At 39.6% G+C, this 64,323-nt stretch overlaps 9 protein-coding genes across 9 annotated transcripts in view; 4 read left to right on the forward strand and 5 right to left on the reverse strand.

Annotated features, from left to right (window-relative positions):
• Nucleotides 1-9,111: 9,111 nt before the first annotated feature.
• Nucleotides 9,112-20,273, forward strand: LOC115665290 (myosin-2). The gene is made up of 25 exons (XM_030587172.2): nucleotides 9,112-9,513; nucleotides 9,672-10,553; nucleotides 10,999-11,100; nucleotides 11,201-11,344; nucleotides 11,426-11,576; nucleotides 11,670-11,697; nucleotides 11,859-12,030; nucleotides 12,198-12,261; nucleotides 12,398-12,411; nucleotides 12,489-12,573; nucleotides 12,768-12,871; nucleotides 12,991-13,129; nucleotides 14,343-14,461; nucleotides 14,582-14,734; nucleotides 14,823-14,912; nucleotides 15,431-15,508; nucleotides 15,826-15,984; nucleotides 16,613-16,813; nucleotides 17,182-17,387; nucleotides 17,534-17,669; nucleotides 18,312-18,441; nucleotides 18,614-18,730; nucleotides 18,799-18,914; nucleotides 19,058-19,291; nucleotides 19,436-20,273. The coding sequence occupies exons 2-25, from the start codon at nucleotides 10,089-10,091 to the stop codon at nucleotides 19,895-19,897; spliced, it is 3,669 nt and encodes a 1,222-aa protein (XP_030443032.2). The 5' UTR covers nucleotides 9,112-9,513; nucleotides 9,672-10,088; the 3' UTR covers nucleotides 19,898-20,273.
• A 1,201-nt stretch (nucleotides 20,274-21,474) lies between these two features.
• Nucleotides 21,475-24,836, forward strand: LOC115668722 (uncharacterized). The gene is made up of 6 exons (XM_030590132.2): nucleotides 21,475-21,656; nucleotides 22,415-22,479; nucleotides 22,579-22,608; nucleotides 22,709-23,552; nucleotides 23,871-24,119; nucleotides 24,531-24,836. The coding sequence occupies exons 1-6, from the start codon at nucleotides 21,576-21,578 to the stop codon at nucleotides 24,603-24,605; spliced, it is 1,344 nt and encodes a 447-aa protein (XP_030445992.1). The 5' UTR covers nucleotides 21,475-21,575; the 3' UTR covers nucleotides 24,606-24,836.
• An 8,241-nt stretch (nucleotides 24,837-33,077) lies between these two features.
• On the forward strand, nucleotides 33,078-43,894 carry LOC115664721 (cyclic nucleotide-gated ion channel 4). The gene is made up of 7 exons (XM_030586615.2): nucleotides 33,078-33,890; nucleotides 38,488-38,703; nucleotides 39,634-39,947; nucleotides 40,319-40,427; nucleotides 41,538-41,774; nucleotides 42,860-42,946; nucleotides 43,323-43,894. The coding sequence occupies exons 1-7, from the start codon at nucleotides 33,093-33,095 to the stop codon at nucleotides 43,836-43,838; spliced, it is 2,277 nt and encodes a 758-aa protein (XP_030442475.2). The 5' UTR covers nucleotides 33,078-33,092; the 3' UTR covers nucleotides 43,839-43,894.
• LOC115664739 (dynein light chain 1, cytoplasmic) lies at nucleotides 43,101-44,848 on the reverse strand. Its single transcript, XM_030586628.2, has 2 exons — nucleotides 44,290-44,848; nucleotides 43,101-44,202 (listed from the first exon to the last, which is right to left on the reverse strand). The coding sequence occupies exons 1-2, from the start codon at nucleotides 44,425-44,427 to the stop codon at nucleotides 44,002-44,004; spliced, it is 339 nt and encodes a 112-aa protein (XP_030442488.1). The 5' UTR covers nucleotides 44,428-44,848; the 3' UTR covers nucleotides 43,101-44,001.
• Nucleotides 44,849-46,643: 1,795 nt separating this feature from the next.
• Nucleotides 46,644-49,482, forward strand: LOC115664731 (uncharacterized). Its single transcript, XM_030586621.2, has 2 exons — nucleotides 46,644-47,213; nucleotides 48,870-49,482. The coding sequence occupies exons 1-2, from the start codon at nucleotides 46,773-46,775 to the stop codon at nucleotides 49,224-49,226; spliced, it is 798 nt and encodes a 265-aa protein (XP_030442481.1). The 5' UTR covers nucleotides 46,644-46,772; the 3' UTR covers nucleotides 49,227-49,482.
• Nucleotides 49,483-49,854: 372 nt separating this feature from the next.
• Nucleotides 49,855-50,366, reverse strand: LOC115664751 (uncharacterized). The gene has a single exon (XM_030586639.2). The coding sequence runs from the start codon at nucleotides 50,192-50,194 to the stop codon at nucleotides 49,928-49,930; it is 267 nt and encodes an 88-aa protein (XP_030442499.2). The 5' UTR covers nucleotides 50,195-50,366; the 3' UTR covers nucleotides 49,855-49,927.
• Nucleotides 50,367-53,598: 3,232 nt separating this feature from the next.
• Nucleotides 53,599-54,537, reverse strand: LOC130138251 (uncharacterized). The gene has a single exon (XM_056311768.1). It carries the CDS (start codon nucleotides 54,283-54,285, stop codon nucleotides 54,019-54,021), a length of 267 nt encoding a protein of 88 aa, XP_056167743.1. The 5' UTR covers nucleotides 54,286-54,537; the 3' UTR covers nucleotides 53,599-54,018.
• A 3,942-nt stretch (nucleotides 54,538-58,479) lies between these two features.
• On the reverse strand, nucleotides 58,480-59,136 carry LOC115667416 (uncharacterized). Its single transcript, XM_056311767.1, has one exon. It carries the CDS (start codon nucleotides 59,084-59,086, stop codon nucleotides 58,556-58,558), a length of 531 nt encoding a protein of 176 aa, XP_056167742.1. The 5' UTR covers nucleotides 59,087-59,136; the 3' UTR covers nucleotides 58,480-58,555.
• Nucleotides 59,137-64,183: 5,047 nt separating this feature from the next.
• The window catches only part of LOC130138252 (uncharacterized), a 797-nt gene continuing 657 nt past the window's right edge, over nucleotides 64,184-64,323 (reverse strand). Inside the window, exon 1 of the mRNA XM_056311770.1 lies at nucleotides 64,184-64,323. This exon is cut by the window's right edge and continues 657 nt beyond it. The gene's annotated coding sequence lies outside the window, so the exon portion shown is untranslated.

Genomic DNA, 64,323 nt, shown 5'->3' on the forward strand with positions numbered 1-64,323 from the left:
TATGTGCATGTTGTTTAATGATTACTCATATACTGATGGTGTGATGATGTACATTAAGGAAACACCTTGATTACTTGTGTTTATGGTTCACTATTGTCGAGTTCTAGAGCCTAATATGGAAATTCTCCCTAAAATGAGAAACAGCTGCATGAATGCACCTTGTTTAAGTTAAAGGAGAACGTACTGCAGGTGATAAGACACACCATCACCACGCGATGGCGACACATGCTGTGTTGCATGCTGTGTCCCCGTCCCATAAAAAATATAATACATATACACAGCGCCAATCTCCAAGTTGGGATTTGGCAACTCATTGCACCCAAAAGCAACCATATTGTCGATACGAATAGACACGTGATTGAAATATCGAATGTTATCAAACACGTGACCCCTTGTCAATAGCCATAAGGATAGATATCGATATTTGCACACATCGGTGATCTCTACCGATCAGTTGTCGATATACGATGATTTGTTAACGATGGTCGAAAAAGGCATCGATTAATATGATCGATAACCTATCAAGGCATCACGAGAAAATTGAACGCATAAAGGGCATCAAAATGTGATTACAAGTTTGAAGTCACCGGAAAACAAAGTGATTGAAATCATGGAGCAACTAGCATGTGTTTTTAAAGGGCCAACCGTTTGGAGATAAGATCATGGTATCATGAGAATACGAGCACAAAACTTTCGTAGATGAAGGAACATAGCTACAGCCACGTGAGAACTGCTTAGGGAAAGGTTATACCACAACCACTATAAATACGGTAATTCTTCTACCGGAGAAACCCCCGCACAAAATAAAGAAATCTACTATTTTTATGTTATATTTACTATCTCGTATTGTACCTTCAGTTTCCAAACTAGCATCATCGATTAAATTTCGGTGTGTTTCTCAGATGTAGCTTCCACATCCGCATCGTCGATTAAATTCAAGCGTGGATCTCTATTCCGGGTCTTGTGTTGTCAATTAAATTCCGGCATACCATCTTTGTGTTCTCATGCTTTGTCATTGATTTAATTCCCAACAAGAGCCATTTGTGTGTCACAAGCCTTGTCTTCGTCTGTCCTGATTTGCATCTTAGCACCTATTGCCTCATCCTCATCTCAGGAGGCCTCGTCCTCATCCCAAGCCCCACAATCACAGGATTTACAATTGGTTCCGTAGGAGTGGCTGCATTATCCAAACTTTGTCATTTGATTAAATACCGGCACTGCTTGTGTTTGTAGGGTTCTGTTTGAAGTAAAAGTTATCTATTTTCTTATCAACCCGTGACATTTCATGCCTAAGGTCACCATGAAATTTGTCTTCTTTAATAATCGAAGAATTACTTTTAGTGAAATATATTTCATCGCGAGAGAATCGAAGAACTACTTTCGGCGAAATATGTTTCATCGCAAGAGGAATTTCGGCGAAACATCAACCTGCAAACGATCTATATCGTTTATCCCGTATCGGATGCCAGAAGGGGGGTGTGAACTTCGACCATCACTTTGTAATCTTTCCCAAGATAGAAGTTGGTGGTTTCTAGCCACGTTGTTTTGGGTGCATGCTTCGTCAGCTTCGAGACAGAGCCCCCGAAAGTGAAAGCGACACTCGATGATGTGCCATGCAAGAATCCAGAAAACCAATAATTCAGTACACGACCCTTCGGACATGCTTGGCTTGGGCTCGATCTCCTTTGTCGGATCTGTTCATGTGCATATGACTTGGGAATGAAGCATCCTCATCAGTTCCCAAAAATTTGCCTCATTGCATTTGTCAGGGCAGGCCAGACACGAGAGAGGAACTCTCGAGTCATTGGATCGAATCATGGTTGTCTCCGAAAGAACTATTTTCCCAATTTCTTCTTTTTCCAATTCACAGAGCTGGAGCTGGTGTTTGGACCCTCTTGTATCGTTCTGCCAGGACGTTCTAATGATCACTCACCAGCCAGAACCAGCTATATTCTATGTGCTCATGTTTTTTCCAAAAGGTGTGTGGATCCAAAGGATAAAAAGGGATCGATGGGTTCAATGGGTCGTGATCATTTTGATGAAGTAGAACCACCCAACTTGATCTTGCTTTTGGGAGACAAAGCTCATTGATTCCAGTCTTAATAGTGATGATTAGACTTGATAGCAACCGATCTCCAAGAAAAGAAGGAAGTTTATTGAGGTGCTGTTAAATTTTAACTCGAGATTTGAAGGATATACCATGAAAAAAAAACGACATATATAGTAGCAGAAGCCGGTGGAAAACTAGCTTCCAAATGACTTGATTTTATTGTGTGATGGAGATCTTATTGTATTTTTCTACATCGCACTACAAATGACATAATATTCGGCATTAATCTTACTTAATTGATTACTTCCACAGCTCCATGCACTCCTCTTTTAGTTTACTGGGTTCTATTAGGGTTAGTTCAAAATACCGGTTCAAAGTCCTAAAGACATAAGTCCAAAGGTTAATATCCTCGTCGATTGAGCGTTTACCTACTTCTACCAAATTTTGACCCAAAGAAAAATTTATAAGGGTAATATAAACCTGTCAAAAAGGGTCATAGACCAATTTATTAACTTATATCTGATGGACTGAGTTATTATATGTATTAATTATATTCAGTAAATACATGTAGAAAGGTAAAGCTTAAAATAATATGGGTGTTAAATGGGTCTACAACTTATTAGATTCAACCCACCTCGATGACTCTTTCTTCACTCTCTCTCTCATCTTTACTTAATCTCGCGTTCGCTCTCTTCGTGTTCTCACCTTAGTTTGGGTATGAATTTTTCTAAATTGAGTTATATATGGAAGTGTTTTAGTAGTATGGATCATGTCAGATTCGAGTTACTATATTGGTATTATATCGAAATGGGTCAAAATGGATTAAATAGTCAATTTGGGTTAGACTATTTCAATCCGACCCGACATTTGACGGGTCAAGGCTAATAATCCACATGGTTATAATAGGCCGACAATATTGAACATGATTTACACAATGTTCCGCAGCGCTAGCAATTACACTAGGCTAAAAATACGAATGTCATATGACATGACATTTTTCTTTCGCAAATCCTCTCACCAATTGAACTATATATGTTCACCATGAGAGAATGCGTGTCTATACCCAAAATTGCATTGCAAAGTCAATTACAACCAACCATTGATATTGTGGATTTTACATAAGCTCCTAGAGAAGCATTTCCTTCGTTTGTATATGTCATTGGACAGATTTCACTTGCTTTCGGGCTAGCCTAAGTACCTAAAAAACTTCTAACTTTGTGTCCAATGCCAATTTTTCCTTGAACTTTTTTTTGTCTAAAAAAAGATTCCCAATTTTCACTCTAGTCCCAAATTCTGTTCACGTATAGTTTCTTCAAAATTATCAATATCAAGATCAGTTAGATGTTCATTATTAGAATCTGCGTCTTTATCAACATTCTCACATTCGCATGGAACAACAACAGTCTCTTGATATTGATAATCTTGAAAAAATCAATAATAATTTTCGAACACGTTGACATATTTGATACTAGAGTGAAGGTTAGAGATTTTTTCAGACAAAAAATAAAGTTTGGATCATAATTGAAATTAAACCTAAAGCTAGAGTAGAGAAATCAAAAAAGGCTCGATTTTAAGACAGAAATCTCTCTTTTTCTTGAACTGATGTTTTTTTTTTTTGCAGGGTCTTGGTGACCACACAAAAGTGTCCTGTGCAGTCTGTAGATTCATCTTTTAAACCACTTTTTCACTAGCTCTGCACATTCTCCGGCTCCGAATGATGCTCAATTATTGAAAAGTATCTGTGCACATACGATAAAAAGATCAAAAAAGCTTAGCCTCTCTTTCAGTACATCACACCATGCGTGCCTCAACTGGCTGCATCCGTCAACTCTTACATATCCCTGTAAATTCTACATGTGATTAAGATTGATAGATCTCTGAATGATCATTCACTTAACATCTTTCCCAACAGAAACACAAAAACAAAAGAGTTATCTTGACCATTAGTCCCTTTTATGGCTACCAGTTGTGTAAGACGTCGGAGAGACCCTTGTTGAGGCGCTCTTTGAGTTGATCGGATAGAGCGACCAGTGAATCTACCGATCATTTCAGACATCACAATTCTCAACCTGTAATGTAGTACGTACTTTGATGTTATTATAAGTTCTCACGAATAGAGCCCCAAAGATGTCAAGTGATCCCAAGTTCTCTCACGCATGATTATGCGGTATCGAGATATTACGTTTTGAGAATTGCTCGGCTATCGAAAATCTGGTATCGTCTTCCCTTTTTACTGCCTAGATGATGGAAGTTCCGAATCTCTAGATAGACTAGGATGGGGTCATGCAAAAGAAAAGTCTCGAAGGAGATCATCATGACTCTCTAATCCCAAAGACTATGTTAGCTGTTGGGTTAATATAATGTTGGTAAAGAAATGTGCAATCACATGAAGTGATCATAAGACTTTTCTAAAAGACACGTAATAATTACTCTTTTTCAAAATCTAATTCTTGTGGACAGATGTTTTTACTTCGACTTTTCCTAGAATTCACTAATATATATACACATACACATATATATGCACCTTATACGTAGAGAAAAATGACACAAATGATTCCTGAATTTTGGCCCAATTGCACGTTGAACGAAAGTTTAGAGACTACATTGCATATTGAGCTGAAATTTATGGATTATTCGAGTTGTTTTGCCTATACGTAATTGCGAGTGGCAACATATATGATGGGCCAAAACGAGTCCTACCCATCATTATTAACGACCATTATAAGATTATTTGGAGAATAAAGAGGGGTGACCCCTTAATGGCGATGATTGAGGGGGACCCTTTTGCAACCAAAGGGAGCAAATTGGGGCCGCAATGTCGCGACCCTTTTTGAAGCTTGCGGATAGAAAAATACAAAAGACTAAAGTTTCGAAAAAAACGGGAAGGGCAAAAAGAAGAACCGAGAAAGGATTAGGTTTGATGGATTAGGAGGAGGAGGAGGGGGAGCTGGCGTCCCTGATCTTTGTTTGTTGCCTACAACTATCTTGTTGACTCTTATGCTTCTCCCTTTGCCCTTTTCTCCACCATTAGCGCGGGCCACGTTACCGTTGCGATCTTGATTGGTACGTCCTCGGTCAAAATATAGAAAAAGAAGATTTCTCCTTTTAAGGGCCGATGTTATGTGTCTGTCTCGCGTCGAGATCATACTTTTAATGCAGTTAGGAACATGCTTGCTTATATACGTGTGGATATATCGATTGGATCTTCAAGAAAGTTTCTTACACGATTGAATCTCTATTGCAGTCATGACAATCTCCGATTCTCGATTCGTATCGTAAGATTCGATTCGATTCGAGATTTGAGTAATGGGTAGTAATTGAACAAATTAATGGTGCCCTGATTTGCAAGTAAATATATCGATTCCCTTTTACTAACGAATTTACGTTTAGATACGCATCTGTTGGTACACGTGATTTAGTTCTTTATATCGGTACATGTAACTCTGTGTCTTGTCTTATAATGTACGTTATGGTTACAAAATAATGGAAAGTAAATTGGCACTTTACAATGCAATAATAAGTGAAATGACATATAAAGATTTCCGAGTCGTGTTTTACTGTAAAACCTTATATTAATAAAGCAATCGGTAGTTATATCTTCTTATACATTGAAAACATCACACGTACTCAAAAATTGAGATTTCTTTCTCATAGACCATGACAACTCAATGAAATTCGGGCAAAATACGAAATTTTTGTTTGTGTAGGATTAAGTAAAAAAGCAAAACTTACTGTCTTTTACTTTCCCATTAAAAATCGCATTATCCAAGCTTTTATGAAGAATTCATAGAGAATCTCCGTGCCATGTGAAAGTTTCAGATACTCCGGATTTGGAAATATTCGAAGTACATCCGTCATAAAATCTAGATCGAGCAAAAATAAAAGCAAAAATGAAAATCTCTCCGGACACAACACGACCGTAGGCATTACATTATTTTAAGTGGGGTCAAAGACAGGCATATCTAACTTCAAAATTTTTCAAATTTCCCTCCAATATTGGTAGGTTGGAAGGGAAAAAGAAAACGTATTGACTTGAAAGATCGCAGCACGTCACGCTCTCACTTGCAGAAAAGGAAAGAAAAATACGTAAAAAATTCTGGTTTTAGGACGACTGTCCGAAATTAAAATTTGAAAATGAAAGAAAATCGTGGGGCCGTGTCGAGTCCGTTATTTGGTCAAACGAGGGAGGATTAATATTAAATGATAGGAAACATGCGATTATTCTCTGCGGCACGTCCCATCTGATCACTCGGGCCACCAACTTGTTTTTTTGAATTCCGTTATGGAAATGCCCTTGGGTGGGACGCTATTTACGGATGTGCCATTCTCTCAAATCGCATGACGCTCGCGGGATTTCGATGGTTGGGAAATTAGACGAATGCTATCCCAATTGTTTAAAAGATCAATATCACGAAAAACTCCAAACTGGTATATTCATGTAATAAATTTACTCTAAGGCTCCGTTCGTTTGGCAGAAAATATTTTATTTTTAGAAAATATTTTTCCGGAAGTCATTTTCCGAAAAATATTTTTAGAACACAATTTTTGGTATTCGGCTAAAATCTAAAAAGTTTCGGAAAATATTTTACAGTGTTCGCGACGCCGATCCGGCGGCGGCGGCGGCGGCGCGGCGGCGGCGGCCGGCGAGGCGGCGACGGCGGAGGGCCGGCAGGCGGCGGCGGGGCCGGCGGCGGCAGCAGAGCCCACCCGGCGACGAGGCGGCAAAGGCGATGGCGGCAAGCCGGGGGAAGGAGGAGTTTGGCGGAAAATGATTTTCGCTTTTTTGAAGCGGAAATCATTTTCCGCCAATTTGGTCATGTTTTCCCTCATTGAGGGGAAAATGTTTTCCGCCCCCGAACACCAGAAAACCCGAAAAATGTTTTCCTGAAAAACATTTTCCGCCAAACGAATACAGCCTAAGTTATTTTTTTTTGTACCACGAAAAACTTTAAACCGGTACTTCTGTAACAAATTTACCATCCGTTAGTTTTTATTAAATTTTACCGTCAAATTGCTGAGTTGGAAGATATGTGGCAGTTGATGGATTTATGTTTACCAATTTGTGATTTTTTGTGGTATAAACCCAATTTAATAGAGGATAAATTTGTCATAAGTATACCCGTTTGTGACTTTTTTGTAATAAAAAATTAGTTTTGAGTAAATTTGTCACGCGAAAAACGTTTTTTGATATTAACCATTGTTTAGAGGATTAATATAACTAAATTATATATCCGAATGGCCATTGAAGATTTAGCTTTAAAAGAAAAATTGTCTCTTGTGTTTCGAGTTTCAATTTCATCCGTTATTTTGGTATAATATAATGTAAAACGCTAGTTGATTTTGGATTCTTTAAATTAGGAAAATTTAAATTATTTCGTGTATCTTTGTTGGTTTTGATGAAGAATGAAGAACTCGATTTAATTAAAGGCAAATCAAACTTCCATACCGTACATGCAAAAGCCATCATCGTTTGTGACTTTTTTGTAAGATTCAAAAGCAATTAGTTTGGAGTAAATGCAAGATTTGTAACGTGTCTTTAAAATCACATTTGAAACAACTTGGGGTTAAATAGTGATTTAAAATCTTAATTTTGTAAAGGATTAATATAACTAAATTATATATTCGAATGGCCATTGAAGATTTAGCTGTAAAAAGAAAAATCGTCTCTTGTGTTTCGAGTCTTCGAATTTCATCCCGTTATTTTCGTATAATATAATCTAAAACGCGGCTTAGTTATTTTCGATTCTTTAAATTAGGAAAAACTTAAATTATTTCGTTAGTATCTTTTGTTGGTTTTGATGAAGAATTCTGAAAGGAACAGTTCGATTTCGATTTAAAGGCAAATCAAACTATCCATACCGTTACATGCCAAAAGGCTGCCTCATCAGCGTCTTAAAGTTTAAGATAATCATCCAAATCCCAATTTCGAGGAAATTAAGGAAAGGTGTCGGCTTTGAGAGCTTGGAAGGCATCGTGAACCGTGATTAGCTCGGTAATTAATTCTTGAACTCATTTATCTTTGGATAACGACACAAACGGTCCTTACACTTTAACCCAATATGTAATGTGATCCATGAACTATTAATTTGTTTAATGTAGTTCCTGAACTTTAGGCTAATATTTAATGTGATTCATGATATTTTAATTTGTTCAATATAGTCCCCGAACTTTTGGTTCATGTTCAATATGACCTCGAACTAATATGAAATTGTTCAATGAGTCTCTAAACTTGAATTAATGGAAGGACCACATCGAACATTTTCATATGATTCAGGGACTAAATTGAACATGTACCCAAAGTTCAAGGATATTGAACAAATTAAAAGTTAATGGATCATATTGCACATTGGATTAAAATTTAGAGACCACATTTAACAAATTAAAAGTTCAGGGACTACATTGTATATTAGACCAAAGTTCATAAATTGTTTGGGTCATTTTCCCTTTATCTTTCACCATAGAACAAGTTCAATTGGTTCGGTTATTTTGCAAAAAAAAATCTATACTTTAAAAGACATTTTATGTTAAAATGATTATTTTTATCGCTCGAAAGAATTAATCGATAAGAAACGCTTTCATTATGAATAATGGCATAGGTCCGAACATTTCTATTGATAATAGAAATATTTTTTCGTTAATTCGATGGAACTACGTCCGTTGTCACGATAACAAGCTCGTGTAGCCTTTTCTCTGAATACGAAATGCATCGATTATCAAGTAATTATAGCACTGATTCGAACATAAGTCGCGAGAATATAATTTGGAAAAAAAAATAAAAGGAAATAAAAATCTTGGAGGGCAGTAATGCAACTGAGCCTAGAAAATTTTGTTTTCTCGCAATAATAATAAAAAAAATAAAAAAAAATAAAAATCTCGAGAAATTAAAAAAAAAAACGAGAGTATACTCCCACAATTTCAAAATTACCCATCAAATAAAATGTTTTTTTTGGAGCCGATGGAGGACCCAAGACTCTCTTTCCATTCCTTTCCTCATCCATCGTTTCATTTCGCGTCTCTTTTTAATTTATTTTTTTAATTCCTCTTTAAGCGCACCACCATCTTCGCTTTTCATACGTTTGGGCCACATCCACATGCCACACCACCCTCCCTCAATCTCTCTCTCTCAATCCCCTCCTTCGATCTCCTTCTCCTCCTTCTCTACTCCGACCTCCTCCACCTCCTCCTCCTCCTCTTCGTCGTCGTCGTCGTCGTCGGATCCCGCGCGACTGACAGAAGAACCCCCCGCTCCGCACGAAACGAACGCGGAGCGCCACCCGCCCCCGAAGCATTTGAGATTCCCTTCGACAGAAGGAAAGGGAAAAGAGAGGGCAGAAAATCGAAGCTTCAAGCAACCACAACGAACCCCAACCTCGCCGCCGCCTCCTCGTCGTCGTCGTCGTCGTCGGAGTAAGCTCTCCGCCTCTGCATTACGTGCTCGCGCCGAAGAGAAATATCTCTAGAAGGTGCCAAAGCGACGGTTTTTTTTTTTTTGTTTTTGTTTTTGCCCTGTTCGTTGTATTTTTTTTCGGGTTTTTTTTTTTCGTTTGAAATTGTTTTAGCTATTAAAATTCGTCGTGCTGCGCAACAACCTTAGCCTCCTCCTCCTCCATCCCCTCTGCAGACTTGACCACGTAACTCGCGCTCTTCAGTTACGTAAAGGGAAGGAAGGGGATTTTCTTGGCGGAGCTCCTCCTCGTTTTGGCGAATGCTCGGCCTCCTTAGCTCCTTTGAAATCTCAGTTTCTTAATTCTCTGAGTTTTAGGCGCTCACGGATCAAATTGAGGCGGGCTTCGGTGGGGCTTGAATTCAGGGCTTTCCTCGGCGAGCTTACGAGTGTGTCGTGTGTGTCGGGTCGTGTCGTGATTTTTCTTTTTCGCGAAACTCGAAGGACGAGTCGTGGGTTATGATTTTGTTGGAGAAATCTGCTTAATGTTGCATGAAGGGGGTGTCGTTGTTGTTGGGAAGTTAGGGAAGACGGCTTGAGGAGAACTGCCGCCGGAGGTGTTTTCCGGGGTGTGCCCGAGCTCGTGCTTTCGAGATGATGCTGTCGGCGTCACCGGCTTCAGTGGCGCGGAGCTCGCTGGAGGAGATGCTCGATTCGCTCCGCCGCCGTGACGAGCCCGAGAAGCCCAAGGATTTGCCGCCGGCATTGCCTGCCCGGCCCTCTTCGAGGGCCCGGTTGCCATCGGCTAGGCGGTCTTTGCCGGTGAACTTCACTGTCGGCACTGATGCTTCGCAGGAGTGCACATCGAGCCAGGCAAATACTGGAAAGGAAGATGCAAAGAGAAAAGAGAAAGATTTTGCGCCCAATAGGGGCAGTTTTGGCAGCAAGAAGATTAAGAAAGATCGAAACTCGGATTCGCCGTACACAGCAGTTGCAAGACAAGAGGAGAAAAATTATGAAGTCAGCCATTCTCATGGTGATATTACCTCTCAGTCAAGTGTGTCTCCGAAAGTGTGTGAGTCAGAGGGGGGCGATAACATCGATTATTTCATCAAAAAGGTAATTTTTATGGTCTAATTTATATTTCCTGCTTTTGAGTTGGTTTGGTGTCACACTGGGTATGACTGGGTTGAGTTTTAAGTTTTCCGTGTCAATGCATGCCTTGGTGCCTAAAATCGTTTGCTCTGTAGCAGAACAGGATAAATAAGAGCGTTTAAATGGTAACTTGTCAGCAGATGTAAGTTTTGTCAGTGATAGTTGTGGAATGGAAGGACCAGGTAAAGTAGAGGTTATGCTGTAATGTACATGTGTTCCATGACTAATTAACTCGCTTGTCATAGAAAAACTCTATTGTCTATCTACACCACAGTGATCTATTCTCATCATAGGCTCTAGTATCAGAAACGGATGCTATATGTATAGATCTGCTGTTTATGCCTATTATGGGCATGTGCATTTTTTGTGTTTTTGTAATAAATTTTGATCTGGTTGCATGATGTCTCAGAAACTTCGAGTGTGGTGCCAACTGGTCAATGGGCAGTGGGATTTGGGAACGATACTTTCAACTTTCGGGGAAGAGGCTGTTATTTCACTCCCAAATGGAAATGTGAGTTCTCAAGCTCTGTCATGCCTTAAGTTTATAAGACAAATATTTGGGCACCTGAGTCAATTTTTGTAAATGCACTGACCTGCTGTAATCTCCATAGGTTGTTAAAGTGCCTACAGGAGAACTTCTGCCAGCAAACCCCGATATCCTTGAGGGGGTTGATGATCTGATCCAGCTTAGTTATTTGAATGAGCCATCGGTTCTTCACAATCTCCAGAACAGATTTTCTCGTGATATAGTCTATGTGAGTACATATTTTCGAGCATTGATGCAGATCGAGGATTCTTCTTCAGCTTCTATTCATTCATGTTTTTTCATTGTATAGAGTAAAGCAGGGCCTGTCTTGATTGCAATCAATCCTTTTAAAGAGGTACAACTCTATGGGAACAGTTTAATGACCGCTTACAAACGGAAGACTGACGAGAGTCCTCATGTGTATGCTGTGGCAGACACTGCATATAATGAAATGATGAGAGGTTATGTCAGTTTTATTGTCGTGTTTTGTTCTTATTAATCTCAATCTTTTGTGGGGTAAAAGTTATTATTTACAGCAGATTTCTATTTTGCAGATGAAGTAAATCAATCTATCATCATAAGGTGGGTTTGATATCTTCTTGTTTTTCTTTTTTTTTTAAATTTGTTTACTGTTTTTTGTGGGGTGCCCCTTAAAGTGTTTGCTCTTGTTTTGCACTCTTAATACTTTGATGAAATCGACTTGAGATGACTAGTTGACTGTAGTAAAAAATTTTACCTTGCAGTGGGGAAAGTGGAGCTGGGAAGACAGAAACGGCAAAGATTGCAATGCAATATTTGGCTTCTCTTGGAGGTGGTTGTGGTGTCGGGATAGAAGATGAGGTCCTTCATACCAATGTTATACTTGAAGCATTTGGAAATGCAAAAACATCTAGGAATGGGAACTCTAGCAGATTTGTATGCCTCTCTTCTCTTCGCTTCATTATACAAATTCATATATTCTGGGCAATCGGTCTTTTACCATCATCATGACATGATATTTCCCTAGAGCTTTATATTTTCTTATGCACTTCAAGATTGTGATTTTTGAGAAAGTTGTCAATTTGATTAGTGGGTTCTTTCAGGGGAAGTTTATTGAGATTCAATTTAGCAAACCAGGGAAGATTTGCGGTGCTAAAATCCTGACCTGTAAGCATTTTAAATTGATTGAAGCCAGTCGATGAATTTCTAGTTAGCTGATTAAACTGTTGGAACTGACTTATTGTCCTGGTGTAATGTCATGTACATGTCCATTGGCAATTCTTGATCATTCATTACGGAACAGTTTTGCTAGAAAAGGTACTTTTCTGCAAATCTTCAACTTTTAATTTCATGGTTATATGCCGCTTCTGAAGTAAAAGCTTCATATCGTGCAGTCCAGGGTGGTTCAGGTGGCAAATGGAGAAAGGTCTTACCATATATTTTATGAACTTTGTGCCGGCGCTTCTCCATCTCTTAAAGGTGCAATCTACTCCTCCTAGGTTAAGATGAATTTGCCTTCATTGCTGTGATGGATTTAATCCACCAAAGTTAAACCAATTTTATTAACTTTGGACATCTGTTATGTTGCTACATTGCCTAGAACATCGGTGCAGTTATTTATTATTTCATTTTTTAACTTACATACTTTGTGTTGGTTTGTTTATTATATGCAGAGAAGTTGAATTTAAAAGTGGCCTCTGAGTACAATTATCTGAAGCAGAGCGGTTGCTTGACAATTGATGGCGTTGACGATGCTAAAAAGTTTCAGATGCTTCTGGTGATGCTTCTTTTGCTAGTCACTTGTTATGGGGTGACTCCCCCCTCTTTCAAGTTTACTTATGCCTCATTGAGGTCCCATTGATGGTTGCATCTTTCTTCTTTTTCCGGTGTGTCCAGGAAGCTCTAGAGATGGTTCGGATACCTAGACAAGATCAGGAGCATGCTTTTGCAATACTTGCTGCAGTACTATGGCTAGGAAACATATTGTTTCGGGTTACTAGCCATGAAAATCATGTGGAGGTTGTAGTTGACGAAGGTAACTTTTATGTGCTTACTTTTGGAAGGCCGAAATATGATGAGTTTATACTAAAGATATCAGAGATAGATATGCTGGTCGTTCATTGTTCCACACGTACTATTAATTCATCGTTTCTTCTCACGAAGGTGTGAATGAAAGGAAATAAAGCCATTTCTTTTTTCACTATTTTTTATTATTCCAATTGCTGTGGGCATGCTTTAGGGCCTTACATCTAGTTATTTGCTTTACTTCTATTTCTGTAGATTACATTAGGGGCATAGTGAAAGGAAGTTAATGGAGACAGATATCATTTGCGGATAGGGTGCTCAGCTAAGCAGTTGAACTATGCAGAAAAACTAAGTTTGAAAAGTTTTGGAGATGAATGGTTGAGAGTAGTAAGGTGTCTAGGAGGATTGCTGTGCCTGTGGAGAGGACCACAAGTATATTGAAGAGATTTTACCTCCTTGGATTAAGTGTGGTATTTTCTTAGAACTTACAGAATACCCTACTTGGGTAAGACATAGATTATGAAGAAGGGTGACTTCTTAAGACCATTATGATCTCCACACGGATGCCTGCCTCAATTCCCTATTTAACAGACCTTGCATTTTGGGCGGCTGGAGAGAGAGAGGAGGGGTTTGTCTTTGGAGGTTTAGTGATCTTCAGTAGGTTCTGAAGTTCTTTACTGTTTTGTTGCGACTCCTTCAACTTTCGTCCTCTTTCCATTTCCAGCGTCATTAAATTCCATCAGCCAATTATGTTACCTGTTGTCACAAGAAGTAAAGACATAGCAACAATCGGTAACAAGAGAACTGATGTACATGTTTCCCAAGGTGAGATAATATGCAGAATGAGAATAATAGTAGGGGACTAATGAAGTTGTCTTCCACATTTGCCTACAACTGCTAAAATCAGCCATAGAGAAACTAGGATTGTCATTTTTTTTACAATGAAAAGATGCAGAATGTCATGCCCACTAGTTAAATACCCTAAAGATATGTGGACAGTGAACCAGTCTGGAATACCTGCCTTTCACCTTTGTTTCTTTGCTTCTGTTAGATTTATCACTGAAAGTGAACTTCAACCTTTTCCCTCTATGTTGCATTTACCTCCGTTGCTTAATTAATTAAGATTGCTTGCTTTACAGTTGTTATGTATCTTTTAGAAGCTGAATATATTAACATTAAATGTGGAAACAGTGTCACTGATTCTATGTCTTTCTTCTTAATAGCTGTCACCACTACTGCTGGCTTGCTGGGTTGTAGTGCCGAAGATATCGCATCAGCGTTATCTGTTCGTAAAATTAAAGCTGGCAAAGATAGTATCTCTAAAAAGTTGACTTTGCAGCAGGTCTGTTGCTGAGCTTGTTTTTAGGTTCAACTTTATTTCTGCAGTTTCATCTTATTTAGCTTCTTGAACAAATATTTTTGCTATTGCTTTGGGAATTATGACCTTAACTTTGAATTTCAGGCAACTGACACAAGAGATGCATTGGCAAAGTTCCTGTATTCAAGCTTGTTTGACTGGCTTGTAGAACAAATAAACAAGTCACTTGAAGCAGGCGAACCATGTGCAGGAAGGTCCATAAATATCCTCGATATTTATGGGTTCGAGTCATTTCGAGTATGTATTATATTCTATGCTGATGTCAGCTAATGTTCGGAGTGCACCATGATTTTGCGTCTAATTCCAGACAATCTATGTTTTGCAGAAGAACAGCTTTGAGCAATTCTGCATAAATTATGCAAATGAGAGGTTGCAACAACATTTCAATCGGCATCTGTTAAAACTGCAGCAGGAAGTGAGCATCTCACATGGACTGTGTCTTTTGTTTTGTCTAGTATTTATATGGTGGGGATCGTGCATTGCCAAACTTTTCTAAGTGGTTGCTTTAGATGCATTGAGCATGTGATCTTCTCCAGGAGTCCATATACCATTATTGTCATTGTAGCTTCAACAAGGAATAGAAGAATATTCATGTTTGATTCATTTTTGTCGTTATTGCTTTGTTTTGAAGTAACAGAATTGAGATGGATGAACCATGATAGAGATGAAAAATTTGCATTATGTGGCTTCTCCTCTTAGATTATGCAAATTAAGACTCTGGACTTTTTGCTGAAATCCATAAGTTTGTTTTGTCTTGGCCGCCCTTATTTATTTTCTTCTGTTGCCTGAACCTAAGTCCCCAGGTTTATGTGCTTATTTCGCAACTGGAAAAGTGCTTATTCTAGATCGTGGCGAAACCTTTCTATTTGCTACTTTTTTTTTTTTTGGTTTTGATCAATTCTGGAAACTTATTGCTATATTCTGTGTGTCCAGGAATATGAGCTGGATGGTATTGACTGGACTAAAGTAGATTTTGAAGACAATGATGATTGCTTGACCTTAATTGAAAAGGTACCCCGAGTTTAACCTTTTCTTTGTTTTTAATTTGTTTCTTCGAGATTTGTGTAATTGATAATAATGTTGGAGCAGCAGATTATTGGCTTGATATTTGGATCAAAGGAGACACATTCTCTTTATCGCTTCTACAAGATTGATTCTTCATGTTCATCGATATTGTCACTTTTCGATAAATAGCAATATTTTGTTCATCTTATTTTTCACAGATCAACTTTAATGCCATGACTGATCACTTTGGGTGTCTATGTACTGAGATAAAGTTTTTGATAGAGTTGAAGCAGTCAATCCTTATTGCATGCCAACTTTTGCAGAAACCTTTGGGGGTGCTCTCTTTGTTGGATGAGGAATCAAACTTTCCCAAAGCCACTGATTTGACATTTGCCAATAAGCTTAAGCAGCATTTGACTTCTAATCCTTGCTTTAAAGGAGAAAGAGGTGGGGCTTTTGGCATTCGTCACTATGCTGGAGAGGTTTGTCTTTTATTCTCCCTTTCTCTCCTGTAGCAAATGTCTTGCTCTCAGTCTTGCTAATTGGGATATGAATTAGAAGCCACCTTAAAATTTCTGGATGATTTCTGCTTTTCCCCGTTTTGGATTCAAGCTAGTATAAGCAAACGCTACCTAAACAGTTCAAACTTAACAAGCACCTAGAATTGCCTTTTTCTTTGGTTTTTTGTGCTAAAATCTTGAGCTTGGAAAGTTTGTTTCTGCTTAGTTGTCAGTCAGGCCAGGGCCCAGGACCAGTCTAAGTTCATAACGCATGAGCTGCTTTTCTTAAACCTGTTTTTTTTTTTTTGTGATTTTCTGCATCAGCACCTGTTATTGCATTTTTTATGGTTCCATAGGTTTTAAAGATGTTTAAGTGAGATAGTTACTGGTCTTAAATACAGTTTCTTTTTTTTTTTTTCTCTTTTTTGCCGTTTTTTGGCATCCATTACTTTTGTTTCTTACTGCTGATTTGACCATAATAAGCAACTAGAATTAATCCTCCAGACAAGTAATCTTCCCTTATGGGCTTGTTAGTTGCACTCTATACATGTGTCTAAGCAGGATCCTTGAATTACCACATCACTTTCATTGACGGAGGATGTTTTGTCAGGTTCAATATGATACAAGTGGCTTTTTGGAGAAGAACAGGGATCCTCTTCCTTCTGATTCTGTCGAACTCCTCTCATCTTGCAGTTGTCAATTGCCTCACTTATTTGCCTCGAGAGTACTTGAGCATTCGACAAAATCAGTAAGTCCATTAAATCACGGTGCAATGGAGTCTCAGAAGCAAAGTGTTGGTACAAAATTCAAGGTAAGCAAACTGTTGTGCAGACACATGTATCCTGATATAGTGATATAAATATCATAGGAAGCTATAATCTAGTGATATATGTGTGTGCGTGTGCGTAAAATAGGAGTTGGCTATTTCTATTACTTTGAAGTGAAGGGAAGTCTTTCTTGTTCTCTGTATTTCTATTTAGTTTGCTAAATTATCTGGGTCTATGCTATCTGAGGCAAGGTTGTAATTTTCATGTCATGGCCTTGTCTTCTCTCTTAGATTTACATAGATGTGAATTTCAGGTGTGTTAGTATAATCAACACTAATAACTGCCTAATCTTGAGGCTTTTAACGTGCTCTTCGATGGATTGATTCTAATCAGAGTTTTTTTCCCCTTATAGGGTCAGGTTTTCAAACTAATGCATCAGTTGGAAAGGACAAAGCCTCACTTTATCCGTTGCATCAAGCCAAATAGTAAGCAGCTTCCTGGTCTTTGTGAAAAGGATCTTGTCTTGCAACAGCTCAGGTGTTGTGGAGTCCTTGAAGTTGTCAGGATTTCCAGATCTGGATATCCCACTCGAATGACTCATCAAGAGTTTGCAGAAAGGTAACCTTTCTCATTTCTTTCTTTCTTTTTCTTTATGAAAAGGACCTTGTCTTGCAACAGCTCAGCTGTTGATTTCTCACTCTTTGTTTCCTTTTTATTCATAGTACCTTGTGTAATTTTCCTGGTCTCTGTGGCTTTTGTTTTAGGTACGGGTTTCTGCTTTTGGACGCTAGTGTATCGAGGGATCCCTTGAGTGTATCTGTTGCTGTCTTGCAACAATTTAATGTCCGTCCGGAAATGTACCAAGTTGGTTACACAAAACTGTATCTGCGAACAGGGCAGGTTAGTTCTGAAGTAAGCCTGGAATGTTTTTTATTATGCTAGTCCACCGCATCTAATCTCGAGAGATGATGCTTCTATAAGATTTCCATTAAATGGTATAAGAGAGAAATGAATTTGAAAAGAGATCTTCTATCTCTATCATCGTTGGTTGCTGCTGCTTATTGACTGCACAAAGAAGCAATGGCAGTTTAGCATTGTAGTTATGTGGACATTTTGGGTGGGATTTGTGTTTTTAGTCCGGTGCAGGTCTACTTTAGAAAATAAAAGCCTAAAGAAATGGGCTAAAGGGGAGTGATCCTTTTCTTAAGTCCGGATTTCGTCTTTCCCTGAAAATGGAGACTGTCAACTTAACTGATTGTTGTTTTTTTTCCACCTGTTATGTGTATGTTAAATAGTCACCAAAAAATAATTTAGGAATGGCACGATTCCACGCAGTATGTCATTATCATCTTTGAGGTACTTCAAAGTTGTTTGTTTTATTCTATTGTAAAAATAAAAGCTGCTCAAAGGGGAATGTTTCTTTTTCTTTTCCCATTTTTGAGTCTAACTTGTTGAGTTCCAGTTTAGCAATGACAGTGTTCTTTTTTTCATGTCGATATTCTCTTCTTGACTTTTCTGACGTTAAGTTCTTGTGACTCACAGATCGCTGCATTGGAGGGCAGGAGGAAACAAATTCTGCAAGGCATAGTTGGGGTTCAAAAATGTTTCCGTCGTTACCTAGCTCGTCATCAGTTCTATGAACTCAAGAATGGAGTGACTACTTTGCAATCATGTATGCTTGCTTGTTTCTGTGATTTTCAAATTTCAGGTCGATATTCTGTTGGTTGCATTGGGTTCGTCTACAGCATTACAGGCGACAGCTTGCATTTAACTTGCTTGAGTCGATTCTCTCTCTCTCTCTCTCTCTCTCTCTCTCTCTCTCTCATGGAGCATGTTTTGTGCAGTTGTTCGCGGTGAAGTTACTCGAAGAGAATATGGCACCTTGCGGGATAGCTGTTTAGATGGTGCTTCCATGTTAGGGACCGATGAGGAACAGAGGGCAATTATAGGTTTACAGTCTGGTAAGTCTATGCTTTTGACGATTAAACACTAGGCCAGATTCGTCCTCTGACACTAAATTGTCTTACAGTAATCCGTGGGTGGTTGGTTCGGAGAAAGTTCAATGATTTGCTCAAGATGAAAAGGTCAAGTCTGGAGAATACAAAGTCGTCATATAAGTCGGGCAGGAGATTTTCTGGAGTGAAGGTACTGTGAGAATTATCTTTCATGGAAAGAAAACCACGTTAGCTGACTTAGAGAGTGCATATGAATTTGGAGATTCCTTGCAGGTGAAAGTTCTGAATTTTAATTGCATCTACAATGAACTTAAAGGTACTTCTTCTTGGCAGGACAAGCCACAAAAACGGGAGGAGAAGCCTCAAAAGCAGATTGAGGTCATGCCAGCGGTGTTGGCAGAGCTTCAGAGACGGGCTCTAAAGGCAGAAGCAACACTGAAGCAGAAGGAAGAGGAAAATGTTGCACTGAGGGAGGAACTACAGCAATTTGAGACTAAATGGTCTGACTATGAGGCAAGGATGAAATCAATGGAGGAAACATGGCAAAAACAGATGGCATCATTGCAAGTGAGTATGCAAGTTTTCGGGTGATTTTACTTAAATGTATGTACAGGGTCAATCATCTGAGAGTAAACTCCTGCTTGGAGTGAATATCTCAATCTTGATTTGAATGCTCACATTTCTTAAAGAGGGTTGCATGATATGGTGCAGATGAGTCTAGCAGCTGCCAGGAAGAGTCTTATGACGGATGATAATGGAGGTCAACCCAGAAGACCCGATGTTGCCTTATCGCCTCGGGATTATGATTCCGAGGATACCACGTCCATGGGCTCTCGAACTCCTGGTGGAACCGTGCCTGTGAAATTTTCGAATGCCACTACAGATGGCAGAGCAGGGAGGGACACTAATGGAACCTTGAATGCCGTCAGTGATCTTATGAAGGAGTTTGAGATCCGGAAACAGACATTTGACGATGATGCCAGATCACTCGTTGAGGTCAGGTCGGAGTTGACTTCCAATACAAGTCCTGATCAAGAACTTAGAAAACTGAAAGTTCGGTTTGAGTCTTGGAAGAAAGAATACAAGGTGAGGTTACGAGAGACTAAAGCGAGGCTGCGGAAACTTGGGCACTTTGATGCTGACAAAGGTCGTCGAAAATGGTGGGGAAGATGAGACGGGGATGCTAGGATCCATGTAATTTTGCTCGAAGTGATTCTCTGGTGGTCGGCGTAAGGCCAAGCTGAAATTCGAGAATTTGGAGAGGGGCTGAGTGGCTCTCCCAATTTCAGCGGCGGGGGACACCTAGTTTAGATTTAGTAGTGTCAGCTTGGTGAAGCGAGAGAGATGTGTTTATATCAAATCTGCCAATTTTGTCGCTTGGTAGTGAAGTTGAATGTGTATAGCTAGATACAAGTTTATAGAGACCTAAGAGACTTTTTAAAGCTTTTTCCTTTTACCCCCTTTGTAGGTGTATATTCTCCAATCTGTTATCCGTACTTGTGTATTCCCTCACATGAATTAGCAAATGTTCATACAGCTTTCCATTAAATTCTTGTCCTGTTTTCTTTTGACCTCATCCTACATTAAGAGTTTCTTCAATCTGAGTTGAAAGTAGTGTAATGATCCGACCTAGCTGTTGTCCTCTGCCATAAGGTCTTTTCATTTCTTGAATTTTCATGGGAGAGAAGGTTTGACATTACTGAGAAAATGAAGCTCCATCTGAATCTTATGAAAACAAGTTTTCTATTAGCCCCATTCATGCTTCTTTTAGTACCTTCTTGTCATATTTTGCTGGGGGAATTACATTTTGCCCCCCCAAGTTTTTAGGATCGTGGCAAGTTGCCCTCTGACATGTAATTTTTGCAATTCGACCCTGACTTTTTGAAATTTTTTGGCCATGTGCCCCTTAGCATTTACTCCGGCTAAATTGTCTCGCGTATTGTGAGAAAATAATTAGTCGATAGTATAAAATGGAAGGAAGAAGGCCGTTCACTATCTATATATTTATATTTAAATATCATATATCGATGTACATTGGACTTTGACTCCGATCAAATACTTGTGGAAATCCGAGTCGCATGCTTCCACACGTAATATACTTCCGAATTATTATTCCACTTTTTTATATGTACATACTTTTATGACAAATTTGTTTTTTGTAATTAGTCATGTGGTTGGAGCTCCAAGCAAATATTCGGTCAGAGTCAATGCCGAGGTAGACATCGCAACTGATTTTTGGTAATTACGGGCCTCATTGAGAAAATCACAACAACTAAAAACTTGGGGCCAAATGCAATATGCTCTATTTTGCCGGGGTTGATTTATAGTGAAGTTTGGTCCGAACAAATGTTCTCTAAATAAAAATCCAATAGTCTCCTTGCTATAAACTTAGCATGTCTCGATAATTTTTCTTATTGTTTGCTTCTTGCTCAATCTAAATCTTGCGGTGGACACATTTTTACATTTTCTTGGATTATCATAACGGCAACATGGCGTATTCGTAGATATCCTTTTCACAATTTTTTTAGAATTTGTATCATGTCTTGGATTTCGACGAGAAAATAAAAAAAGTTGCTTTTTCAGAAAACTTGAACAAACGGAGCCAATCTCAGGAGGAAAAAAAGGGTTTAAAAAAGGGGAAGCAAAAGTTGCAATCCGTACCGTGAAAAAGTCACGAAAACGAAACGGGAAAATCACATATAACAAAGGTTAACGTTCCGCAGCCTTCATCCGACGTCGTCGCCGCTGCAACGCCTAGTAGCAGCAGTAGTAAAAAGAGCTCAATCTTAAAAGAGGGAAGGGGAAGAAGGCCAATGGAGAATCCAAACCCCCTCGTTCCGTGAACGGCCGAATGCTTCCTTCTCGCGCTTCTCGAAAGGTCCGATGCGAAGCGATGATCCGCGGCGACGTCGGCGATCGCTGGTCCTTCCTGGTAATGCGCCCCTCGCTACATCCTCTCTCTCTCTCTTCAGGTCTCGTCGGTTCATGCACGTTAGATCAGCGTTCCTGTGGTTCTTCGTCGCTCGTTTTGTGTTGCGGCGGTGATGGCCGGTCGTTGTTTGGTTATGGTGTTCGCGGTAGAGCGCGATTCGGATTGTGCCGGGCTCGGGCTGCAGTTGGTTCCGCAGTTACGGCAGCGCGAATGGCCCGCATTTTGTGGTGGTTAGTGATCGTTGTGCGCGAGTGTCGTGATGTGCGCATTGTTTTGGGGCGGTGCCGAGATATCTGCGTGACTTGTGTTGGCTCGTTTTGGTGATGCGAGTTTGTGGTTGGTTTGAGGACGACAGGTTTCGGATGCTTTGTTATTATGGCTGCCTCGTTTGAATGATGACTTTGTGGAATTGGTATTGCGGTCGAATGATGATGAACGATTCCGAAGGTTTTTACTCCCAGCTGTGCATGGCATTTTTGCCATCATCTGTATGGCTTGGAACAGAAGAGATGTCTGGTAGCCGAAAGAAAGAAGTAAACGGGAATATGTCGTGCTATGTCGTGAGATAAACCATCGGAGCTTGAGTAATCCGAGTCGAATTAGGAATTTCTGTGTATGTCTCTCCTGATTTTGTCCACCCGGCTGGCAATGTGGTGATAAAGGGGGTGGGATACTCGTTAGCCTGCATGCATTCTGCTATTTGAGATGATTGGTCTCATTGGTTTGTGACTTGCGGGCCTCTTTTTACGTTTCTGCAGGAAGAAATTGAGGCACCCATGTGGGTGGATCTCACGATAGAAGTTAGCAATAATGACCAAGAAAGGTGATTAGTGCAACATCAGTCCTGATGTTAAAGATTAGAGAGGTTCTGTTATATACAAGATCCAGGATCTCGCTACTAAAACTTCTTTTGCTATTGCAGGGCTGATGAATGGTTCAGTGAAAGTCACCCGTAAGATCATCTGTTTGCCTATTGTTTCATTCTGTCAAAGTTCCACGATAGGAAATATATTTTGTTGTTCAAATTTGGTTTACTCAAATAATCTGTTCAGGTTCCACCAATATTCCTCTCGCCAATTAAAATCTACTTTCTCTCATATTTCTGAGGAAAATGGGAGCTCAGACTTTTACCTTCACGGACCCTTTTCACCGAAGCTTCCGTCCTCAGTGTCCAAATCTAGAGGTAAAGACTACAGGGGCAAGAAATGGGAGCAACATAAGTCTGATCCTTCAGTTCATCAGAGTCATCCGGTAAAAGTTCCAAGTGCAACATCTTCATGTTCCAAACAGTGTTCCCATCTGCAAAGCAAACCAAATTTGAGGTTGGTTAACTTGAGAGGACCCTCTGGCTTGAAGAAGAATTCAATAACAGAAATGAATTCTGCCAGAAATGGCAGCAGGCTTTCTTCGAAACCCACACTCCTTGGCTCTACATCAAACAGCACAAGTCAAACAAAGCAGAAAAGTGGCATTTCATTTGAGAGCCTTCAGCAACAAGAAAAAAAGGTTCTTCATGTTTCTGGGCAAGCTTTTGGTAATTCAAATGGGCTTTCTTCAATTATTAGAATGGGCCTCAGGAAGAGTTGTGTTACAAGACAAGCATCAAGGGTGGAGATTAATGGTGATACGGTTCATAGAAGTGGTCATAAATCTTCTGGAAAGTCCAGTGTGGGTTCATCTTCACACCCCTTGTCTGGTGCTAATCACTTGACATCGAGTCCAATTGAGGACAGGGAGATTACTCCAAATAGCAGACACCCAGCGAGTACATCTCAAGCACTTGTGAATAAAAAGGAGAGAGTGGTCTCTGGTGTCTCAAATACTATATCTAATACATATAGGAGGGGTAAAAGCCACCTTGCAAAACCAGGCTGCCCAGAAGTTGCAAAACCTAAGGCGAGTAACTTTACAAAAATCGCTATGTAATATTCTCTGATGTTCTTTTTCCACGAGGAGCACGATTCTTTTGCAGATAAATTTGAAATGGTCTGGTGAGCTGGACATTGGTGCCTATTTCAAATCTCTGCAGATACTTGGCCTTTTCAGTTTACTGTTTTTCCTCAATCTTCTCTCCAGCATCAAGATTACCCGTCTCAAATGGTGGCTAGACTTAGCTTATGTGTAGTTCGGATATTGACCTATCTTTCAGTGTTCATATTTCGTATTGTATACTTGTTGCTTTTGGTGCAATTAAATGACTTGGAGGTATTATAGGTACAGCGTCCAAATTGTTGTTCAAAGGCTTCACTGCCTCTTCGAGTTAATGCACCAAACTCTTTCGCCAATGAAAAGCCTAAGGAAATGCTAGAGGTTTCAAGGCTCAATAAATCTGTGTCCAAAGAAAAAGAAAATTTGAGGAGGTTGCCTGAGGGTCAGACTAATGGCAACGCAGGCAGGTTTCAGAAAGGGATAACACGGAACGTGTCACAAAAGGATGATTGCAGAGTATTAGTTGGTTTGAAGGTATGTCATGTCGACAATTTCGTTCCTTTCATGTTAGTTTTTTAAAATTATCTCCTGATGATTAAGTCTGCATCCTTGTAAATAAATTCTTCTGTTAGTGTCCATCTTTCAATTTGATCATATTACCATATAATAAGGAGTTGCATTGCGCATCATCCCGTGTCTTTTCTGTCTGTTGCTTTGCTTTTACAGCTTTGAAATGGTGGCCCGAATATAATCTTGTTATTTGCAAATGTATCTTTTCCAGTGCCACACTTTCATTGAGACAGTAAACATGCAAAGCTTGAAGAGATTACAATGCATATGATATGTTCCATAATACTTGCAGTTGCTCATCTTTCAGATATGCTTTCCCTGATTTTTTTCTCTATCCTTTATGTCATTTGGCATGTGGTTTCTCAAATTCTGCAGCTTGGAAATGTCAGTGGAATTGAAGGAAAAGCTATCGAGAACGTTTCTCAGAAGGATCTACTTTCAATGAGATGATGGTACCTGAATGCATTTTTGGTAATTTGGCCCCTTCTCTGTTTTTTGACTGGGCATTAACTTTTGGTTATTTTGTCCCCTTCGTGGGTCAACCAGTTAAAACTCTTCTACCACCATTGTCCTGTGTCACCAGCCTCTCTGGCTAATCCTGAATATATTGTTTTTCCTCAGAAAAGTTGGTTCTTTTGCACCACCATATCATGGTGAACTAATGATTTAGTTTTTGAAACACCCCCATAATTTAGGAGGCTGAGTGATTATACATGTTATAGATCTTAAGTGAAGCTTGTCTTTGTAGGAACAATTCAGCCCCCAGCTTCTAAGACACGTGACATGAACATTGACATGCAAATTCACACGCATACATATAGAAAAAGTGTGTATGAAGTTTGATTTACTTGTCACTATGTAACAAGTGATGCACTTGGTTCCTCATTCTGATTGTGTCTGGATTTGTAAAAGCCCAGTACCTGATGGACTTAAGCAGTAGATCGGGCCCAATGTTCACATGAAAATGAGCTACAAGTTTCTTCTTCCACTTTGCTTTTTTCTGAAATAGTCTTTCATTGCTTTTCCAAGTTCAAGTGACTCAGTGAGTCCAGTTTATGGGGTCCCGAAATGCGACCAACTATAATAATTCATTTCTTTGTGGGGGCATGTCCTTCATTGCTTTTCCAAGTTCAAGTGACTCAGTGAGTCCAGTTTATGGTGTCCCGAAATGCGACCAACTATAATAATTCATTTCTTTGTGGGGGCATGTCCAGATTCCTTGTGCAAGTGGTTATGAAGTGGTATTATTAATTCTTGGGTTGAAGCTCACAGCATGTTTAACATGCATCACTTAGTACCTTAGGATACTGATGGTGATAGCAGGAAATTGCTTTAAGTAAGACTATCTAGCTAGAATCCTAGATCCGCCATTTTCCCTCCTGTTTGGACTATATTCGTTAGCTTTAGCAAATTGCCCTGACATCTTTTCTTTAATCACCTAGGGGTTTAGGATTAGAGAAAGAGCTTTCTAGTGGAACGTGAAGTTTCTCCATGTGTGTTTCTTTCGTCCCATTTTTGGTTTTCTCCTGGCAACTTCCACATGACTGTGTAATTGGAAACCAGTCCTGCAATCATTACCACATGTAGTGCCAAAACAACTTTGGACTACATGCCACTTTTTGCCAAAACAACTTTGGACTACATGCCACTTTTTGGCAAATCTATTTCTTCAAAGATTTGAAGAAAGATTTCCTTTTGCTTTTTGGTTGAGCAGAAAATGAATCCAAAAGAAAGGTTTTGTGATCTTGAAGAAATAAGATTCCTAGTAGGACACGTTGTCTTGCTACTTACGGAAAAATTGACAGCTCTCTTAGCGAGAGACTTGAAGATAATGCTTGACGATACCAAAGGTTTGAGGGAATAATTCGGCTTTTCCAGGAAATTACCAATGTAGATGCAGCCAAAGTTGCAGTGGCTATGTACAAGAATGAAAACTCCAAGCTAGCTTTCTTCCGTGGTGCTGCATGCTATAATCCTTTTCTGACGATTGTACATGGTATCTTTGATGTTCATTTTGCCGTAGTCGCACTCACTGGGGAAACAGCGCATCAGAATAATCACCGTTGGATTACTGGCTTTGCACAAATCACTTGACCATAGTCAGACAGCAGTGACATCATTTGTCCCATGTATCATTTGTTTCGAGTGTCAATGCTCACAGATATCAACTCTAGAATAGCATCTTGTGATAAAATCATTGATCTTTGTCCAACACGCAGCAGATGAATGAGTTACGAGCCCCTAGAGGATCAAAGATGACAAATCAAGATTGATCTAGCCGGTTATTGTTGATCCTTCTCTCCACTGGATGTGGGCAATCAGACCAGTCACCACTTTGAGAAATGAAGAATACTGAATTCATATTGACGAGACCTATGTATGACGCACGGAATCAGGTTTCACCGTTTAGGAAATTATGTCAAGTTCATCGCAATTTGGTGATGCTGACAACTCTCGTTAGGACTGCCAGCTTAGTAGATGTGACATGCGATATAGTTTTCATTCAGAAAAGAACCTCGATAATGTTGAAGCAGCGAAACGCCATCATCTTCCCTTGGTGGCTCTTAACCCTCGACAGCTGACATTTCGCATTGTTAATTTGTGGATGTGAAGGAAGTAGATTCAGAGGACACGATGATGCAGAAGGAAGATGGTTCACTCATTGTTTTGTTGGTTCATGTGTGACATTGCATTTGCTTGTGACTCTAGTCGAGAATGATAATACGTATCCCAGCATTTCCATAACGGCGAACTACACAGAAAAATGATGTATTGGGACCTATGGGAAAAATGATTGTGGCCTGAAACGCCATTTCTTCAGCTTTCGCAGCAGTCGTCCATCGACTCAAGCTTGAGCTAAAAAATTATGGAAACCGCGTCTATAGATCGAGTGCACAACTCTTCGACATCAACTAGCTATGGAAATGGATCTTCAGAAATCGTGTAGACCTCATACATTTCTCCCACACCATCCTGGTCCTACACCAGAAATTCAATTATACAAGGTCAATTACGATCCCCCTTCTCCGGTTGAACCTGTCTTCACCCTGGATAAGTTTTTTTCATCATGGACCCATTGCTTTTACGCATTCTTGTACCATGAATCTTCTTCACGTGGGGGGGCTTTCTGCCTTTCTGGCACTTGGTCTGGGGGACACAGTCACGAGCCCTTACGAATAAGGCCGAAGGAGTCCGGAGGGTCCATAAGGAGTTGTCAAGGCCCCCTTCTCGACGGTGGACCACAGTCATAAGAAAAAGAGAAAAAAAACGTACAAAGAAAGTCTCTCAGGGAGGAGGAGAGATATTTGCGTCTCTACGCTGTCTCGAACGTCTGAACAGAACAATTCAGCCACGAAAAGACAAGCCTTCTGAAATTAAAAAGCGTTGGATCTTTGTACCTTCGTAGGCCAAACCGGGAATGTTTTCACTCACGGTTTGGATTAGCCTCTTTATTTCTTAATGATGAGATTAACATCTGTTGCTTTTCGGTGTTTTTTCCCCTTCGTGCTTCGTTGGGACAAGCCCCCACTTTATTCATGTCGGGTTTCAAAACTGCAAAGAATCGATCACATGAAGCTACCCCGTCAATTCCTTTTTCCCTCTCCCTACAGACTAGAACGTTCAGCATCGTTTCACCATCCCCCCACCAATAATTTCAGATTCTTACATTCTCTTTGAAGGTTTATGTTGCGGGTGAGTGAAAGTTTCGTAGCGAGTATTTTCATCATCAAGCAGATGACTTGCCAGATGGATCTAATGTAACACCCATCTCTCCTTTTACTTCATGAGCCACGATCGTTAAAACGAAATCCGGGCAACGTTTTGGTGTCGACGTAGCTTAATCAAATTAGGATTTTGTTCTGAAAGCAACTGCCACAAAATGCCAATGTGGGTGTAAGCACTCCACGTCTTTATGTATGCTCTCTTCCTTTGGTTGCATGTTCTTTCTCTGATCACATCCCCCCCAATGAACAGTATGCAGTCATGCATGGAGCATTAATTGCACAACCGATATAAACGACAAGTGAAGATTAATGCGATCGGCCCAAGATCGAGATCGATGTTGTGTGTGTGTGTGTGTGTGTGTGTGTGGATATGCTTGCGTATGGGGCAAGATGTTGTTTCAAGTGGCAAAAGAGACTCCAGAGGTCACAGTCGAGAGGGGTTCGAAGAGAGAAGATTGATGAGAATTGAGAAGAGGGTTGGTGCCATTTGATATAATTGATTCATCATTGATGAACAAACCAACAAAAAGGAAGGAAGCTGCATGGAACCTGTGTTTTTCGAACTTATTTGCGAATCGTGCCCTCTTCCCACGTTCCTTTCCCTTACCTTCTCTCTCTAGTTCATGAGTGTGGGAACAGGACTTTTGACCGTGAGAACTTAAAGATTTTAATTTATTCAATCAATTGAATACTCATGATTTTAAAGAAAAAAGTGACAATCAAGTTCCAAAACTCGCCATCGGTGATATTTAGATGTCGGGAATGACACGTGACAAATGATTATATATTTCGCGTGAGAGCCACATCGGGTTTTCAACACGTAAATTTCACTAACAACGAGATCGAGATCTGCTTGAGGCTTTTTTTAAAAGCTTAAGCCCTCAATTGACCCAAATAAAACCTTTTAAAATCTCAATTGACTGACGGCCAAAATCTTAAATCTCGTTTCCACACATACCCCCACACATTAAAAAACAATGCCATTACCAGGCAAGGAGGACGGGTTTTCCATGTTGTGCTTCACTAAGGCAGTGGTTACATCAACACGTGATAACTAATTGGATCGTGGTTTCCTCCATCCTCAATTCCAATCACGTTGCTGATTGATGGGCTGCAGATATTGACATAAATTTAACTAAAACTGAATGTTGGTGTTATTCATTTTTTAACTCATCGATAGAAAAACTGGATAGAAGATGGAACGGAGGGAAGCATGGCATATGAGAACTTTTTGTACCCACGGGTTTTAGATAAGTGGTCTGGGACTAGGGGTGACTGGTTCAAAGTTCCATCCATATTTTACTTAGAACTTGGAATCTACCCGTTGGAACAGATTTCCTAATTGTTGGAACCTGCAGTCTACCCTATATACCTAGGAACCTGAAACTTACCCTGTCACGGGTTCCAAGATCTGCTCAGGTTCAACTTGTACTCTTAATTGAATGATTGCAGTGAATCATCACCTCTAATGACAATCATTTGTTATAATTCACTGATTACAACTCATATTTAGATACACGAAAAAAGCTAGTGGTTTTAGATTACACATTTATCATTGGACATTATGAAATGCTGCAAGATTGCGCGAAAACATAGAATAAGAAAAAACACAAAAACTTGTTCCAAGTTCCCTGATTTTTGGAATTTGGAACTTACCCTCTTGAAAACCAATCCAATTCTCAGCTTCCCAGTCTACCCTGGAACCATGCTCAAACCTATTTAGGACTATTAAGTTCTTTTTGGTTCTCGCTCCATATAAACACACCTATATATTTCCTCCAGAGAGAAACTAGTTTTTAATTTTATTCATTAAGTGATTCGGAAATTTTGGATTGGGTGCTTAGTTTACAAATCACCTTTTGTTTTTCCTTCAAATTTTTTACAAAAGGGAATGTTTAAAACTATAATAAAAATTAAGAACGCAAATGACTTTATGTGTCAGTATTCTTATGTCATGTGTCGAAAGGTTTTTTTTTTTTTTTTCTGTATAGTATTAAATAATGTCAAATTTAAGATGCTAAAGAGAAAAAAAAGAGTGAAAAAGTAGGAAATTAAAGTAACTCCTAACAAACAAAAGCTAGCGCTATTCTTTCCTATACATGCATCTTTTGCAGAAAAAGCATAAAGGCTAAACAGACTTAATTCGACGCTTGTACATCGTAATATATAACAAAATATTAAGTAGAATCATTCTATAAGTGATGTAATTAACGGGACCACATAGAATACAACAGATGCATAGGAACATGCGATTTTTGCGGAATTAGTATCGGTATGAGCTTCCCCTGCTTCTTGATATGTTGTTAAACCAGCACGATAAAAACGAGTTTAGTAGATAACTATTTAAAATCATCATAAACAGTTAGACATAGACCTACCTTTCGTATGTGCTAAGCAAAACACCGGTGCAGCTTCATAATGATTGAGCATGTTATAGATTAATTATGAAGCCTGAGCATGACCCTTCTCGTTGAAAGTTGTCTCTCTCTGATCATCAACGTTTTGAATAATCTCTTATCGCCATGAGAGATGTTAGAGATATTTTAATCTAAAATATCTCTAACAAGAGCATTCAGTCAACATGAGTGTCGCCTTGCAACGCAAAATATCAGGAACAGGTGATTAGTGTGTGGTTATTAGCTTTGGTTTCACCCAAATGAATTCAGTGGATACCACATTGAGCCAAAAATTTTCAAAAAAGGGAGCTGATGTCCCGTGCATGGAGCCAAACATCATGACGATGAGAAGCGGGTCCCGTGATTGGAAATCTGTAATTTCTTCACCAAATGCTGTTGCTACTACTCCATGCATGTGGTGCTGTACTTTGCTAAGATTCGACGCCCAAGCTGGGCTTTGGTACTTATTCCCTCCTCCAATCATGGTCCATGTCCGCCAACTTTCTGTCTGTGGCTTATCTCTTTGGATCTGTTTTTTAAGTTTTTGAGTTTCACGTGATAGAGCAATGAAAGATGACGTTTATAGATGAGCCATGCCGCAGAATTGGTCTTTCTTCTGCTTTTTTAGAGTAGTAACAGGTTAGGACAATGAAGATGATGAAACGGGGAAAGTAACCGCGTACATTACCCTTTTTTTGGCAAAAAATGTGGGAGATGGAATCAATCACAATGTGAGATATATTTGAAATTTATATGATTTGTTGCATATTCTAGAATTAACTGTGTAATTCTTAATAGCTTATCGGTCTACTTTAGCAGAATAAGTTTAGGTTGCGTTTGACCGCCCATATGAAAGTCTAGACAAGTTCAGTCTATCTAATACTTGTTAGCATTTTTGATAAAGTTGAGATGTATATAAAGTTAAATTGCATATAGATCTGATAGAAAAAAAAAACTTGGGGAGTACAACTCCACATTGATTTTCTTTTATCTCTTATATAAAGATTGTTAAAGTTTAAAAGATATGGAGAGCATTGATCTTTATATCATCAGAGAGCAATTGACTAACTCGTGACTCCCATGGTTCGACCGATTTCATAGATAGAGTTTTTTTTTTCTTTTTTTGGGTCAACACACAGATAGAGTTTTATCTATATGTAATGATGACATATTCTGAAACTCAATGGCCACATAGCTAATCAATTGCATTCATGATTATCTTGCTACAGGAAAATGCATGATATGTACCTTCCAAAGGCCTGATGAGAGGATGCAGGATCCAAGTTTTGTAGGTGATGGACAAGACGGGAGTGCCCAAATCTGCACCTTTCCAACTCTTCAAAGTAATCAATTTCTTCATTCAAGTGTCCTTCGGAACGTAAAGTTTGCTCATCATCATTTCATCACCACAAACCCTAGGCGGTTTTGTTAAACTGTGTGTCAGCAATTGCACACTTTTCCAGGATACAGAAAGAAGGGAGAACCTATGCACATGAGGATTGCAAAGGTGAACGTCCTTTTTATTCTCTCCGAGGGACTCGATATTATCAATAGATAATCATCACATAGCACACTATATATATTCATTAATCAATCGTAACTTGTGTTATTCGATAATGCGTTGAAGCTCATGTCGGATCCTATAATAAAGACATATACTTGTTATGTCGTTAGCGTGATTTACTTATACGATCATCGACGATTCTCCAAACAAGGACAAGTGAAGTATAGTTATAGAAGGTTTTGTGTATCAAGTACAATATGCAAGTTTTACTAGCCTTTGGGCAGTGACAAGCCTTTTCTTTTTTAACTCAAAGCTAACGAAATTTTCACTTCATTCAGCACACCATCTATTGGGTTTACATCATCTATTGGGTTTTCTAGTAGACATCGTCTCAAAGAAGCTGCTGTTATCAATGCCATATGTCCTATGTAGCTGGAACAAGTGGTGGAGACACTCCCAGTTGCAGAGGATATTGCTCACTTACCTTTTTCTTTTTGCTTTTTAGTGCTGGCATAAGTGAATTCGTTGCCCATCTGGAGAGATTACGACCATGTATTCTTATGATTACATCACAGGAGAGTCAAAAACATTACAGGATCAATCAAACTACCATATGAAACGGAACTTTTGTTGACAGAAGGAAGTGAACCAGTTACAATCAGAAGCCTGTAAACTTCCTCTCCCTATTCCCGTCCAAACGGTGGAAAAAGAAGGAGATCACGTTGATCCTCCTTTTCTTCTCTCTCTCTCTCCAAAAGCAAAGTGAATTTAACCTCTGTCGTGCCATGCAAAACCCCATTCACGGGACTTCGAAGCTTTCAAATGCAAAACCAGACAGTTGCGTGTAGACAAATGGCAACCTGGTAATTCCACAAAGGTCGCGTCGTTTTTACTAGCAAATGTTTTGTGAATATTTTAATTAGGTGGATCACATGCAACATCAATATTAATCCGTTATAGCACTTATTATATCTCAATCTTATAAATAATTTAATACTCTCAGCATTTATCTTCTTTGCATTCCCAAAAGGACAACCTTTTCTAATATAAACATCAATCCCATTCAAAAGGTTTAAGGCTCTTTTGTTACGCCATGCGATGATTATATATAATTAGCTAAAAAAATTTACTCTTAATTTCTAATGTTATTTTTCGATCTTTTCAATTATTTATAGAATAAGAGATCATATTCCGTGTGTGTACAAAAAAATGTTACACAAACAGCCTTAAGTTTTATTGATGCTTTCTTGATCATGTTACAGGTTCCCCTCGCTTTTTCCTTATAATCTCTCTACATATATGTTCTCCTTGAATGAATTCAGCCCCCTGCTTCCATTCCAATTTCTATTTGATTCACCAACCTAACAAGACACACTCACTCATTCTCTCTCTCCCTCCCTCCCTCCCTCCCTCCGTCCCTCCCTCCCTCCCTCCCTCTCTCTCTCTCTCTCTCTCTCTCTCTCTCTCTCTCTCTCTCTCTCTCTCTCTCGCCATGTCAACCGAGCAAGAAACGCCACATGCATCACATATCCACAACTTCACGAACGACGACACAGTCGAAGATGAAGATGATGATGATAAAGAGGCCGAACTCGAAGGCGTAGAAGAGGAGGAGGAGGAGGGTGATGAGCAAGGAGAGAGATCATCAGGGCGTGACCGCAGCATCCTGTACAGCGCGTGCGGGGGCCGCGGCCGGAGGAGGGCGAGCGGGTGGTCGCTAGGGCAAGTCTTGGACCCAAGGTCCAAGTGGGTCCAAGAATGGAGCAGGGTCTTCCTCCTGGTGTGCGCGACTGGCCTCTTTGTCGACCCCCTCTTCTTCTATGCGCTCTCCATAAGCGACAGGTGCATGTGCCTCTTCGTCGATGGGTGGTTTGCCGTCACCGTCACGGTGCTCCGGTGCATGACGGACGCGCTCCACATGTGGAACATGTGGCTCCAGCTCAAGATGGCCAACCGGCGCTTCTCCTCCCACGCCGCCGCTGTTAGTTCGGCGGGCGGAGGAGGCGGAGGCAAGCTCCACGACACGAGCACGCTAGCGGTGGCTCTCCGGTACTTGAAGGCCCGGAAGGGTTTGTTCTTCGACCTCTTCGTCATCCTCCCTCTTCCTCAGGTAAATTACACTCTTGACATAGAAGCTTTTCAGAATATCTTCCGTTGTCTGTGTGAAGTTTGGTTTTCTACGTACAATTTCTTTTACTACAGTCCCTCCCAAATTCAATTACACACAAATGCGAAAATCAAACTTTCAGTGGACATCATCAGCAACCTTTCTTTGAGTAATTTGATGATGAATCACGCTCCCTTAGACGCTCATCGTGGTAGGAGAGAGGGTAAGTACGTATAGATTATTGCAAAGTGTACGGTGCGCAAGATCGTCGGTGTCGTCATCACTACCTTACAAACGACTAAGAAAAGGAGTTACGGAATCGAAATGATTCGTTCTTAGCTTAGGGAGGTTGGTTTTGTACACTAGCAAGGTTGGTTCAGTTCAAGGAAGGTGACTAATGCATGTCCTCTGCTTGTCCTTATGCGCTCCTTGATCGTTACATGGTACCCGTGAAACAGATGACAAACAGATGCATGTGAGTCATCTGTGTCTTTTCCATTCGCTCCCAGAAGGGCAAGGTCAAATTGGAAACGGATTCATGGTTACATATGGCACTTGTGGTGGTGATAGGTCGAGCGAAAGAATCGAATGGTGTCTCTTTCCAACACTGAAAGGGAGTGTTTCTGATGCAAGAAGATCTCTGCGAAGATTTGCTTGGACGAATGGCTCGCGATAGAAAATTTCTGATTACGTCGACTCAGATTCTTTTCCTCAATTTTCATAAAGACACTATAATTTGGTCTGTTGAAAGTGAATCGCCGTTCATCAATATTTTCTAGTCAATTTTTTCAGATATATAATTTTTATTTTTTAATGACCCGGGGCAAGAGCGTAAAATAATTTTCATCGGGTATTAATTACCTTTAACATATATATGTGTATGTATATATATGTCATGTTCTTTGAGAAGATCTTGTATATGAAGTAGGGGATTTTGTTAGTAGACATGGTCTATGTGGAAGTTTGGTTTTACTTTCTGAACTGTATGTGTTTGAATTCAAAATAGTTGATTGTGATTTCAAGCATGGTTTTCAGAATATGCACGTTCATGTTTGTTATGGACTACGCCTACTACATTATGCAATTCCCGGTGTAAACAAACTCTAACAAACATGATTAATTTGTCTGTTGTGCTGCTCTATCTTTCCTTGATCCCCCTCTCTCTATCTAGTAACTTTGCGTCGGTCATCCTTATCATAATATATGGAGACTTTTCATGCACTTTTGATGCACGAACTTTTTGGAGCTGAATTAGGTGAGAGATGTACCTTGTTGCTCGTTTAAAGTAAGTTAAGGTAAATAAAGATGTCAAGTACCATAATTATTCGGATCTGACTAAATAAAACCTTGATTCTAATTGTCCTTCCCCTTACCAGAAAGTAGGCTGCCAACAATATAGGTGTAGAAAATGTCCCTTCTCACAAATCTTTTCTTTTGGAACACTTACCATAAGACATGCCATAGTAATTCCATAGGAAGAGATATTAAAATAGGTTTTTATAATATATTGTCAACAAAACAAATAGAATACCTACTCTGATCTATAGAGAGAAAGAGAATGATCATAATCTATATTGTCTTTGCAAAGGAGAGAAAAATTCACTTTCATCACTAGATTGATCCCATTCGTTCAGAGGGTAATTGAAGATCAATTTACCCTAATAGATTATTCATAACCTACCGTAGGTGCAATAATATTCATAATCAATCTGATTATCACTAACAACATTGGAAACCTCAATTCCCGATTAAAAAAGAAGCACCATAACTTCGAAACTCCCAATTTCTTTAACCACTCAACCGATCTCCAACCATTGCGTGTCTTTAGCACCACTCCGCCTCACCACTGTTGCCAGCACTGGTACCATCTCATCCTCTTTCTTTCGCCTAGCTCATGTTTGAATCTCTCTTGTTGGTGCTTCCCTAGCTTGTGTCCTCACTTTGACAATAAACTGATTTCTATCTGCTTCGTCATTGACGGAGTGGTGATTTGTGTGACAGCTAAGCCATATGAACTAACAGTGTAACTTGAGGAAGAAGGAAAGTGTTTAGGAGAAAAATCTTCAGCACACTCATCTTAATTTCCAACTTCTTACGAAACTTACTCTTATATAGGTGGAGCCCAAGGTTGTACTTACAGGCCCACTAGTGCAATAATGCAAGCACGATAGGATCACTAGAAAAAAAGAACTATACGCATCTTGCAAGATTTTTTCAGATGCAAGGACAATATTAAAATACTTTCAAACTTAAGGATAATGATTTTGGCCAAACACAAGGATGATGATAAAACTTTTTGGCCAAACACAAGGACAACACTTTAGCCAAAAGTAATGACCCTTCATTAGATGAGATGGCTTCTAGTGGTCTTAGTGTGTTTGTATTATTGTACTAGTGTGCTTGTACTATTACAAGTATTTACCTTGGCTTCACCTATATAAGGGTAACTTTAGTAAGAAGTTGGAAATAAGACGAGTGTTCTGGAAAAATCTCTCTTCCACCCTTGGCCTTCTAAACACTTTCCTTCTTCCTTGAAGACTAATGTCATTAGAATCTTAGAGTTACACTATTAGTTGAATATGTGAGCTGAATTTGTGAGTATGCTCTTCACTTGCCAGTTAATGGATCTTGTAAATTAGAAATTTTTTTTAGGCCCGAGAGTCTTATGGTATAAATTAATAGTTCTCTAGAGACTAACAAACAACACGTATATACAATGTATAATATATATAAAGAGAATATTTAAATGTTAAATCATACCTTTAGTCTAACAAATAAGCTTTTAGAATAGTTGTAAGTGGTCACACAAAATATCACATGGTATTAAAGCAGGAGTTTGTGAGTATAAATCTTTCTAGGCCCCTATTTGTCTCTCCTATGATATATTTCCACGCTTTAGTCTTCGGCCAAAATGACAGCAACGGAGGCATCACCTAACCAATTGAGGCCAAGAGCGTATCATTTGTAGAAGAGATGAGATGAGCAAATCGGTGCACACCATGAGGCGGATCGGTTGGGTCAACCCAAGGTTTAATTACGAGCTCTGATATCATGTTAGAAAGTTCAATCTAAAAAGTTAAACCGTTTGATAAATGCATCATTTAATATTTAAATATTCTAATAGGGAGAGACGGAGCCAAAACAAGCTCAGTGATTGATGGTAATAGAGCTTGGAGACTAATGATGGAGGAATTGGTTGATAGAGAAGAGTGATATTTAGACTTGGGTAGGGTTTCGAAAGATGAAATCAATTTGATTAGGTATTCTTTTTTTGACCCTTGGAAGATTTTGCTAACATGTCATCCATTTAAAGAGGATAAAGTAAATCATCTATTTAGAAAGAGGGTAAACTCAAGGAGGCAATACCCCCAAAATAGAGAGAGGATCCTAATCTGGCCTTCAGCAATCTATACTATAGGAGCTTTAGGGAGCCCCAGGCTAGTCGAACAACTTGTTTCTACCCTATCCCGTTATTCAACCAAAATTAAGAAAACTAAATTATGATAATATACACTTCTAATAGAAAAAAATTTGACAAGATAGTATACTTGTATAATGTATATGTTGCCGCATATGTAGTTCAAACTTCTTTATAAATTGGAATGTGTCTTGAGTGTAAGACGAATCACTAGAATGTGGTTTGTGGGTCATAGAACGACTTGGTTTAGGGCACCAGAAGCTTTGGAGTGACGACCAACATAGTTTTGGTTGGGCACCGGCATTTGATAAGTCAAAGCCAGATGTCCTGAGGAGGTCAGGAATTGTATAACTGAAGTATTGCCCTAAACTGTCCAATGTCCGACAGGTATAGAGTGATATTTTATTTGCTGAGAATGTGCGACCACTTAGGGCTGACATCCAGACAAGCTTCAAGTGGTAGGTTTCCCGCATTTTTATGTAAATGCATGTTCTTTTCTCTCTATTGAGTGATTAGCCTTCACAAACTTTCCATGAGTATTGAGCGTCTTCAAGTTGGACATCTAGCTAGAGTTCCACGTCTAGTCGCTACAACTCTCTTCTAGGGACCAAATGGTTACTAGAGGTGGATCTCCTTTCTTCTCAGAGCCAGAGGTGGACCTCCTAGCAACCAAAGACCTACTTTCGGTGACAAAATGAAAATTGGTCGCTAATAGTTATCGTGACTGGGTGCTAGCGACCTCCTTTTGGCAACCAAATGGGGCTCGACCAAAATAAATGGTTGTGAGAAATCATTTTTCTGTTAGTGTTCATTAGATTCATCATAATTTCTATTTCGTTTCCTAGAAGAATTGTGTTGGTCGGAGTATATCTATGCGACTGCCCCAAGTGAATTCTTCTTGTTAACTGAATTACTTTCGCCTGCGCAATGCATCAACTTATATAATAGGAATGATAAGAGATTGACCTAGATTTAAATTGCAACGTATGACTCATATATTAGAGACTACCTCTTCACTAATAAACGATAACGGAATCAAAAGTCAGAAAAGCAAATCGATGCGGTGAATCTTTCATATGAACAAATTCTCATAGGGAACCTCCATCAACCTGGTTTTATACCTTGTGATATGATACATTTAAACATGCTGATATGCAAGCGAGGAAAAAAATGTGATCGCAGGTGGTGCTGTGGGTGGCAATTCCGTCTCAGCTGGAGAGAGGGGAAACAACGAGAGTGATGACGGTGTTGTTGATAATGTTCCTCTTCCAATACCTCCCCAAGATCTACCACTTCGTATGCCTCCTACGCCGCATGCAAAACTTGTCCGGCTACATCTTCGGCACTGTTTGGTGGGGGATTGCTCTCAACATGATCGCCTATTTTGTTGCATCCCATGTAAGTTTACTTTTTTCTATGTCTCTCTCCTTAATCATTTATTGATTAATTAGAAGCATATCCTTTCTTCCCCGTGAAAGCTCTAACCCTTTTGGCACCTAAAATGTCCCATCTTGTTTTATCACTTTAAGGACGGAATGTAAGGATGGCCAAAAAGAAAAAGGAAGGAATGTTGGGATAAAATGTGGAGTCTCTATACGTGCCTGCGAAGCTGGAACACAAAGATCTTCTTTTTCTTCCTTTCGCCCAAGGGAAAACAAGGATCTCAAATTCTTCTTTTTCAAAAAAGTTTATGCCCCTCTTTCCAATCATGAACACCCGGATGTTATCTTTGAACTTGGGGGACTTCAATTGACAAAAAAGAAGAAAGAGCTTGCTTTAACATTTGCACAAACGACAAAAAATCAAGAAAAAGACAATATAAGTAATTCGCAAGTTCAAATTTTCAACAAGGTGGGGGTGAAAACTATAGGAACTTGTCACAACAGTGATCCATGTGAGGGCTAAATAGTCTTCTTTGTTGGTGGGATGAATTTAAAGAGAGATAAGATAACGCTTGAACCTTCTATTCTAAGGAGAGAGGACATTCGTGTATTGAATGCAATAGCCGGCCCTACTAAAAGACATCTTTTTCCATATATCTGATTGATTTTGTCTTCTTTGTTTTTATTTTGTCATAAAGGTTGTCAATTTCCAATGGGTATTGCAAATTTCTCGCTGCCTGAGATGAGCTGTGATAGGGATGCTGCATTAAGGTCTAGTGTTGCTTAGCAAATGATGTGAAAGTGTCGGCAATTGTATTTACTAGGTGATAAGAAACATTTAAGCCCCTCATCATCCTGCTATTAACTAATGGAGACTTGCAAACGGATCACGGAAGTAGTCATTCATCAGTTGGTAACTGGGAAATTCATGTCATGACTTGATTAGGCAGCGGGAGCATGCTGGTACTTACTAGGGATCCAAAGAGCAGCAAAATGCCTGAGGGAGCAATGTAGATCAACGGATGGGTGCTTCCCGAGGGTGCTGGCATGCAAAGAGCCGATCTACTATGGAACCACCACCATGGTCCGAGACCGAGCCAGACTCGCTTGGGGTGAGAACCGGCAGGCCCGTTCCATGTGCTTGGTCTCCTCCGATAACTATGACTATGGCGCTTATAAGTGGACCGTCCAACTTGTCACCAATGACAGTCGCTTGGAGAAGATCCTGTTCCCCATCTTTTGGGGCTTAATGACTTTGAGGTAAACATAACTACTCTCTCTTTGATTGTTGTTGATGAACAAATAAAGGGTCACCACAATAATGAAAGTCATGTGATGGTTCACAAATTTTTTATGCCTGGCATGCTAATCTCGCGTGATCAGTAAAGTAGTGTCGATTACATTTACCACGTTATCAAGTCTTACGAATCTATTTTCCTGGCAGTGAAGGGAGTCAGAAATCAGTGATCTCCACTGAAATGTATATAACAATACAATAATACCATGGACACAAGCAAGTAAAATATTCGTGATTAACATAAGTGTGCCTATTGCATGAAACTCTTAACTGCTGTGCCGCATCACATGGCCTTTATGCCTTAAACTTGCGTTGATTTTTGTTTGATGTGCAGCACTTTCGGGAACTTGGAAAGCACAACAGAATGGCTAGAAGTTGTCTTCAACATAATTGTCCTGACCAGTGGCCTTCTCTTGGTCACCATGTTGATTGGAAACATCAAGGTAACTCTACATTTACACATGCTAATTAACTTTCCCCGTGACATCAACTTGTTCAAAAGAGACCAAATGACACTCCATAACATCAATTATAATCATCTCGGACGATATTGATATGCATCCGGAAAAAAGTTGCATGTCATATCGGACAACCGATTCCTGATATGATGAAAGTAAAATTTAATTTCAAGAGCGTTCGTGCACCCATGTCATTAAATCTTATGCTAGCGGCTTATCGTGGAATGCCATCTTAAATTATCAGTCCTCAAAATATATGAATGGATCAATGACAGCATCCAATTCATCTAGTCTTATCCTAATGTAGGTGCTAGGCAATTTAGGCAATCAATCTCAATATTTTCCATTGCTTGTTGGGCCCACCATTTGGTCAATAATACTGTGAATAAGCACATCAAATGGAATCATCTTTAAGCTTTTTAACTTGGGCTATGCAGCCCTTGGATCAAATCGAGCGTGAAGGCCAATAATGGTGATGCAAGCAATCAATCTCTGTCAACAATTTATGGACCCACCCTAGATCATTAGGCACCCAACGAATCACTAATCTAATGATCACGGTTTCCCAATCATGCTTCAAAGCTCACCGTACTCTGGGATCCCGCGTCCGACTTTCCCTGTATTGCTGAGGAAAATTGTGAGATTGATTGGTTGAATTGCCCAGCACTGAGCACTTCTCACTATTCCTCATGTGAATTGCTATATGACTATTCATTTTGCAATTGCATTAGTTCATTGCAATTGTGAATTGAAATCATAAAGCCGATGAGGGATCGATGAGATGACTTTTCACGAGAAATAATTGTCGGTAATATATGAATCGATTACTTAAAAGCCTCATAGACTTCATAAACTCCAAATCCGAGCAATTCTACAACCGCGACATGGCATTTGTTAGAAATTAACATTGGTTTTTGTTGAGTAGGTCGAATTCTGAAGAACATAGATATAAGATCAAATCTCATGACTTAAAAGAGATGGAATTGTGTGTATGTACACACCAAGTCGTCTGATCCACATCTTTCTTTTTCACAAATTCGAATTATGCCTCTTCTTCCATGACTGTGGCCGCATGTTTTTGGTGCTATACGGAAGGTGTTTCTACATGCAACGACGTCGAAGAAGCAGGCGATGCAACTGAAGATGAGGAACATAGAGTGGTGGATGAGGAAGAGGCACCTCCCTCAAGGGTTCCGGCAGAGAGTGCGCAACTACGAGCGGCAGCACTGGGCAGCCATGCGTGGCGTAAACGAGTGCGAGATGATCCGGAACTTGCCAGAGGGCCTCCGGAGGGACATCAAGTACCACCTTTGTCTGGACTTGGTCAGACAGGTAACATCAATTCTTTTTTTTTTTTCATGCTGTCGTACGCCACATTTCATGCAATACATAAGAATCTTCCCAAGCTAGACCCACCATATTTGCCCCTTGTGGATCCACCCTTTGGCGTTTTCAAGACTACCACGTGAAGCTATAATAAAGTTTTACTCACATCACATCAACTCATTACATATTTTCCCGAATCAAGTCACCAATTTGGTGGCATTCGGTTCCTATTTCAAGAATAGGCTAGGGCTTGATATAGGAACCACAGAAAAAGATGACCCCGTACTTCTTTTCAAACACTCAAAACTGATTGATCAACTCATGAACAACATAAAGCTACAACCAAAATCAACGTGAATAGCGCATTAAATAGTTCTTACAGTAAAAGATTACAACGAATATAACAAAAAAAGACTAAGGATGGAAAAGCTCTCTTGAATTAGATGAAGAGTCCATTAGAATTCTCGAGTGATCTACTGTTTCCATGCAAAGCTTAACGTGTGTCACATCTGGCCTAACCCAATCTTTACTCCAATTCTGGCCGAAAAACCTAAAATGAAGATCTTGCACTCCAATCTTGAAACAATTAATTTAAGCCCAATTAGTATCTACCTTTTTCTCAGTTTATGGGCTGCTTCATTGTGCTTCAAGCTAGCCCACATGAATACTAATGGAGTCCGAGATTTCCGGCACTAGTAATTAACATCGATCAATCTTAATATATCTAGCATTACTCCCGGCAAACTGTGTCGACACGAGTAGGAGATCCTTCGACTCCATGTACTCGCATGTGAATCGGACCGGCTTGAAGCACAAGGAAGAAAGCCCATAAAATTATTAAAGGTTGGTACTTATTGGGCCTAAATTAATTGTTTAAAGATTGGAGCAAAGATATAGACAGACCCAACTCCACAAAGCTCTGAGTCATGAGCCCTTATGTAGATGTAGGGAAACAGGTCATGATAATTTCAATTCTAACCGAAGTTTCTTTTCCCACCACTTAATGCATCAAATGTAAGATTAACTAGTTCATTTCGCTTCTCATGTAGCATCTCTTGACATATATTTCATGTTGTATACTTAATTTTCAGGTGCCACTTTTCCAACACATGGATGATTTAGTCCTCGAGAACATTTGCGATCGTGTGAAATCGCTTATATTCACGAAGGGAGAGACTGTGAGTGCCTAATTGATAAAGTTCTTTCTTTCAATGTAGTTTTCATCCTTACCTGCATTATCATTGTCTACATTGATTTTTTAATTCGACACAGTTTTTTCTTTTGATAAGAAAGAAAAAAAACGCTCGCACGCATAAGACTTCTCATGGAATCTCTAGAAAAATCTGCGCTATTTCAAGTGCTTCATTGTAATAAATAAATCTCATTTACATTGTCAAGTGTCTTGAAAGTAAGTTATTGCGAAGATCTACTTTTTGCCCACCATCATAGAGAACTTTTTAAATCTCTACCGACTGTTTGATTGAAGTCCGGGAGACAGAATGATTGCACATGCAAACCCTAACTCCCTTTCTTTGATTGTCATGCATGGTGCAGATAACAAGAGAAGGAGACCCAGTCCAACGGATGCTCTTCGTAGTGAGAGGCCACCTCCAAAGCAGCCAAGTCCTCCGCGATGGCGTCAAAAGTTGCTGCATGCTTGGCCCGGGCAACTTCAGTGGCGACGAGCTCCTCTCGTGGTGCCTCCGGCGGCCTTTCATCGAGCGCTTACCGCCCTCTTCCTCGACACTAGTCACCCTCGAGACCACCGAGGCGTTTGGGCTCGAGGCCGAGGATGTGAAGTACGTGACGCAGCACTTCCGGTACACGTTCGTGAACGAGAGAGTGAAGCGGAGCGCGCGGTACTACTCGCCCGGGTGGAGGACATGGGCCGCTGTGGCAATCCAGCTCGCGTGGAGAAGGTATAAGCACCGTCTGACGCTGACGTCGCTATCGTTCATACGGCCGAGGAGGCCACTGTCGCGGTGCTCTTCGCTAGGGGAGGATAGGCTCCGGCTGTACACGGCTTTGTTGACATCTCCGAAGCCGAACCAAGATGATTTTGACTTTTGATGAAACGCTTAAAATAAGTTACAATAATAATGTTATGCTGCGCTTTCATTTGTTAACTACTTACATAGATCTCTAATTGATCTTCACCATATGCCCAAGTAGGGAGGATATATAAAGATTGGACATCAAAATTATGAAAACTAAAAAATGATCGAACACATCATCAAGCTGTGACAACACTAGTCTCTAAGGCCGTCGTGAACTGGTTAGGCTCAGCCTCTGGTCCGGATGAACCCCTGAAGAGTAAGATTGCGAGGCTTCCAACGCAGAAGTAAATGAAGCAGCCAGAGCAGTGGGTCACGAATGAACCAAAATCTGTCCCCACTATGCATTGCCATCCTCCTCCATATGTCCTGTCAAATTCCTGTGTAGCACACAAGAAGAAAACCTCAAAACAATTACCTAACAAGCTAAGGGGTCGTATATAAGAGTTAAAGATTTTCGATGATACCTTTTTGATGAAGCGCGCGATGTCCGTGGGTTCAGTGACGTCGAAGGAGTCGAGCGCCTTGGATGCCAAATTGAGAGCTTCCTGCTGCATCGCCTGGAGCATGTCGGTCTCACGGACGACAGCCTTCCCTTCTAGCATATCTGAAAACCTAATAACGCCAGAAAAGTATTCAGGAAAAGATACACTCACTTCGGGGACGATTTAGAATTGAGAGATGAGTAACTGAGGAGGGTGATTAATATTATAAGGGAGGAAGAAGGAGTGCCAGAGAAGCTAGAATACAAGTAGATGTGAGGAGATGTGGATGATGTTGAAGAATTGTGGCTGAAGAGGGGGAGGGAATAATACTATTGGCATTTGATCAGATGGGGAATAAAGAAAGGGGTGTGTGGTGGAGAATCCCTTGGTGTGTGGTGGTAAACTGATGCATCTGCTGCAGGGGTTGTGAGCCTTTGAATCGATCAGTTTGTCAACATGTGCAGATAAAGCCATTCCAGAGTTCGGGTTGGTCGCTTGAGAGAGAGCTGGTGGGCTCTTGCAATGCCAGGATCCCTTTGGCACTAGATCCACCGCTATCATGTCCATGCCCTCTCGAGGGCAACTTGATATGTATTATAACTTTTGTCAGTTTATTATTAGAATTGAAATCTATGAATTTTACATGAGATTCTTATATCCCGTCTCTCTTAAGATAAGTGTTGCAAATCTTTTTGTATCTCACTCCGAATTTAGGTTTTCGAATCTTTCGCTGGAGGAGTGTTCCGTCTTCTGCGTGTTGATAACGAGGATGATGCAGTCAAATCGGGGATTAAGAAATGAATGGACGTCTACGATACCTAGTTTTAATCAGATACGATTTGAAGGACTTTATAGATACATTGACGAGGGTAAACATAAGAACTTTATGAGGTTTAAGATATTTTCCAAAGTAATAATTCTGTCGAGTCCAATCACAATTTTATATTTAAGAAAAAAAGAAAACAACATGATTAGTGCCCGGCTCATATTCGTCATGCCTCGTCTCTCCCTCTCTCCCTGTCATTGAGTTTTGGTTGAACCCTCTCAACTGGCATTGACGTAGTGGATGAGTCGAGGAGTAGAGAGAGAGATACGCAAGGGAGAAAAGAGACGGAACGTGCGTTTTTTACCCATGTACATTTTATGTAAAAATGCCATCCCGACACCTTTTGAAGAGGTCCTTGTCTAAAGTCAAGTGAATCTAATGTCTACCTAACTTTTCGCAATTTGTACATTCAATATGCATTTAGGGGTATTGATGAAACATCTCTCCCTCTCTAAACAAAGGGGGGAGAGAGTCACTTGCAATGTTGAAATATTGTAGTGGGGGGGGGGGGGGGGGGCGGGGGTAATGGATGGGATGGACGCATGGAATTCTGTGCTTTTGAGATTTTATCTATTTTGGATTCCGTGTACAATCACGACAGCTGTAATGGAAGTGGAAGCGACCACCACAGCATTTCAAATGCATATTGCCCAATTACAGGAGCAATCCTACATCAGGACAGCCTTGATAGATCCGAAGCAGCAGCCACCACGTTTGAATAGGGTGATTAATCTACCTTGGTTTCTGCATTAGGTAAAGTGCCGGTGGTGGTGACAGCAGAACCATCACCGACTTCCTACCACACCACCCTCCCCTGCACACCTGTCCTCACTTTTAAAAAAAGCTGAGTACCCATATTCTGATTTGTCTTTTACAAGAACATATTATTAAAATCCAAAAAAGTAAGAGAGTATATATATATATATATATATATATATATATATATATATATATATATATATGAATGGTCCACGAAAGATAACCCATAAAAAAATAACGCAACATCTCCCGTATCAATTTTTATAAACCCATTTTGCATACTACGATTTATATAGCCTTGATTTTCATTAACTGAATTGAACAAATATCTTCAAATTATGAAAATATCAACTTGCCATCGGAGCATGACAGCAAATATTGATAAATAGAAATAATGCATGTACACAAATTTTACCGTTAATTTGATTTTTCCTATATTTGTCCCCCACCATCTTTGTCAAAATGACAAAACCAATTCATTTTCCTTCGTATGTACATAAACATAAAGGAGATTAACTTACAATTTTAGACTTTATTTCGTGAAAATTAAATGACTTAAACAATATTCTTCTAAAAATAATCGGTTGTGCTTACACACTTTCTTTATTTCCTTCCATTTCCAATTTGATCTTATTTTTTATCTTTAAAAATTCCACTGAAAATTAGGTGCATGCTCACCTTTCTTGATGTGAATACTTCCAAACTCATGTATTCTAACTTCAAAGATCGTCTTCTTCACATTTTCTCTGCATCTCCCTCGCCACCTCTCTCTCTCTCTCTCTCTCTCTCTCTCTCTCTCAACCTTCACACCCCCGTAACCGCCACAACCTAACCAACCGCTCCTCCCCTTTTCCGGCGGAGGGAGACACACACGCCCGCAATGCCGCGTGGCATCTTCGCCTGCTTCGGCAAGCCCCACGTCCACTCCTCCGCCCCCGCCCCCGCGGGGGCGGCTGCAGTGGCAGAGGATCAGGCAGGGGCTGTGCTGGTGGAGCTGTTCTTGTCGCAGGGGTGCGCCACCTCGCCGGAGGCGGAGCTGCTGCTGTCGAGGCTGGGGAGGGGGGACTTCGAGGTGGAGGCTCCGGTGGTGGTGGTGTTGGCGCACCACGTGGACTACTGGGACTACATGGGGTGGAAGGACCCCTTCGGATCGAGCCTGTCCACGGTGAGGCAGAAGGCCTACGTGGAGGCGCTGAGGCTGGACACCATGTTCACGCCGCAGGTGGTGGTCCAGGGTCGGTCCCAGTGCGTCGGCACCGACCAGGACGCCTTGCTCTCTGCCATCGGGTCCGCCCCTCGATTCCCTTCGCCGATGCTCCAGGTTCGTGTTTTTTCCAGAAATATGCTTGATATTCACTGTGATATATTTATATAAGTACTGTGCGATTGGCATTGAATATATAAGAGACATAGTTTCAATCAATCTCGAATTCACGGAAACTTTCGAAACCAGCCAGAACTAGTACTATTAGTGTTAATTAGTGGGTTGTGGTGTACTAAATGAAGTATTTAGGCGTTGCTGGCGGATCGCCTTATCTTTTTTGCTTCTGTAAGAACGGCTTTTTCTAGATTGTTGGAACGATACCTCGGATATTCATTGGTTTGGAGCATTTCTGTACATGGATTGATTGTCGAGAGAGCATTAGATGTATATAGACCTTGGTTTCCGAATCTGGAAGTATGTTCCTAATCATGATGTTCTCTGATTAGAACAATAGTCACCTGGAGATATTTCGATGTTCAAGGCCGGATAAGGTCGTGCTTAAATCAAGGACCTGTTACTGTTCGAACATATGTGGAATAAGGCTAAGTTGGTGTTGCTGTAGTTTTTCGCAGCACAGAGGTTGAGAATTCCGGGTGGTGATTAATGTCAAATTGTACGGTGTGGTAAATTTAATGTTGTAGGAGTAGGTTTATCGCATCCACCATCAATAAAATGATTAGGATGTGAGTGGTATTGAAGAATATAATGGTAGAAAGAAATTGCAGAAACCCTGAGAAGTCTCTGGTGTCATACAATGAGACTTGGCAATTCTTTGTTACGAGAGTGAGTATTTCGGATCTGTTTTAAATCGGTTTGCTCACTCGGACGTGGTTTGATCCGGGGATTCTTAGCCATGCTCAGTTATGCTGCTAATGATGTTTGAACTTTGGTAAATTGGTTTGGTTTTGATTGCCTTTTGATTAATGTTTTCCATTAGATGATGTGGAAGATTGTCTGACAAAACTAGTGAAACTTATAGACTAATCTTTGCTCAGCCCTCAACGAAATCCACCACATAGATCTGAGAGGGACCGAAAAATATGGAACAGATCTGAAGGCAACGACATTGAAAAGCAGAGGAAGAGAAGGGAAACGATAACTAAATAAAATAAGATAAAAAGACGGTTCAACAGAAATAAGATAAGTTGGTGGGAGAGATCCACTCCACCAGCTACAGAACCGCATTCGATTCCTTGTCCTTTTCCCAAACATGAAGAAAAGTCATATGCAACCTGTCGGTTGATATTCTCATTCATATTCACTTACACACGTTTGATGTACTAAACGTAATAATCAATTGCTGATTTCCAACGTTGGAAGTTATGGTGCGCATGACACACCAAGCTATGTTCTATGACTATGATAACATCTGATATCCAATTTCTCCTAATTGATGTTTCCGTGAAGAGTGAAATCCATGTAAAAGTTTGAAGTTTTAATAAATGTACTTAGTAGTATGAAGGAAGTTCTCTATGGATCTTGAAAGGTAGGTCCTGGTAAATCATAGCACTTGCCTAATATTGTAAATCTTCTGCTAATACTGAGAGAGCTTAATTCAATTCAGCTGTCATTTCTCATCAAATCAAGAAACGAGAGTAAGGTTTACTTAGTCTGAGAATTTCAGGGTCCTGGAATGATATCATTACCTTTCTTTTACATTAAATACTGGATTAGCAATCCCAATTAAGTCAAGATGCATATACACATGCACAGGCAAATTTCCAGAGGCCGGCACCGGATTCTTTACAAGTGTCGCTGTCCGGAGTGTTGAGGATGAAGGTGGAAGGCCAAGCTAATGTGATGGTGGCTCTATATGAGAATGGATTGCTGACCGACTGCTTGAAGGGAGAGAATAAAGGGCGGGTGTTATCCAACGATTTCGTTGTAAGGAAGCTCGAGAAACTGTGTACCGTCAAGGATATTTCAGCAAAGAAGACGGTTTCGGGAACTGTTAATTTTCCATTGTGGGAAGGTTTCAAAAGCAGCAAATGTGGGATTGCGGTCTTTGTTCAGAACAGTGCTTACCAGATCTTTGGATCACAGAATGTCCTACTGCCAGATAATATGTGAAAGTGAGACAAAATCTTATATTCTTTGTCGCAGCATGAGGGCCTTGAGTTCTGACCATTTTGTACAGGGTGTGTGGTGGTTGAGCACCATGTTTTCTTCTTTTAATGCTCCGTTGTTGTCGGCTGCTGGTTGAACTTTCTTTTGTCATTGATTCTTTTAGGAGAGAGAGCATATCTGACTTTCATTATCGAACCCTTTGAAGGATCTTGCGATTCTTCAGTGTTTGGAACTCAATACATCGTGTGATTGCACTGTCTCTCTGAGTGTTCTGTCATCAGGATTTGAAAAGTCTGCTAGTATACGGTATGGAATAGATAATCGAGGCAAGTTGACCGTGGGATAATGTGAGATAAAGATTGCCTTTACTTTTTCTTGATATCCTATTCTATTGCCTGTACTATTCAATGAATTGTGCAAGCTGGACTTGCTGGGTGCTCAAATATGACAGAACAACTCATCATCAGTTAAATTATTAGCCATTGATTATGATTGTGAAACAGCACACCGGCAAGGCGGCAATGAGTCAACTTAGTTAAGAGATCTAGCGCTTCTTGATCAAAGTAGTTGGTTAAATTGAAGTGCCTTCAGTGAGCATCCATTGTAGATCTGATACTGCTAGGCAGGAACATTAAAGAAGAGATATTTCCGTATCTGTATTTTTAGTCTAATTACAACTCCTCAATCAAGATGAAGGAAGTGACTCAACAGGGTCCCCAAGAACTCAAGTACAAGACTTTTCTGAAGGACTCCTCAGATTGCCGCAGCTTCTCTTCACCGATCGTCCTGTTAACCGTGGAGGAAGCAGGAGAAGAGAGCTTCCTGGTCTGAGGATAAGATCTGAGATTGGTCTTGGCATGCTGGTGTAGTGATCTGAGAACATGGTTCCATCTGCAGAAGCCTTGGTCCTTGAGTGCTTCCACAGCTCCGATGCTGGCTGCAACGATCCAAGCTCTGCATGTCGAACTCATTGTCTCTGCTCCTTTTCGGTGGTGATGACTGAATGAAGATGTGGTCTGGAGATTTGGGTGTAGTAGTGGGGGTCCTTTGGGGCTGAATTCCAATGGTGTTGGGGAATGGAGCGGAGGGTGTTGGTTAATATAGTGAGGAGGGGCTTAACTCAAAACAAGAGGCAGATGTTACCAGGGACTCGGGAGATATGCCCGTGGTTTTAGGTTTGGCGACACCAAAAACCACAGGCTTTGCCTTGTTTTGGCTGTTTCCGGATTCGCTCGCAAACCACCGAATATTTTTTATAAATAGTTATTTTGGTCAACACTAACCTAATTGAGTAAAGTTTACCACCACGTACCATTTTTTTAAGAATTCATTTGGCTTGTTAGTCTCAATTTATTCCAACTTCCCCCTAAAAAAATAGCTATTATAGCAGGCGCGAATTGTTTTTGTTTGCTATTTTATGATCCTTTCCGGGTGAACAAGGGCTTCTAGGGTCTCGGATGAAAATATGGGACCCCATCCCAAGTGCGAAAATGGTTGATTTCACTTATAATGTATGTCGTTGTAGACAATTTTGTGAACTTGAAAGGTAATTTATCGCTTGTAAGATTATTTTTGCATTTATGAATATTGACGAATTTAGATGTAACATACGATCACTGAAACTTATTTTACAAATGGAAAATATAACCTACGAACATCATTTTGTATTTATGATGCAATAAGATATGTTACTACGGTTAGATTTTGTTAGCATTTACTAAGTATAATTACTATTATTAAGAATTAGTATTCACTCAATTTTTTTTTGGTCGAAAGAAAGATTCTATTCATCAGAATAATATCTGAGAGGTACATAGAAGGCATACAAGCCTAACAAATCCCAAACAACTGCGGAATAAAACAAATATTAGAACGCAAATAACAAAGCACAAAGCACAGTCTGTAGCTAAAAGCACACTCTCATCTCTTAATAACAGATCTGCCACTGTAAACGTTCGGCGGCCAGTCACCAGATTCAGTAATGAGCACACGCCGAGATCCCCCACTCCATTTGCAACAGCTTGCGGTGTGCGTCTAGATTCAACGGTCTCATCACCATCGTCATGCAGAGACACCAATATCAATATGTTGAAAGAACACAGGTTAAATATCTGTAAGGAACTCCCAGATTTAAACCTAAATCTAAATCGGGAGAGTAAAACCTTCACTCAATTGACTAGTTACAAAGTAATTACAGCTTTGAATTACAACCTTCAAGGTAAATTACCTTATCTTAAGAGATGTTACTGCTTTAGAGGTTAATTACTCTATTTGAGGATTACAGCCAAAAGTAATTTGCTACCTAAAACACTACCAAGTGCGAGGAGTAATTTACAACCTTAAATGGAAATATAGGAAATTACTACAAATTGGTTTTCACTTCAAAATATATATGCTTATATTGCTTACAAAAATGAATGAAAAATATTTTCTAAAAAATGATTACTTAAAAATGAGTGGACAGAAAATATTTTCATTGTCCACGAAAATGTTTAGACATAAATTATTGTTAGTAACTAATTATTTTAAGTAATTATTGTTTGAAAAAATATTTTTTAAAAACATTCATTTTCCACGAAACAAATGAAACCTTAATTTATTGTCTAAGAATTGCCATAACTAAGTTACAATCACGCAATGTGATACATGAAAATGAAATCATCATAGTATGATCAAAATTTTTCTAAGATGTAAGTAATTCTCTAATTGTCACACCACGAATCCATAAAGAATGGGGAAATGACAATGTCGTCCTTCCTCCAAAGGATACAGCTTTAACGCAACCAATAACTTGAGTTGGTTATAACATCAGAGTTTTTATAATCCGTCAAAAGAATGTTTACACTTCCAACTTAACTAAACCTAACCAATGTCATCTAGAACATATACCCCTCAACCATACCAAAAAAATCATACTCCCAAAAGCCCTCATCAATAGTGCTCTCGAACTATCAGCCGCTAATCGAGGAACCTGAAAAGATTTGGAAGGATTGGGGTGAGCAACCACAGCCTATTGAGTAATACATCTCTTTAAAGTGGATCGGGTAATCACTATGTATACATATAAAGTAAGACGAGAAACTTCAAGGACATAGAGGTGGCTGCCACGAGACTCACGTCAACGCGAGCCTCACGGGAGCCACTTCTGGGGCCTTGTACCACTATTATGTGTTAGTCAAGGGATAAGTGCTACACACTGAGGCCAATCTCGTGAGAGTCATCTCCAGGGCCTTGTACCAGTGTTATATGTTGATCAAGGGCTAAGTTCTATACAATGATCAAATCTCGTTAGAGCCACCTCTAGAGTCTTGTACCATTGATATGTGTTGGTCAAGGGCTAAGTGCTATACGTTGAGGCGAATCACGTGGGAGCCACCTCTAAGGCCTTTTACCATTATAATATCTAGCCTGAGCACGCTTAACTTTGTGATTCCAAAGCAAAACTTGCGTGTGCGCCAAAAGACAAAAACGTGAGGTTTAGTATGGGATGGGTCAAGCAGATAATACCTCGAGTGATTTAATTCATGGATGTCATACTAATAAAATGCAAAATACTACTTTGAAGATGAATTAATCCCTCTAGATATTACTAGTACGAAAACGATATCAGGGTAGTATTATCATAATTACCTAAGATATATGCCAGGTGCAAGTAGAGAAGTCCATGTTAATTGACCTAAAGTTATGGAAAATTGGCTAAACTTCTTGTAACCCGATTGCACTTGTTGTTAGTAACATTATATATATATATATAATAGGAACAATACTTTAGCCTTCGTAATTTTAGGATACTGTCACTAGTAAATCTCCGGTAGTATTATAGTTTTTCTCAAATAGTCGTAACTGGTCGCTCATTATAATTCGTAAATTTCCATAATTAATAATAACTTCTTTTCAATTTTCGTAACTTGAGAATGGAATTGCTTCGTAATTATCTTACAATATCGTAATTTTCCTCCATAGATCACAACTTATAATTCTTGTTCTTAGTAATTATACCTCCAATAACTTTATTTGCCTGAAGTTGTCGTAATTTCAACTGCACCTACAGTTCGAAATACGAGAATGCTATCGCTTGATAATTAACTGACAATATAGTAACACGCCTCAAATTGTCATGAAAGACGAACTTATAATTAGTAATTGGCCTCAATTATCATGAACTACTTGTAGTCCAGGTTAATGATGGTTAGCAATCTAGCTTTAGAGATGGTAAATTACCTCAAGTTCTAGTAAGCTAGAACATCTAACAATTTATATCTCTCTAGGTAAACAAATCTTTAACGAGGATAGCAACACCAGAATTTGTTCACAACATCTAACAATCTATATCTCTCTACGTGAATTTCAACCTCATTATCAGCAAACGTTATAGCCGCAGAATCAGGGGCAAGAAATTGACATTCAGGCTTCTCTAATTCAAGATTCCCAACTTTTCCAATACGCTTCACCGAATGATTCACAAACCCAGATTGCCATTGCCAACATTTTAGCACTTCAAGAATGCAAATCTCTCTATATTTCTCTCTCTCTCTCTCTACTGCAGATGTCAGAGTCCCTATTTCCTAAGACCCGGTAGACTCGGGGCCCCGGCAAGTGAGATGGATGATCGTTAATTGGGGGACTCATCCAGGCGCTTCAAGCTCTTTGGCCACGGCCGAAGAAGATGGGGGCAGAGAACTTCTTGGCCCGACAATCTGATATTGCTAGGCAGGAATGTAAACGAAGAAATACATCCTCATGTCTGTATTTTTTAGTCTAATTACAACTCCTCAATGAAGATGAAGGAAGTGACTCAACAGGGTCCCCAAGAACTCAAGTACAAGACTTTTCTGAAGGACTCCTCAGATTGCCGCAGCTTCTCTTCACCGATCGTCTTGTTAACCGCGGATGAAGCAGGAGAAGAGAGATTCCTGGCCTGAGAATAAGATCTGAGATTGGTCTTGGCATGCTGGTGGAGCGATCTGAGAACATGGTTCCATCTGCAGAAGCCTTGGTCCTTGAGTGCTTCCACAGCTCCGATGCTGGCTGCAACGACCCAAGCTCTACTTGTCGAACTCATTCTCTCTGGGCCTTTTCGGTGGTGATGACTGAATGAAGACAAGGTGTGGAGATTTGGGTGTAGTAGTGGGTGTCCTTTGGGGTTGAGTTCCAATGGTGTTGGGGGATGAATTGGAGGGTGTTGGTTAATATAGTGAGGAGGGGTTGCTGGCGTGGTGGGGGATGGTGAGACAGGGTGGCATCTGAGGAGAAGAAAGGAAGGGCGGGCACAACTCAAAACAAGAGGCAGGTGTTTCCGGGGGGTACTTGGGAGATAATGCCCATGGTTTTAGGTTTGGCAACTCCAAAAACCACAGGCTTGCCTTGTTTTGGCTGCTTCCTGGATCCACACGCTTGTGAGAGGGAGAGTAGTTTAGTCAACACCAGCACAATTGTGTAAAGTTTACCACCGCACGTGATCTTTTTGTGAAAATATTTTTTTAAAACTGATCTCACGTAACACTTATAAAATTAAATAAACGAAAAATATTTTCATCGTTCATGAAAATATTTAGACATAAAATTATTGCCGATAGTGAAAATATTTTTTATTGACTAATTATTTTAAATGATAGCGATCGTTTTTAGGAAAATATTTTTCAAATTATTCAATTTTCTCGAAATAAATGGAGATAATTTATTTGCTTGTTAGTCTGAAATTATTGTTACGTTCCCCTAAAAATAGCACTTATAGCAAACACATGATCTATTTTCGTTTGCTATTTTCTAATCCTTCTTGGTTAACGAGCGCTTCTAGGGTCTCATGTGAAAAATATGAGATCCCATCCCGTGTGCGAAAATGATTGGTTTCGCTTATAATTTACGTCACTATAAATAATTTTGTAAATTCATAAGGAAATTTATAACCTGTAAGATAATTTCTGCATATTGATATTTAAAACATATATTCAAAAGGTAATTTTTACGAATTTCAAGGTAACTTACGAACATCATTTTGTACTTGCGAAGCAATAAGATATGTTACTACGGTTAGATTTTATTATCATTTACTAAGTATAAGTACAATTACTATTATTAAGAATTAATGCTCACTCAATTTACTAGTTACAAAGTAGATTATTTCTTTGAATTACAACCAACAAGGTAAATAACCTTATCTCAAGAGTTGTTATTGCATTATAGTAATTTGCTACCTAAAACATTAGTGCGAGAAGTAATTTACTACCTTAAATGGTAATATTATTACCGTTAAAATAAAATTGCTTAGTAATTATCTTGCCATATCGTTATTTTCCTTCATAGATCCTAACTTATAATTTCTATTGTTAGTAATTATACCTCCAATAACTTTAATTTGCCCGAAGTCAATTGTAATTTCGGCTGCACGCATATATAGTTAGTACTTTCATTTTTCTCATAGTAATATAGTTCTAGAGTTCGAAATAGGAAAATACTATTACTTAACAATTAACTAATGACATAGCAACGCTCCTTAAATTGTCATGAGAGATGTGAACTTAAAATTATTAATTGGCCTCGATAATCATAAACTACCTGTAAGTCCGGGTAAATGATGGTTAATGATCTACCTTTAGAGATAGTAAATTACCTCAAGTTCTAGTAAACTAAAAGCTCCTAATCATCATAACTTATCTTGAGAACTAGTAAGTAACTCAAATTTATGGTAACTTTTTTTTCCGTGTTTTTAGTAAATTTATTTAAATGGTCATAATGTTCCTTTCAAGTTCATGAATAAATGGAGGCCATTTCGTAAGTAATAACCTTTGGTTGTCATAATATTCGCTAATCAATTGTAAAATTTACTATCCTATTTCAGTAAATTTCCTCAAATGTCATCAAGTTACCACTTTGATAGATAATTGGTCCCATTTTTAAAATTAATCATAGGGATGAGATATTTTGGGTTTTAAATTGAATGGGCCAAATTCTATAGGTTGTAGGTCCAACATAACACCTTGGAATTTTTTTGTCGGCAACCTTCTCTCTCCCAAAAAACCCCTTCCTCAATTGAAGCCGAGAGCTTGCTTTGCTTTTCTTTTCTAGGCCTTGATTTCCTATTTTCTCTCTCTCGATCTAATTCGAGAGTCTTTTTTTTGCCTTGTATCGCGTCTTCTTTTGCTCGTTATTGTTGCATTTCTTCGCTTGCCATGGTAAATAAATATGCCTGCAACTAAGAATTTTGTAAGAACGTCGTCACCAATCCAGCCAACAGAATGCCTGAGACGTGATTTGATGACTTCTTAGACACAGCGGAAGTTCTCCTCTCTCGATTTAGGTGTAGATATAAACCTGAGAGCTTAGATCTTAGAGTTTCTTAAAGGCATTCAATATGTGATGGTTCAACAGGTTGTTGTCGTCGTCATCTTCGTATGGCGATGGTGTTGAGGATACCAAACCTAGGCTCGCACTACAAGCTGTAATTTTTGAAGGGGAAGATCGGTGTAAGCCTATCTGTGACGGTTCTAGTGATCGGCCGCCGATTGATGGCTATTCCTTCATGGATGATTTAATCGATGAATCAATCACAATATCGAAAATGAATTGATCTGTGTATTTTTCTTATGCAAGTAAGGATAACATTTACAATATGTGATGTATTCTAATTCCAAAGAAAAAGAGATATTTTATTTGATAAAATGAATCTAGGTAAGACAAATTCTCATTGATGTTAGCAACACCAGAATTTGTTCCTAGCTTCTAAGGACGCGAATGATAACCATTCTGTTCCAAAAACAAATCCTGGAACATAAATAGATTTTTCTATTTCTGTTCCCAGGACGAGTTTTTGAGGAAAGAAATCCATTTGATAACGACTCAAAAATTTCTATTTTTGGAACAGAAACCCGTTTGATAACAGCATAAAATTTCTATTTACTGGAATATAAACCCATTTGATAACAACACAAATTTCTATTTCCCGGAGCAGAAATTCATTTTTTTAGAAATTGTCTCTAAAATGAAAATCAATCAAAATACCAAAACCCTAGTAAAGCCCTAAAGGTTTATTCTTTCAAAGGATCGTGTTGTTTTTTAGGGGTAAAGACCCATTTTGAGGGTTAAACCCCTTTTAGGGATTAAAACTCCTTTTAAATCCCTAAACTAAGGAGTCTTCAAAAATATCATTTGGGCACCTCAAAAATTTAAATTTCACTCAAAGTGGGTGGCCATAAGTATTCTAAGCTATTCTGTGAAGTTTTGAAATTTTTAATTTTTTTTGAAAAAATTCACCAAATTTCCTATTTTCCCGAAATTTGACTCTTTTTATTTTCTGGAAATTTTTCTGAATTTTTTGAAATTTTTTTTGAGATTATTAGGAATTTTCTGGATTTTCTAATTTTTTTTTATGAATTTTCTAAATTTTTTTATTTTTTTTTTCTGATTTTTCTGAATTTTCTTATTTTTTTTATTTTCCCACCGGGAATGAACCGGACTGAACCAGTTCGGACCGGTCTAACCAGGTTAGGGCGGGGTCAAATTTAGGAAGAGATGTGTTTTGAAGAGAGAAGATATGTGTTTTAGAAATGGTTTTTATTGCTCGTCTAGAAACAGAAAACCTACTTTTTTCTTGTTCTGATTTTTTGTCCAGAACCAGTTCCGGAACAAAAAATTATTCCAGAAATAAAAAAATGAAATTGCGTTGCCAAATGGATTTCTGTTCCAAACCTGTTCCCGGAAACAAAAAACTAGTTCTGAACAGAGATAGAATGATTATTATGCGTGCCCTAATAATTTATATCTTTCTGAACTACAATCTCATTATCAGCAAAAGCTATAGCCGTAAAATCAGAAGCAAGAAATTGATAATCAGGCTTCTCTAATTCAAGATTCCCAACTTTTCCAATACGCTTCATCGAATAATCCACAAACCCAGATTGCCATTGCCAACATTTTAGCACTTCAAGAAATTGATAATCAGGCTTCTCTAATTCAAGATTCCCAACTTTTCCAATACGCTTCATCGAATAATCCACAAACCCAGATTGCCATTGCCAACATTTTAGCACTTCAAGAATGCAAATCTCTCTCTCTCTCTCTCTCTCTCTACTGCAGTCTCTCTCTACTGCAGATATGAGTCCCTATGTCCTAAAGCCTTGGAGAATTGGGGCCTCAGCAATTGAGATGGATGCCCTTGTTGTGGGACTCCTCCAGGCGCTTCAAGCCCTTTGGCCACGGCCGAAGAAGATGGGGCAGAGAGCTTCTTGGCCCGACAATCTGATATTGCTAGGCAGGAATGTAAACGAAGAAATACATCCCTACGTTTGTATTTTTTAGTCTAATTACAACTCCTCAATGAAGATGAAGGAAGTGACTCAACAGGGTCCCCAAGAACTCAAGTACAAGACTTTTCTGAAGGACTCCTCAGATTGCCGCAGCTTCTCTTCACCGATCGTCTTGTTAACCGCGGAGGAAGCGGGAGAAGAGAGCTTCCTGGCCTGAGAATAAGATCTGAGATTGGTCTTGGCATGCTGGTGGAGCGATCTGAGAACATGGTTCCATCTGCAGAAGCCTTGGTCCTTGAGTGCTTCCACAGCTCCGATGCTGGCTGCAACGACCCAAGCTCTGCTTGTCGAACTCATTCTCTCTGGTCCTTTTCGGTGGTGATGACTGAATGAAGATAAGGTGTGGAGATTTGGGTGTAGTAGTGGGTGTCCTTTGGGGTTGAGTTCCAATGGTGTTGGGGGATGAATTGGAGGGTGTTGGTTAATATAGTGAGGAGGGGTTGCTGGGGTGGTGGGTGATGGTGAGAGAGAGAGTGGAATCTGAGAAGAAGAAAGGAAGGGCGGGCTCAACTCAAAACAAGAGGCAGGTGTTTCCAGGGGGCACTTGGGAGATATGCCCATGGTTTTAGGTTGCCAACACCAAAAACCACAGGCATTGCCTTGTTTTGGCTGCTTCCTGGATCCACACGCTTGAGAGAGAGAGATGATGCCCACGGTTTTAGGTTTGGCAACTCCAAAAACCACAGGCTTTGCCTTGTTTTGGCTGCTTCCTGGATCCACACGCTTGAGATAGAGAGAGAGTAGTTTAGTCAACACCAGCACAGTTGTGTAAAGTTTACAACCGCATGTGATCTTTTTGTCAAAATATTTTTTAAAAATTTAACTCGTCGTTTATGAAGATATTTAGACATAAAATTATTATCGATAATTATCGATAATAAATTTTTTTCATTAACTAATTATTTAAAACGATCACTCAGGAAAATATTTTTCAAATCATTTACCTTTCTCGAAATAAATGGAGATAATTTATTTGCTTGTTAGTCTCAAATTATTGTTACTTTCCCCTTAAAATAGCAATTATAGCAAACACGATCTATTTTTGTTTGCTATTTTCTAATCCTTCTTGTTTAACGAGTGCTTCTAGGGTCTCGTGTGAAAAATATGAGACCCCATTCCGTGTGCGAAAATGACCGGTTTCGCTTATAATTTACGTCATTATACATAATTTTGTGAATTCAAAAGGTAATTTATAACCTGTAAGATGATTTCTGCATATTAATATTTGCGAATTTAAAGATAACTTACGAACATCATTTTGTATTTGCGATGCAATAACATATCGTTCTTCGAATTACAACCTACAAGGTAAATTACCTTATCTCAAGAGTTGTTATTGCATTATAGTAATTTGCTACCTAAAACATTAGTGCAAGAAGTAATTTACTACCTTAAATGGAAATATTACCACCATTAAAATAAAATTGCTTTGTAATTATCTTACAATATCGTAATTTTCCTTCATAGATCGTAACTTATAATTCCCGTCGTTAGTAATTATACCTCCAATAACTTTAATTTGCTCGAAGTCAATTGTAATTTCGGCTGAACCTATAGTTAGTACTTTCATTTTTCTCGCAGCAATATGGTTCTAGAGTTCGAAATAGGAGAATACTATTACTTAATAATTAACTAATGACATAGCAACGCTCCTTAAATTGTCATGAGAGACATGAACTTATAATTATTAATTGGCCTTGATAATCATAAACTGCATGTAAGTCCGTGTAAATGATGGTTAATGATCTATATTTAGAGATAGTAAATTACCTCAAGTTCTAGTAAACTAAAAGCTCCTGATCATCATAACTTATCTTGAGAACTAGTAAATTAAATTTATGGTAACTTTTTTTTCCATATTTTTAGTAAATTTATTTAAATGGTCATAATGTTCCTTTCAAGTTCATGAATAAATGGAGGCCATTTCGTAAGTAATAACCTTTGGTTGTCGTAATATTCGCTAATAAATTGTAAAATTTACTATCCTATTTCAGCAAATTTCCTCAAATGTCATCAAGTTACTGCTTTAATAGATAATTGGTCACATTTTCAAATTCAATCATAGGGATGAGATATTTTGGGTTTTAAATTGAAGGGAAAAAACCACCAAAAACCCCAAACTTTGTCATCTGTGACACATTTATCCCGAACTTTTTTTTGTGACACCAAAAACTCCGAACTTTGCTTTTTGTGACACATTTACCCAAATGTATTTAGTCTATGGGCATTTTCGTCTTTTTTACTTTTTCTTTTTCCAGGGGGCACTTGGGAGATATGCCCATGGTTTTAGGTTGCCAACACCAAAAACCACAGGCATTGCCTTGTTTTGGCTGCTTCCTGGATCCACACGCTTGAGAGAGAGAGATGATGCCCACGGTTTTAGGTTTGGCAACTCCAAAAACCACAGGCTTTGCCTTGTTTTGGCTGCTTCCTGGATCCACACGCTTGAGATAGAGAGAGAGTAGTTTAGTCAACACCAGCACAGTTGTGTAAAGTTTACAACCGCATGTGATCTTTTTGTCAAAATATTTTTTTAAAAATTTAACTCGTCGTTTATGAAGATATTTAGACATAAAATTATTATCGATAATTATCGATAATAAATTTTTTTCATTAACTAATTATTTAAAACGATCACTCAGGAAAATATTTTTCAAATCATTTACCTTTCTCGAAATAAATGGAGATAATTTATTTGCTTGTTAGTCTCAAATTATTGTTACTTTCCCCTTAAAATAGCAATTATAGCAAACACGATCTATTTTTGTTTGCTATTTTCTAATCCTTCTTGTTTAACGAGTGCTTCTAGGGTCTCGTGTGAAAAATATGAGACCCCATTCCGTGTGCGAAAATGACCGGTTTCGCTTATAATTTACGTCATTATACATAATTTTGTGAATTCAAAAGGTAATTTATAACCTGTAAGATGATTTCTGCATATTAATATTTGCGAATTTAAAGATAACTTACGAACATCATTTTGTATTTGCGATGCAATAACATATCGTTCTTCGAATTACAACCTACAAGGTAAATTACCTTATCTCAAGAGTTGTTATTGCATTATAGTAATTTGCTACCTAAAACATTAGTGCAAGAAGTAATTTACTACCTTAAATGGAAATATTACCACCATTAAAATAAAATTGCTCGAAGTCAATTGTAATTTCGGCTGAACCTATAGTTAGTACTTTCATTTTTCTCGCAGTAATATGGTTCTAGAGTTCGAAATAGGAGAATACTATTACTTAATAATTAACTAATGACATAGCAACGCTCCTTAAATTGTCATGAGAGACATGAACTTATAATTATTAATTGGCCTTGATAATCATAAACTGCATGTAAGTCCGTGTAAATGATGGTTAATGATCTATATTTAGAGATAGTAAATTACCTCAAGTTCTAGTAAACTAAAAGCTCCTGATCATCATAACTTATCTTGAGAACTAGTAAATTAAATTTATGGTAACTTTTTTTCCATATTTTTAGTAAATTTATTTAAATGGTCATAATGTTCCTTTCAAGTTCATGAATAAATGGAGGCCATTTCGTAAGTAATAACCTTTGGTTGTCGTAATATTCGCTAATAAATTGTAAAATTTACTATCCTATTTCAGCAAATTTCCTCAAATGTCATCAAGTTACTGCTTTAATAGATAATTGGTCACATTTTCAAATTCAATCATAGGGATGAGATATTTTGGGTTTTAAATTGAAGGGAAAAAACCACCAAAAACCCCAAACTTTGTTCTTCATTTACATTTATTTTTTTTTTTCTTTCTTTTTTCCATTTCCCAAATGTATTTAGTCTATGGGCATTTTCGTCTTTTTACTTTTCTTTTTTTTTCTTTTTTCTTTCCATCAGCGGCCATCGCCGGATCCGTGAGGGCCCTCGCCGGCCTCAGCGAGGGCGGCCCTTGCCCGATCCGGCGAGGCGGCCTCGCCGGCGTCGGGCGAGGTTCGCTCGCCGCACAGGCGAGCGAGGGTGGCCTCGCCGGGCGGCGAGGGCGGCCCTCGCCGCTCAGCGAGGTCGACTCTCGCCGGCGTCGGGCGAGGTCGACCTCGCTCGAGTCGGGCGAGGGCCGCCTCGCTCGCCCGGGCGAGGCGACCCTCGCCGGCGTCGGCGAGGTCCGCCTCGCACGGGCGAGCGAGGCGGCCCTCGCCCGATCTGGCGAGGTCGACCCTCGCCGGGCGAGCGAGGGCGGCCCTCGCCCGTCCGGCGAGGGCCGCCCTCGCCGGCGTCCGGCGAGGCGCCCTCGCTCGCGCCCGGCGAGGTCGACCTCGCGGATCGGCGAGCCGCCTCGCTCGCCGGCGAGCGGACCTCGCCGACGCCGGCGAGGGTCGCTCGCCGGGCGAGCGAGGGCGGCCCTCGCCCGGACTCGAGCGAGGTCGACCTCGCCCGACGCGGCGAGGGTCGACCTCGCCCGAGTCGGCGAGGGCCGCCTCGCTCGCCCAAGAGGCGAACCTCGCCCGACGCCGGCAAGGGCCATCGTCGCTCGACGCCGGCGAGGGCCCTCGCCGGATCCGGCGATTGCGACCCTCGCCGACGCCGGCGAGGCCCCTCACGGAAAGGAAAAAAAAAGAAAAAGAAAAAAGAAAAAGCAAAAAGACGAAAATGCCCATGGACTAAATACATTGGGGTAAATGTGTCACAAAAAGCAAAGGATTTTGGTGTCACAAAAAAGTTTGGGTAAATGTGTCACATATAAAGTTTGGGATTTTTGGTGGTTTTTTCCCTAAATTGAATGGGCCAAATTCTATGGGTTGCAGGTCCAACATAACACCCTGGAATCTCTTTGTCGGCAACCTTCTCTCTCCCAAAAAACCCCCTCCTCAATTGAAGCTAAGAGCTTGCTTTGCTCTGCTTTTCTTTTCTAGGCCTTGATTTCCTATTTTCTCAGTCCCGATCTAATCCGGGAGTCTTTTTTGTGCCTTGTATCGTGTCTTCTTTTGCTCGTTATTGTTGCATTTCTTCGCTCATCATGATAAATAAATATGCTTGCAGCTATAAATTTTGTAAAAATGTCGTCACCAATCCAGCCAGCAGGATGTCTGAGACGTGATTTAATGACTTCTCAGACAGAGCGGAAGTTCTCCTCTCTCAATGTAGGTGTAGATATAAATCTAAGAGCTTAGATATGAGAGTTTCTTAAAGACGTTTGATATGTGGTGGTTTGTTGTTGTCTTTGTATGACGATGGTGTTGAAAACGCCGAACTTAGGCGTGCATTACAAGCTGTAATTTTTGGAGGGGAAGATCTCGGTGTGTGCCTATTAGTGACGGTTCCGGTAATCGGCGGCCGATTGTCTTTTGCCTGTAATAGATCTAGTCTTTGTAGGTTGTACTCCTTTGTTTTCTAATTTTCGTTTTATAGCTCTTTTGGGATTCACTTCATTCGAAAACTTTTTATGTTTCTCTCATGTTTGATTATGACAAATGAATGAAATTTTCTTTCAGCTAAAAAAAAGGATAACACCCTGCTAAACAATATATTTTTCCTAACAATAAAAGATAGAATCACACCAGTAATAATTGATGGCTATTCCTTCATGGATGATTTAATCGATGAATCAATCGCAATATCGAAAATGAATTGATCTGTGTATTTTTCTTATGCTAGTAAGGATAACATTTACAATATGTGATGTACTCTGATTCCAACGAAAAAGAGATATTTTATCTGATAAAATGAATCTAGGTAAGACAAATTCTTATTGATGTCAGCAACACCAGAATTTGTTCACAGCTTCTAATAATTTATATCTTTCTGAACTCCAATCTCATTATCAGCAAAA

The sequence above is a fragment of the Syzygium oleosum genome, unplaced genomic scaffold, assembly GCF_021117445.2.
Source record: "Syzygium oleosum isolate NSW1041296 unplaced genomic scaffold, Sole_v2.1 Sole_v2.05, whole genome shotgun sequence".
In the NCBI taxonomy this organism is placed as follows: Eukaryota; Viridiplantae; Streptophyta; class Magnoliopsida; order Myrtales; family Myrtaceae; genus Syzygium; species Syzygium oleosum.

Coding starts and splice junctions, on each gene's coding strand:
- LOC115664731 (XM_030586621.2), top strand. CDS start 46,773: ATGCCGCGTGGCATCTTCGCCTGCTTCGGCAAGCCCCACGTCCACTCC. Junction 47,214..48,869: donor TCCCTTCGCCGATGCTCCAG/GTTCGTGTTTTT, acceptor ACACATGCACAG/GCAAATTTCCAGAGGCCGGC.
- LOC115668722 (XM_030590132.2), top strand. CDS start 21,576: ATGCTTCCTTCTCGCGCTTCTCGAAAGGTCCGATGCGAAGCGATGATC. Junction 21,657..22,414: donor GCGATCGCTGGTCCTTCCTG/GTAATGCGCCCC, acceptor ACGTTTCTGCAG/GAAGAAATTGAGGCACCCAT. Junction 22,609..22,708: donor TGGTTCAGTGAAAGTCACCC/GTAAGATCATCT, acceptor TAATCTGTTCAG/GTTCCACCAATATTCCTCTC.
- LOC115664751 (XM_030586639.2), bottom strand. CDS start 50,194: ATGAGTTCGACATGCAGAGCTTGGATCGTTGCAGCCAGCATCGGAGCT.
- LOC115665290 (XM_030587172.2), top strand. CDS start 10,089: ATGATGCTGTCGGCGTCACCGGCTTCAGTGGCGCGGAGCTCGCTGGAG. Junction 14,462..14,581: donor AAAAGTTGACTTTGCAGCAG/GTCTGTTGCTGA, acceptor TTTGAATTTCAG/GCAACTGACACAAGAGATGC. Junction 18,915..19,057: donor GGAGATTTTCTGGAGTGAAG/GTACTGTGAGAA, acceptor TCTTCTTGGCAG/GACAAGCCACAAAAACGGGA.
- LOC130138251 (XM_056311768.1), bottom strand. CDS start 54,285: ATGAGTTCGACAAGTAGAGCTTGGGTCGTTGCAGCCAGCATCGGAGCT.
- LOC115664721 (XM_030586615.2), top strand. CDS start 33,093: ATGAATTCAGCCCCCTGCTTCCATTCCAATTTCTATTTGATTCACCAA. Junction 41,775..42,859: donor GTCTGGACTTGGTCAGACAG/GTAACATCAATT, acceptor CTTAATTTTCAG/GTGCCACTTTTCCAACACAT. Junction 42,947..43,322: donor TATTCACGAAGGGAGAGACT/GTGAGTGCCTAA, acceptor TGCATGGTGCAG/ATAACAAGAGAAGGAGACCC.
- LOC115664739 (XM_030586628.2), bottom strand. CDS start 44,427: ATGCTAGAAGGGAAGGCTGTCGTCCGTGAGACCGACATGCTCCAGGCG. Junction 44,203..44,289: donor TCGCGCGCTTCATCAAAAAG/GTATCATCGAAA, acceptor TGTGCTACACAG/GAATTTGACAGGACATATGG.
- LOC115667416 (XM_056311767.1), bottom strand. CDS start 59,086: ATGGGCATATCTCCCAAGTGCCCCCTGGAAACACCTGCCTCTTGTTTT.